Source organism: Erythrolamprus reginae, chromosome 2 (assembly GCF_031021105.1).
Source record: "Erythrolamprus reginae isolate rEryReg1 chromosome 2, rEryReg1.hap1, whole genome shotgun sequence".
NCBI classification, from domain to species: Eukaryota; Metazoa; Chordata; class Lepidosauria; order Squamata; family Dipsadidae; genus Erythrolamprus; species Erythrolamprus reginae.
The window spans coordinates 239,659,563-239,731,254 of record NC_091951.1 but is presented as its reverse complement, the minus strand read 5'-3'; the positions used below and the strand labels follow the sequence as shown (position 1 = coordinate 239,731,254).

General features: G+C 43.3%; 2 protein-coding genes and 2 long non-coding RNA genes across 8 annotated transcripts in view; 1 reads left to right on the top strand and 3 right to left on the bottom strand.

Annotated features, from left to right (window-relative positions):
- Positions 1-37,177: 37,177 nt before the first annotated feature.
- LOC139158886 (uncharacterized) lies at positions 37,178-40,580 on the bottom strand. Of its 2 annotated transcripts, XR_011557761.1 has the most exons (9): positions 40,372-40,580; positions 40,206-40,268; positions 39,671-39,897; positions 39,305-39,580; positions 39,096-39,152; positions 38,617-38,757; positions 38,349-38,489; positions 37,673-37,842; positions 37,178-37,547 (listed from the first exon to the last, which is right to left on the bottom strand). It is a non-coding gene; the product is annotated as an uncharacterized lncRNA (long non-coding RNA). The 2 variants fall into 2 exon arrangements; XR_011557760.1 differs by having other exon boundaries at positions 39,096-39,580.
- Positions 40,581-40,660: 80 nt separating this feature from the next.
- On the bottom strand, positions 40,661-41,003 carry LOC139158885 (uncharacterized). The gene is made up of 2 exons (XR_011557759.1): positions 40,867-41,003; positions 40,661-40,704 (listed from the first exon to the last, which is right to left on the bottom strand). It is a non-coding gene; the product is annotated as an uncharacterized lncRNA (long non-coding RNA).
- Positions 41,004-45,286: 4,283 nt separating this feature from the next.
- LOC139158884 (uncharacterized) lies at positions 45,287-49,762 on the top strand. Of its 2 annotated transcripts, none has more exons than XM_070736224.1 (2): positions 45,287-46,312; positions 47,536-49,762. In XM_070736224.1, exons 1-2 carry the CDS (start codon positions 45,553-45,555, stop codon positions 47,604-47,606), a joined length of 831 nt encoding a protein of 276 aa, XP_070592325.1. In that variant the 5' UTR covers positions 45,287-45,552; the 3' UTR covers positions 47,607-49,762. The 2 variants fall into 2 exon arrangements, with proteins under 2 accessions (XP_070592325.1, XP_070592324.1); XM_070736223.1 differs by having other exon boundaries at positions 47,532-49,762.
- A 13,095-nt stretch (positions 49,763-62,857) lies between these two features.
- PIGG (phosphatidylinositol glycan anchor biosynthesis class G (EMM blood group)) overlaps positions 62,858-71,692 on the bottom strand; it is a 97,120-nt gene continuing 88,285 nt past the window's right edge. For 2 of the 3 annotated variants that reach the window (XM_070742318.1, XM_070742320.1), the window contains one exon: positions 65,446-65,723. In XM_070742318.1, coding sequence (XP_070598419.1) covers positions 65,507-65,723 — 217 coding nt within the window. In that variant the 3' untranslated portion in view covers positions 65,446-65,506. Of the gene's footprint in view, positions 62,929-65,445; positions 65,724-71,692 lie in introns of those variants that run through there. The other variant, XM_070742319.1, reaches the window with a different exon arrangement.

Below are 71,692 nucleotides of genomic sequence, written 5' to 3'. Positions count from 1 at the left end.
GACTTTCCTGGTTGTGAAGAAAGCTGAAAAGGCCAAGCTTGATATTTTCTTCATTGCTGCAGGATAGGTGCTACTAGAATGTGGGAAAGAGACATGTTGCCCAGCTAAGATCATTAACATTAAGAAGTATGCAGCTGTCAAGATGATGGATAGTTACAGGGGTGCTTTCCAACAGAAAACACCGAGTTAAGATGCCAAATATGTTACATAAGGGGGGGGGCAGACAATAGACTGGGTGGAGTAAAGCTGAAGATATGAATTGTATTTATATGATTATATCCGCATTATGATTTTGCCTCTTTTGAAATGAAGATCTTTCATCTGATCATATAGAGGACCATTTTTGCAAAAAAAAAAAAAAGGTAGATATATATTAAGATTAAACTTCTCTTTTATTGTTCTTTTGGACTCCTCTAGATTTCTTTGGTGAATATATTATGATGTCCTTAGACTCTGGATGGGGCCCCACTAATGCCAAATCCGGTGAAACAACTGGTCACTTTGATACAATAACAATAACAATAGCAATAGCAATAACAATAACAATAACATAGGTTGGAAAAGTAGCAGCTCTACTGGATCCAAATATTGGTTGGAAAATAAAGAACAAGAAGAACCATAGAAATGTGTGCATGAGCACCAGAGTCCCTGAGCTGTTAGTACTCCACTTCAACAGATGCTGGCTCAATTTCTATGGTTTAATAAAGTTTAGGTGCAGTGGAAAACAATCTGTTACAATACATCCTCTCTGCTCTTCTCTTTCCCTAGTCTCCGAATTGCAGGAGATGAGCTGGGTGAGCCAGAGGGAGAAGTCAAACATATTATCAGTCATGAGTCCCTCGTGCCCATAAGAGATCTAAGTCCATCCTTCCTTTCACAGTGGTTGTCTAAGACCATCAGAAAACACATATTTCCGATGGTCTTAGGTACCAAGACACTGCTCTTCTATCCATCTCCAGGCGGGTCTACCCACATGCAGGCTCGACTACTGTAACGCTCTCTACATGGGGCTACCTTTGAAAAGTGTTCGGAAACTTCAGATTGTGCAGAATGCAACTGCGAGAGCTATCATGGGCCTTCCTAAATATGCCCATGTCACACCAACACTCCGCAGTCTGCATTGGTTGCCGATCGGTTTCCGGTCACAATTCAAAGTGTTGGTTATGACCTATAAAGCCCTTCATGGCATCGGACCAGAATATCTCCGGGACCGTCTTCTGCCGCATGAATCCCAGCGACCAGTTAGGTCCCACATAGTTGGCCTTCTCCGGGTCCCGTCGACTAAACAATGTCGTTTGGCGGGACTCAGGGGAAGAGCCTTCTCTGTGGCGGCCGCGACCCTCTGGAACCAACTCCCCCCAGAGATCAGAGTTGCCCCCACCCTCCTTGCCTTTCGTAAGCTCCTTAAAACCCACCTCTGTCATCAGGCATGGGGGAATTGAGATATTCCCTTCCCCCTAGGCTTATAAAATTTATGCATGGTATGTCTGTATGTATGATTGGTTTCTTAAACTGGGTGGTGGTGGTTAACATTACTTTTAGTATAAGATTTGTTCATATTGTCTTTTTGCTGTTGTTAGCCGCCCCGACTCTACGGAGAGGGGCGGCATACAAATCTAATTAATAAATAAATAATAAATAAATAAATGCAAACAGACTACTGCAAAAAAAATCTGTATCATGGGAACTTCTGAGCATGCGCAGAAGTCAAATAACCAATCACATGTTCCTGCTGCATTTCTATAAAGCCTTGATACAGCTTTACTTCATAGTCTGAATGAATCCATGAGCTCTGTAAAGCATGACAGAACGAAAATCTCTTTCTGTGGTAATTAGGTGAAGTGGCTTCAGATTTAATTAATGAGCAGACAGGCAACACTGGTTAAAAGAGCTACAAGCAGAAGTTCTAGACGCATGTTGTAAGGTTCCTGGATAACAATCAGAAGCAGCAATATAATTATCTCTCTACATGAAGAACTTGCAGGATAGGACAGTGAGATTATTCTTCTTACAGAAGGTGAAATAGTGACTTGCTTAAATAGGGCCAATGAATTTATAACAGCAGAGATAAAATTTGAACCGGTGACCTTCCCTATCTTAATTCCCTTTCTGGGCCTTGAATGAGCAATAGAGAATCTGAGGGATGCTGAAATTCTGAGCTTGGAGCAAATGTTTAATAGACTCAACCAATGCTTATTCAAATAAATTAATTTCACTGCCACCTCTCTCCCTAAAACTTTCAGCCATGAACCATGTAACCCAGTGTTTTTCAACCAGTGTGCCGCCGGACATGGTCAGGTGTGCCGTGAAGGTCAGAGAGAAAGAAAGCAAGAGAGAGAGAAAGGAAGAGAAAGAAAACAAGAGAGATGGAGAAAGAAGGCAAGAGAGAGAAAGAAAGACCGAGAGAGAAAGAGAACAAGAGAGAGAGAGAGAAAGCAGGAGAGAGAAAGAGAGAGAAAGAAAGCAAGAGAGAGAGAGAAAGACCTAGAGGGAGGCAGGGAGGGAGAGAGAAACAGAGCAAAAAAGAGAGGAAGGAAGGAAGAGAAAGAAAGGGGGATGAAGGGGGAGAGAAAGAAATAGGAAGGAAGGGAGAGAAAGAGGGAGAGAGAAATAGAGCAAAAGGGAGGAAGAGAGAGAGAGAATTTTTTTGTCCAAACTTTTTTTAGCCCCACCCCACCCCGCTCAATGTGCCCCAGGGTTTCGTAAATGTAAAAAGTGTGCTGCGGCTCAAAAAAGGTTGAAAATCACTGATGTAACTCTTCAATTCAAATCCAACCAGTCTGCAATTCCCCCCCCCTTTTTTTTTTTTTTGTAAATGTTAAATTTTAAGTTTTGTGTGAATGATGCACTACTTTGGGTACACTTAATGAAAATTTTTTAGATAACTCAATTTGGGAGAGGGTGTGTATGCTTTCTCTAAATTCCAAAGGAATAACGTTGCCAACTGGGAGAAAAATACTGCATATTGGTTTTCAGCCCTAGACACACCTAGGATAATATTCTGATACATGTTTGATATCCACGGTATAAGTGATTGCTTAGTTCCTCTTCACCTTTATAATTCCATTCACCATCCACTGCTAAGTATCTATGGAGATTTTCAATCATGCAGGTTGTGGTTGTCTCAAAAGTGCTTTTCCAAAAAACTACTGGATTTGGGGTGGGGGTTTTTTAAAAAAAAAGTTTCACTTTTCATCCAAAAACCTAAATCATTCCCCTGTTAGCATTGAAGAAGCTCTTTGGAGGAGAGGAGAAACATTTTCAAACCAAAAAACCCCTCCAAGACAGTCTCTTTGTCTTTTGAAAAGGCTCCTTTGGGACATCCGCTGCAAGAAATTAGCTCATCCCATTATAAAATAAAACTATCAATCTCTGACTATTTGATAAATGTATCGGCCACACTGATAAAGCTAGCAGAAGAAGCCTCCTCTGTTACCTTTGCTTACAGAAGAATTATCCCATCCTTCCCCCATCTTCATTTCCAACATGAAAAACATGCATTTTAGGCTTAAGTATAAACGTTTCCTATCTCAAAGGAAAGCAGTATGCATTGCAAGTGAAAGAATCTCACACAATAAGGCTCTTTTAGTGATGAAACAGACAGCCTTACAAAGATGCACAATTGCATCTTTCTCAATAAAAAGGTTTACAAAAGCTATGAATGTTTGATAAGGGTAATCTATAAGTAAATTATGTAGAATAATGCATACTTTACGCAGTAGTTTGGCTTGGAAGCCCGATATAAAAATGATGAATGCCATATAATAAAAGTCTCTGACACAGCTATAATATTTATTGCTGAACAGCAACGATTTTTAGAAAAACTGCAGTTTAGTTATTGTTAAGTCCTCGGACTTACAACACCGCCTAAACCCAAGCTGGCTGCAAGCCGAGTCTGATTGGCTAAGATCATGGAGAGGGGCGGCATACAAATCTAAATAATAAAAATAAATAAATAAGATGCGAGCAGCCGGCAAGCAGGAAAACGAGGCGTCCTGATTGGTTGCCAACTTGACAGCTCAAGTATAAAAGGAGCTGTCAGCTGGCCCTTTGTGGCTCTCTGCCTGCTGTTATTGTCTGTGGTGCTGAAGTTGAATAAATGTGTTCCTGTTTCAAAACCTCAGCTCTCCTCCATTCCTGTCAGCCCAGGTTTCCCCATATGAAGCACTGGTGACAAAGGTGGGATTTTGATGGAATGGTTGGCAGATCATACACACACACACACACAAACTCACACACGGAGCTGAAACCTTTCAGAGCTAAAGCACTTTAAGAGCTGAGGCATTCCTGAGCTGAAGCTCACACAGCTAAGTCACTGATCCAGTCACCAGCCGGGAAGACGAGAGACCACAGGGCAGCTTCTCAGAAGGACCCTACCGGAATTTACTCCTTTCCTTTCTTTTTTTTTATAAGAAACTTTTATTACTTAAAACAAACAAACAAAAATCATATATCTGTTTTTACAGATCTAATACAGTAACATTTTACATATTTTTACAAATAATAATAATAATAATAATAATAATAATAATAATAATAATAATAATTTATTGGATTTGTATGCTGCCCCTCTCCGTAGATTCACATCTTTATGTCATAAGCAAACTATATACAATTCAGCAAGTTAATAAGGCATAAAGTTTTGATACATTTGAATCTTCTCCTACATGTACACCTACACTTTTTTTTTTGTATTGATATATTTAGGTTTTTATTGTGGATCCATTCATACCATCTTTGCCATATCTCTTTGGTTTCTTTAATTCTTACTCCTTTAATTGTGTTTGGCATTTCATCCATTTCAGCGTAACTATAGATTTTCACAATAATCAAATTTTCAGACGGGATCTGTTCTTTTGAGCCAGCTACAGAAATGTGGATTACCTCCCACGCTTTAAATTTGAACTTTGAACTTTTACCCAGAGCTAAAACACTGAACTCAACTTTTCACTTCATCTCAGCAACTGTCTAATCCACCTCCTAATGGGCAGTAGCAGGTTGTACCCAGTATGCAGGGGTGGGCTACTGCCTGGATGAGAGGGAACGCAGTGGGGTAGCAAAAATGGAGCTCTACCCCAGAGCACCCAATTTGCACTGAAAGATGCTGAAAGAAAATACAGGACATCCTGCATAAGCCACGCCCACAGTGTGGTAATGAAAATGTTGGTAGCCCTTCACTGCCAGTATGGCTGAGATTGGGGCTCCACTCATAGTTCCCTCTAAGCTGAGCAATGAGCAATCGCTCACTTAAAAATCATCATCAACTCAGAGTTTTCCAAACCTGCCCAGAAGCCGAGAGGGAAAGAGTGAGAGGGAAGGAGAGAGAGAGGAAGAGAGGAAGAGAGAGAAACAGATAGAAAAAAGAGAGGAAGGAAAAGAGAAAGAAAAAGAATGGGAGTAAGGAAGAGAGAAAGAAAATCAAAATCTAGTTTGAAACTAGCTCAACTATTTAAGTGGCATTTTGATATTGATAGACTTGCCCTATTATGAGCTCACTGTTATAGACACACAGTACAGTATTTTATTTTGAAATTCTCTGAGGCAAAACAAGGTGGGTTTTTTATTTCTTTATTTCTTTATTTGTTTGTTTGTTTGTTTGTTTGTTTGTTTGTTTATTATTTCTGTGCCGCCTAGTCCCAAAGGGATTGCTGCTCAGACACTATACTTTTCCGCCCACCCCCCAAGAAATTAGAGGGAACACTGGTTCCAGTAGTAGAAATTGAGTTGCACATGCATCTCTGCACCCCTGACGTGCATGCTCATGCACCTGCAGGAGATTTGGCTTCTACACAAGTGCAGCAAGTGAAATCTTGCACAAGGACGCTCTCGTGTGTGAGATTTCACCAATTTTCAGCGTTTGGGGGGGTTTACGCATTCACGAAAACAAAGAAACCACTGAAAATTGGTGAAACTTCTTGTGCGAGAACATCCTCTCATAAGATTTTATTTGTTGCGCATGCACCCACAACGGTCCCAGAAATCGCACTGGTAGCAGCCAGTAAATGCTACCTCTGCCATTATTATTGCTGCTGCTGTTAAGATGGTTTTTGTATGGTGGCTACTGTAGGAGCTGGTTAGGTCACAAGGGTCTCCAACCATGGCAACTTTAAGACTTATGGACTTCAACTCCCAGAATTCCTCAGCAAAGCTGGCTGAGGAATTCTGGGAATTGAAGTCCAAAACACTTAAGGTTACCAAGGTTGGAGACCCTTGTGACCTAACCAGCTCCTACAGTAGCCATTATCACCATACAAAAACCATCTTAACAGCAGCAACAATAATAATGGCCAAGCACATTGCAAGGAGCCTCCACATTTTCTCTCCATTAAAAACATTACTGTATTTGCACAGTCAGATACAGTAAGTAGAGTCAACTCCTTTGCCTATCGATTTCCTGTAAGACTATTTGCCCAAGATGGGAAGAGGGCAGCCTTGACTTTCCAACCAATTTTCTACTTTAACAGCTGGAAAGCCATCAGCGCCCGCTCCCTTCTGCATTTCCGTATTAGAAGGTCAAATGTGAAGCTTAAGAGCTCTGCTCTGCCTTTTCTGCTCTGCCCTGCCTATTGTTTTATTATTTTAATATGCTCTGCTCCGCTTTATAGGTCTCACCCTCGGTTGAAGGACAAAGGGCTCGAGGAATTGCTTTGAAACCTGTACTTGGTTTCAGGTTGCTCTTTTGAAACTTGTCCCTTGAGCTTATATCATTATCTGGTCTCTGCCTAACTGGGAAATATACCTTTAAAAATATGTGTCTGGCTTTTCCACTTTGATTTTTAAAAATCTCTTCTTCTTTTTTCCTGGCCTGTAATCTCATAGGGAGATTTCCCTCGGATTCCCTAATGCAGGAAGCAACTCTGAACGTTAAGCCAAGATGTACAAACATTATCAGGCATGCTTACTGTTTTTTCTTCTTCTTCAGTTGGGCTCCAGAGCACTTGATGAGAGGTGGAAGGAAAAAAGAGGTGACAAACCCCACCCGTCATACTGTATCTGCCCTGGTGGAATTTGTGGTGGAAACATTCCAGCTTTTGCTTTGGCCAACCATAGCCAATCTGGAATGGTCTGGCAAATTATCCAGAATGTAGTGCATTTCTTCAAGTTTGAAACAAAGCCACATTCCCTTTCCTTGTGCACTTTTCTTAATAAAAGCCCTAATTATTAATTCCAGCCATTGGCTTCTGCCAGTTGCCATGTTCAGAGGGACCGGATGCCTTGTGTGCCAAAAGATTTGTTTAGACATATGCAAATGAGTCCAGGTTTTATCAATTAATTATATGAAATTAAAAATGTTTCCCTATCGGTTCTGTGGGTGCGGCTTGGTGGGTGTGGCAAAAGGATACTGCAAAATCTCGATTCCCATCCCACTGTGGTTATTTGCCGGTTATTTATTTATTTTTATTTATTTATTTTGTCCAATACACAATATATATATAGAAGAGAATAGACATGAGATAATATATTTTATTTATTTATTCATTCATTCATTTGTCCAATACATAAATACATAGGAAGAAAATAGACATGTGATAATATAAAAAGAGGGTGAAAGTGAACTTAGAGGAGAGGATATATGAAAGGAAGAAAATATATAAGATAGGTGAAAAAAAGGAAAGACAATTGGACAGGGGACAAAAGGCACACCAGTGCACTTATGTACGCCCCTTACTGGCCTCTTAGGAACCTGGAGAGGTCAATCGTGGAGAGTCTAAGGGAGAAGTGTTGGGGGTTAGGGGTTGACACAATTGAGTCCAGTAGTGAGTTCCAAGCTCCGATAACTCGATTGTTGAAATCATATTTTTTACAGTCAAGTTTGGCGCGGTTTGTATTAAGTTTGAATCTGTTGCGTGCTCTTGTGTTATTGCGGTTGAAGCTGAAGTAGTCATTGACTGGTAAGACATTGCAACATATGATCTTGTGGGCAATGCTCAGATCGTGTTTTAGGCGTCGTAGTTCTAGGCTTTCTAGGCCTAGGATTGTTAGTCTATATAAAGAAAAAATATAAAAATAAAGGAGAAGATATATGAAAGGAAGAAAATATATATAATATATGAGATAAAGGAAAGACAATTGGACAGGGGATGAAAGGCACACTAGTGCACTTATGTACGCCCCTTACTGGCCTCTTAGGAACCTGGAGAGGTCAATCGTGGATAGTCTAAGGGAGAGATGTTGGGGGTTAGGGGTTGACATTATTGAGTCCGGTAATGAGTTCCTCGCTTGCAATAACTCGATTGTTAAAGTCATATTTTTTACAGTCAGGTTTGTAGTGGTTAATATTAAGTTTGAATCTGTTGCGTGCTCTAGTGTTGTTGCGATTGAAGCTGAAGTAGTCATTGACAGGTAGGACGTTGCAGCATATGATCTTGTGGGCAATACTCAAATCGTGTTTTAGGCGTCGTAGTTCTAAGCTTTCTAGACCCAGGATTGTTAATCTGTTTTCGTAGGGTATTCTGTTTTGAGTGGAGGAATGAAGAGCTCTTCTGGTGAAATATCTTTGGACGTTTTCAAGGGTGTTGATGTCCAAGATGTGGTATGGGTTCCAGACAGATGAGCTGTATTCAAGGATGGGTCTGGCAAAAGTTTTGTAGGCTCTTGTGAGCAGTGTGAGATTGCCGGAGCAGAAGCTGCGTAGGATCAGGTTAACAACTCTAGAACCCTTTTTGGCGATATTGTTGCAGTGGGCTTTAGCACTTAGGTCATTTGCTATTAGTATTCCAAGGTCTTTTACTGAGTGTGGGTTGACTGTGGGAATTTGTTTGTTCAGTTTATATAAGAGGTTAGGATTCTTTTTGCCGATGTGGAGGTTCTCTGAACTACTCAAAATTTCTGCTACCGGTTCTCTAGAACGTGTCAGACCCTGCTGGATTTCTCCCCTAGCAGTCTGTGCAACTGAGTGAGATTTTGCTTCTGGCATGAGCAGAAAGCAAAATTTCATGAGGAAATGGACGTGTGAGCAAGTTTTTGCCAATTTTTTGCTTCTGCACATGCACGGAAGTAAAAAAAAAAATCACCCAAATCTTGCTCGTGCGTGCATCCCCTTGCGAGATTTTGCTTCCAACACATGCGCAGGAGCAAAATCTCACTCAGATGTGTGCAGGCATGTGCCAGTGTCGTGGGAAACGCACCGGTAGCGGCCATGAGTGGAATCCACCCGTAACCCCCTACAAACACAATTAATCAGTTCCGACTTCTCTAATTGGACGGGAACTCCAACATGTTGGGGTGTTGTTTCCCCTTTCCCACTATGCAGGTTTGGGGAGGAGACTTCTGGAAGCACAGATTGTTCTGAATCAGTGTCCTTCTGCAGAGGACTTGTTTTGATTTGATTTCTTAGGCTTTGTAATGCCACTGTTTGAACAAGAAAGACCAAGCAGATACCTAGGGAGGCTCTGCTAGGCTTTTGAAAGTTTCAGCCTCAGGGCACAGCTGCAAAATTCATCCAGGATTCACCTTTGCCAGCTGTGGTTGTGCTAGAAGTTGTTGGCTGAGCCACAGGAGCAGATGCCATGTGCTGTAAGCATCTTAAAATGTCTCCGTGGAATGGAATAACGCCTCTTTTTATTTATTCACTTTAAGATTTATAATGCCTCTCAACTCAGACAGTGTGACTGTGAGCGGCATACAGCCTAAACACACAATAATAGTCATAAAATATGAAGGAGTTAAAGTGCTGTGGAACTTTAGAATTCAAACCAAAGGGCATCTGACACATAACACCCTAGACTTAACAATTCTTGATAACAAAGACCAAAAAAAGTCTGGATAACAGACATGGCAGTACCTAGAGACAGCAGAATAAAAGTGAAAGAACTGCATAAAATATAAGAACTTGCAAATAGAAACAGAACCACTGTGGCAAAAAAAAAAGATAAGGCAAGGGCAGTACCTGTTAGATTCACACAGGAATGAAGAGGTGAGCACCTTTATTTCTCCTAAGCTGAATGCAATATGAACTGCTGGCAGGATACAGGGAAGCTGTTTTTAAGGGCTTCCCTGAATTCTGCTGGCCATTAACAGCAGTTCATTTCTCCCACCGCTAGATTAGCCAATCAGCGGAAGCCATACAAATCAGTACCTTGTATGGCAGTAGGTAACACCCCTCCCCTCAAGTCCAATCAGGAATCAATGAAGATCACATAGTCATGTAAATAAACTGGATGCCGTATAGTCCCACTGGGCCTGCGCAGTTTAGTTCCTTGGGAGTTTTCGACTGGAGGAGACATACCTGTTGCTGCTCCCTCCCCTGGTTGTGGAATAATGTGGAACTGCCCACCAGGCATGGCGGCTGAATTCTTGGTGTCATCATCCTCTGGTCCTGATTGACTTTGCTGGTTTCCTGCAACTGCAGGTAGAGACTCAAGTGAATCTTCTGGGGTTGAGGATAGGTCCCTGGTAGTTCTTGTAGATAGGGCCTGGCTCTCATTGTGGTTGTCTTGGTCAATCGTATTGTCTGGCCTTCATGGCAGAGACTCGTGTAGCTCAGTATATCTAGCAGGGCTCTTTTCCATTGTTCCACCTCCAGTTAGCGAAGCCAGGAATCTCCCAGTCTATTTCTTAGCTGGTCAATGTGTCTCCACCATACTCAGCCATCATCAAGTTTGACTTGGTAGGACTTTGGTCCCATGATGGCTATAATGGTGGCCTTCACCCATTTGGGATCCTATGTAAAGTTCTGTGCGAACACTAGCTTGCCCGTGACTAGTTTTCAGGTTGGCTTGCTGGACCCCAGGGGCATCTCTTTGTGGTAGTTGGGGTTCACTCTTCCAGCTTGGATCTTAACCTCCGTCCCATCAGCATCTCAGCTGGGATTTGGTTGTCTGCTATGCATGGAGTGATGTGCTGGGCCAGCAGGAATTGGTCTATCCATTCTTGCCAGTTCCCGGGCCAGTTGGCCAGGAATGCCTCTATGCTTTGGTTGTCAGTGGCCCCTTATCTGATACTTGGACATCTGGCAGGCCATGTGTTGCAAAGATTTTTCTCAGGACATGGATAGTGGCTTCAATGGTTGAGGTGTGCACGGGCACCACTTCCAGCCTTTTCAAATATTATTATTATTATTATTTATTAGATTTGTATGCCGCCGCCCTCCGTAGATTCGGGGCGGCTCACAGCAATGATAAAAACAATATATAATGACAAATCTAATAGTTAGAATCTAAAATAACAATAATACATTTAAAAAGTCTAAAAAACAAGAAACCCCAATATGTGTGTGTGTGTGTGTGTGTGTGTGTGTGTGTGTGTGTGTGTGTAGATTGTTCTGAGTTCGGGTTTTGCCCCGTGTAATATTTTGAGTGTCTATGCAACGTTTCGGTGAAATCACATTCACCATCATCAGGCTGAAGTTTTAAGCTTCGTGCTGTTAAATGTGGAATGTTTGCAACTGCCATTTGTTCCTTATATATAGTGTTGGGGGTGGAGATTTCGTTTGAATGTAGCAAATAGATTGGGTGACTATGTTTTAGTGATTTGATTGGTTGGTGGAATCACAATTACTTGAAGGATTGACATGGTGATGATTATGATATGTTTTTTTGTTTAAGGCTGGTTTCCAAATCTCTGGTAGGCGTGACGTGTCATCACGTCTGTTCATGCTGAAGGGGTGTTTTTCTATCCCTATAGCTTCCATAGTAATTCTTCTGTATAAATTTTCTGTTTTGGAAAGTAATTTAGTTTTTTCAAAGTCAATTTCGTGCCCTGTTTTTTTAATGTGCTGGACAAGGGAGGCAGTCTTTTCTTCTTTTTTAACTGCATTCTTATGTTCTGCAATGTGTGCGCTCACTCTTCGATTGGTTTGTCCAATGTATGTGGCTGCACATGTTTTGCAAGGGATTTCATAGATTCCTTGGTGTTCTAGTTGGATTTTATCTTTTGGGTTTCTTAGGATGTTTGATATTTTTGGGTTAGTGACAAATGAAGTTTTGATATTATGTTTGTGTAGAATTTTACTAATTTTGTCTGTGGTGCCCTTGATGTAAGGGAGGAGGGTGGTACCATTATCCTGTTCTTGGTCTTGATTTTGGGGGGTGTCTCTTTTTTGATTAGGTTTGTAATTGTTTTCCTTTCGAATCCATTAGAAATTAATACATCCTTGAGTTTGTTCAATTCAGTTTTTAAGTGCTCATGGTCAGCTAGGCGTTTGGTTCTGGTGATGAGAGTTTTGGCTACTGAGGTGATCTGTGCGGGGTAGTGGTGGGAGTGTGCATTTAAATAACGGTTGGTATGGGTTTTCTTTTGGTAGATGGTGTGTCCTAGGGTGCCATTGGGTTTTTTATAGATTATTACATCCAGAAAGGGAAGTTGATCATTGGCTTCTGTTTCCATAGTAAATTGTATTTTGGGGTGTAGGCTATTGAGATGTGTGAGGAAATTGTCTAGTTTTTCTTTTCCATGTGGCCAAATTACAAAAGTGTCATCTACATATCTCAGCCAAAGTTTAGGTTTGTGTTTAGATTGCTCCAATGCATTATTTTCAAAATATTCCATATAGAGGTTGGTGATGACAGGTGAGACGGGCGATCCCATGGGGGCTCCCTCTATCTGTTTATATCTTTGTTCATTATAGATGAAGTATGTATTAGTTAGACCAGTGATGGCGAACCTATGACACGCGTGTCAGCACTGACACGCGTAGCCATTTTTAGTGACACGCGGCCGCCGGAGAAACTTTCGGAGAGAATGCGCCAAACGCACGTGACGCGAGCCAAAAAAAAAAAAGCCTCCTCACTCTCACCCCTCCCTCCTGTTTCACCTTCGTTGCTGCTTGGAGAAGCCCGTGCCTCCTTCGCCTCCCCCCCACCCAGCCCGGGAAGGAAAAAGCCGGCAGAGCGCAAGCGCAGGTTCTTAAAGGATCTGCGTTGTTGATTTATGAGCACCAAAAAAAAAAAGGACGTGCGAAGAGCGAGAATAGGAGCCCGGCCCGGCTGGAGCTTCCCTGGCGGTGATGGCACGTGAGCTTTTGGGGCCCGGTGGGAGGGCGCCGGCCATTGTGTGCCCGCACAGCCATTAGGAACCCCCTCCCCCGGCAGAAATTTTTGAAGTGGCGCAAAGCCACGCAGTCCTGAATCACTCCCTTCTCCGGCCAGCAAAGTCGGCTGCCCAGGAAAGCGCCGCATTTGAAAAGCGCGCGTTTAAAAATCGCGCCACTTTCCCTGGCAGCCGGCTTGCTGGCCGGAGAAGCGAGTGATCCGGGACTGCCTGGCTTTGCGCCGTGATGACAACAACGGCGCCATGGTGGCCTTCAAGCGTCGCCCTTCATGGCGCCCAACCACCCGTTCCTCAGGTAGATGTCTGGCGCACTACCGGGAGGCAGAGGCGGCGCGTGGCCAGGCGCTGAGCTCCATGGACACCTGGGAGGGCAAAGGGGTGAATGTGGCTGCTGCCTCTTAGGCGGAGGCGAAGGCGATGGCGGAGTCTGCGCTGGGGCCATGCAGGGACGCTGATCCAGGGGGCCATGGACCGGCAAGCCGCCCTCCACTCTCTCTCCACTCTCCCTCTCTCTTTCTCTCTCTTGCTGCCGTGGTGCACGAGAGAGAAAGAGAGAGAGAAAAAGGAGGAGAGAGAATAAGAGAGAAAGAGAGAGAGAAGGCAAGACAGACAGAGAGAGAAAGCAAGACAGAGAGAGAGAGAAAGAAAGAGTGTGTGTGTGAGAGAGGAAGAGAGAGAGAGAGAGAAAGAGAAAGAGAGCAAGAGAGAGAGAAAGAGAGAAAGAGAGAAGGAAAGTAAGAGAGAAAAAGAGAGAGAAAGCAAGAGAGAGAGAGAAAGCAAGAAAGAGAGGAACAGAGAGAGAAAGAAAGAGAAAGAAAGCAAGAAAGAGAGAGAAAAAGAGAGAAGGAAAGTAAGAGAGAGAAAGCAAGAAAGAGAAAGCAAGGGAGAGAAAGAAAGCAAGAAATAGAGAAAGGGAGGAAGAGAGAGAGAGAGAAAGAGAAAGAAAGCAAGAGAGAAAGAGAGAAGGAAAGCAAGAGAGAGAGAAAGAGAGAAAGAAAGAGAGAGAAAGAAAGCAAGGAAGAGAGAAAGAAAGAAAGAAAGCAAGAGAGAGAGAGAGAGAAAGCAAAAGAGAAAGAGAAGGAAAGCAAGAGAGAGAGAGAGTGAGAAAGAGAGAATAAAAGAGATAGCAAGAGAGACAGAGAAAGAGAGAGAGAGAGAGAAAGCAAGAAAGAGAGAAAGAGGAAAGGAGGGAGAAAGAGCAAAAAAGAGAGGAAGGAAGAAAGAAAGAGGGATGGAGAGAGAAGGGGAAAGAAAGAGGGAGAGAGAGAGAAATAGGGCGAAAGGGAGGAAAAGAGGGGGGGTTTGTCCAAACTTTTTTTCTCAAGGTGACACACCACCCGAGTTATGCTTGGTTTTTTGGCGAATTTTGACACACCAAGCTCAAAAGGTTGCCCATCACTGAGTTAGACAGTGGTTGGTTAGATCTAAGATATATTTGGGGGGCTTATGTTTGTTTTGGATAGCTGTTAAGGCTTCTTTAATAGGTATTTGGGTGAAAAGGGATACAACATCAAAACTCACAAGTAGGTCACCAGGTTGTAGGTTTTGTTTTTTGATTATTTGTACAAAGTGGAATGAATTTTGTACATATGAGGTGATAGTTTCTGTATAGGGCTGAAGATATTTGGCTAAAAATTTGGCAAGATTTTGTAGAGGGGAGCCTATGGAGGTGACTATTGGCCTGAGAGGTATTCCTTCTTTGTGTATTTTTGGAAGGCCATAGAGTTTTGGACATATGGAAGATTTTTCTCTGGGGATGATTCTTTGTTGGATTTCTTATATATTAAAAAAACATACAGTCATATCATACACAAAAAACTACATAGGCAGGGGGAGATGTTTCAGTTCCCCCACGCCTGATGACAGAGATGGGTTTTAAGGAGTTTACGAAACGCAAGGAGGGTGGGGGCAGTTCTAATCTCTGGAGGGAGCTGATTCCAGAGGGTCGGAGCTGCCACAGAGAAGGCTCTTCCTCTGGGTCCCACCCAACTACATTGTTTAGTTCACGGGACCCGGAGAAGACCAACTCTGTGGGACCTAACCGGTCGCTGGGATTCGTGCGGCAGAAGGCGGTCTCGTAGGCATCCACAATGTCTACTCCTTACTAACACCTTCATGTATACTCTATGCAGGGTCTCCATTACCGTTTTCTGTAGGCTTCTTGGAATAACAACTTGTCCCACTCTGTTGTGAGCATTCCTTGTCCACCTTTGGTAATGTCAGATTCTGAGGGGGATGAGCTAGGCCTCTTGAACAGTGTGGTTGCCATCTGATGCAGAGAGTGAGAGTGAGGAAGAAAGTGACTTGGATGAACCTGAGGAACCACCAAAGGGGGCTGATATAGCAATGGGGGAATGGTCTCATTCGGACGATGAATCAGACATTAGATATCGTCAGTATCTGAGAAGAAAACGGGGCTTGCATAGTAAAAGGAAATAACCTCTTAGAGGTTTGATGTCACTTCCAGTCAGTATAAAAGCAAAGGATTTTGGGTAATTGGGTGTGGAGTTTCAACGTCGTTTCATGGAAACTGTGTGATAATTGGGGTGTTTCTGCCTTGTTAAAATCTCTTTGCTAGACACTGCTTGAATGCTAGAAATTTAGAATGCGGTTATAGCAACTCCCAGATCTGGGGAACTCAAAACTCAGAGCCACTTAATCTTAGCAAGGTTGAGCCAACCTATTGTTAGCAGCTTCTAAATCTACAGATTCCTTGGTATGCATGTGCACATATATAATGTCGTTTGGCGGGCCCCAGGGGAAGAGCCTTCTCTGTTGCCGCCCCGGCCCTCTGGAACCAACTCCCCCCGGAGATTAGAACTGCCCACACCCTCCCTGTCTTTCGTAAACTACTCAAGACTCACTTATACCGCCAGGCATGGGGAGTTGAGATATTCCTTCCCCCTAGGCCATTATAAGTTATGCATGGTATGTTTGTGTGTATGTTTGGTTTTATAATAAGGGTTTTTAGTTGTTGTATTATTGGATTGTTACATGCTGTTTTTATCATTGTTGTTAGTTGCCCCGAGTCTATGGAGAGGGGCGGCATACAAATCCAATAATTAATAAATAAATAAACAAACAAACAAACAAACAAATATAAGGAGACTTCATAGATTCTTTGAGGCTGAAGATCAATTTTTTAACGTTTAAATGCTTGATGGAGCAAGAAAAAAAAGGTGGATAGTGAAGTGACTCGAGACAGCACGTAACGAGACGGTTCGCTTTATTTCTCAGCTCTTTGGAAGTGACTACCAGCTGGAACGCGTCTCAGCTGGAGCCGGCAAAACCGGCTCTATTTATACACAAAGTTCCCGTTCAAACGCGAGCTGTCAGCGCCACAACCAATCAGGCGCAACCTATTTACATAGTCTGCCTAGAGACAGTTTACATGGCAATACACTGAGTATTCAACACCCCTCCCTTCCTAGACAAAAAAAAACCATACAGATTATACAGAAAGCCATGTGACATATTCATCCAATCGGTGAGGTCTTTGGGTGTTTCTTGTGGACCTGCGCAATTCAGTTAGTCCTTCGTCGCAGGCATGGAAGGAGGTCGATTCGCTAGTACCTCCTCTGGACTCCGAAGGCCCTGGTTGCACTCCGGGCCCCAGAGTTGAGCTGGCTGGCACATCTCCGACCTCCGCTGACAAGGATGACTCCGGGATGCTGGCCGAGCGGCTTCGGATGGGTGAGTCCAGATTTAAGTCCGTCCATGTTGGCGTTGCGTTGTTTCCCATCGGTGGGCCTGCGTGTGCAATCAGCGGGTTAACGGTAGCAGTAGCCCCAATTTCTGGGCACCTTCTCAAATGATCGATGTGCCTAGTCCATACTCGGCCATCGTTCAAAGATATCAAATAAGTTTTTGGTGCTTTTTGTTGAATAACAGTGCCCTTAAGCCACTTTGGGCCCCCATCAAAATTCCTTGCGAATACACATTGCCCCATATACATATGCCTCTCAACATTATCATTTACATAATTCTTTGTACAATACACAGGATGTAGTCTGTCCAAGGTTGATCTGAGCTTCCTGCCCATTAGAATCTCTGCTGGGCTTCTATTTGTTTTTGAATTGGGAGTCATATGTTGTGCCAATAAAAATTCATCAAGGTGCTCTTGCACCTCCCCAGGGCCAGCCCTCTTCAATGCTTCCTTGGCAACCCTTACGTATCTCTCTGCCAATCCGTTCGCCCATGGCGAAAAAGGAGAAATGAGGGCATGCCTTACCCCTAACTGATCCAGGAAGAGTTCAAACTGTCTGGCTGTTAGTTGGGGCCCATTGTCTGAAACCAACACATCTGGGCAGCCATGCGTGGCAAAAAGGTGGCGTAACGCTTTAATAGTTGAGCATGTGGTGATGTTATGCATCAGTATTATTTCGACCCACTTAGAATATGCGTCTACCACAATTAGAAAATATTTAGAATCAATGGGACCAGCAAAATCTATATGCAATCTAGACCACGGGCCCTGGGGTGGCTCCCAGTCCATAGGTGTTGTTTTTGGGGGTTTAGGCCGTGACTCCTGACAAGGGTCACACTTTGACACCCAACTCTCAATGTGGCCATCAAGCCCCGGCCACCAGAAATGGCCCCTTGCTAGTCCCTTCATCCTCACGATTCCTGGATGGCCCACATGGAGCATGGTTAAAACCTTAGATTGCAGAGTCTCAGGAATCACAACCCGGTCGCCCCATAACAGACATCCCTTAACAACAGAGAGTTCTAACCTCTTACTTTTAAAATCAGACAAGTCTGTCCCCAAGTTTTCATTATTCCACCCTTTTAGAACACAATTTACAACCTTCATGAGAATGGGGTCTTTAGCTGTATGCTCGGCTACCTCCTTGGCAGTAGTCAGGGGGTTATCAGCCAACTCTATTAATAAGACATCAGCGGATGGGGCAGGATCCTCTACTAAGTCTGGAATGGGGCATCTGCTAAGGCCATCCGCATGGTTGATGGTTGTCCCTCCCTTATGAATTAGTTCATATTGATATCCTGCCAAGAATATTCCCCACCGTAGCAAGCGGGGGGACATAAAAGGTGGTGTTGGTCTGTCTGGGGCTAGAAGGCCTAACAAGGGTTTGTGATCGGTTACTAATTGGAATTTTCGACCAAAAATGTAATTGTGGAATTTCTTTACTCCTGAGACTAATGCTAACGCCTCCTTGTCCAGCTGACTGTAGTTTCTTTCTGTGCTGGACAGGGTTCTGGAGAAAAATGCGATAGGGGCCTCTGTACCGTTAGGCAGTACATGAGCCAGTACACTTCCCACCCCGTAAGGGGAAGCATCGCACGTAAGACGTAGGGGAAGTAATGAACTGTACTGTACCACTACACTTTTGGACGTTAATAGACTTTTTATTCGGGTAAATGCTTCACTCTCAATTTTCCCCCATTGCCAGGGAACTTCCTTCTGAAGCAGCCGGTGGAGGGGTTCCGCTGCTGTGGCCTTCTGCCTCAAAAAAACAGAGTAGAAATTAAGTAATCCCAAAAAAGCTTGTAACTCAGACTTATTTTTTGGCTCGGGAGCATTTTGTATTGCCCTAACTTTCTCGCTAGTGGGATGGATCCCTTCACCATCAATAGTGTATCCCAGAAAATTAACACTGCTGGTTCCCCATACACATTTGCCTGGTTTAACCCTTAGGCCTTTGTCCTGTAGCCTAGTTAGAACTTGTCTTATTCTAGCATTTAATTGGGCCTGATCCCTTCCAGAAATTAGAATGTCATCAAAGTAAGGTATAGTTCCTCCTATTCCAGTGAGGAGGCGTTCCATCAAACTCTGGAATATCCCCGGGGCTACACTGACTCCAAATTGCAATCGGGTGCAACGGAACGCTCCCCTATGGGTGACAATGGTTTGGAAATATGATGTAGGTTCGTCTACGGGAAGCTGTAGGTAAGCCTGGGCTAGGTCGATTTTCGCAAACACCTTCCCCTCCCCCAGGGAATGCAGTAAGTGTTGTACAACAGGTATGGGGTATGGGTGGTGTTGTAAGGCTCTGTTCAGGGTTGACTTGTAATCTGCGCAGACTCGCAAAGAGCCGTCTGGTTTGAGGGGAGTGACAATAGGGGTTTCCCAGGGCGCTTGATCAATTGGCACTAGAATACCTTGATGGATGAGTTTGTCTAACTCAATATCTAGTTTGGGTAGCAGAGGCAGAGGAACTCTCCGTGCTTTGAGCCGGATTGGAGGCACCTTAGGGTCTAGTGAGAAAGATATAGGTGGCCCTTTATACGTCCCCAGAGTTGGACTGAATACATTTGGAAACTCTTTGACAAAATCAGGATTGTCAGAATGTGTAATTGTGTGGATGCCAGAAATCCCTATTCCCAATGGGTTCATCCAATCTAAGCCTAAAAGGGAATGAGTTTGCCCTGACACCACTAGCAGTGGAAGGTCACCCTTAAAACATTTGTATACAATTGGTACATTTACAATGCCTAAAACAGGAATTAATTGCCCCTGAAAATCCTTAATACGTAAATCAGAATGCATTAAATTATGTTTGTTAACATGAGGCATATAAAGTTTAACTTTTGTCCAAGGCATAATGCTATAACGAGAACCAGTGTCCAGTTCCATCTGGCATGGTTTAGCATTTAACAGCAAAGAAATGTTAATTTTTGTTTTGTTGGTTGTTACCGTATTAATAGTAATGTTCCGAGTACCTCTTATGTAGTCGCGGTTATAGTTTGAGTGCTTGTTTCGGCCGAAGGAGCGGAAGCCTCTGTTCCCTCGGGTTTGGTTGTTGAATCTGGCAGCCCTTGGAGAGGAGAAGGTGTCCTCTGGAGTTGGGGCTCTGCAAGCGGCGGCAATGTGCCCACGGCGGCCGCAACGGCGGCAATCGGCGTCCCGGAAGGGGCATTGATGGCGGGGATGGTTTCCGCGGCAACCGGAACAGGGAAGAATTTGACGTGGAGGTCTTGAGGCTTGGAGGTGGTCTTGTCGAATTAGGAAGCAGTCGTCTTCGGGGTGTGGAGGTGTAATTGCTTCGGAAGGAGAGTGGGCTTGTTGAGGAGGCGAATAGATGTGAGCCACGACTTCCTGTTTATCGTTTTGCTTGAGTTCTCGAGCAGCTGCTTCAGCGACTTCAGCTGTCTGGGCGAGTTTGATCACGTTTTGAAGTGAAGGCTCCTCTTCGGTCAGGAGCTTGTTTCTCACCGTAGAGTTTTTCATTCCGAAGATGAGGGCGTCAATTAAGCGCGCTTCCGGATTTTCAAACCGGCATTTTGACAGCACGGCTCTGAGGCGCGTCGCGTATTGGTTGATAGATTCTCCCTCAAGTTGTCCCATTCTGGAGAACTGGTGGCGGTAGACGATCGGCGGCTTTGTCGGTTTGAAATGGTCGGAGAGCTTCGTCTTCAGGGAGTCCCAGGAAATGGAATTCACCGGAGTTGGGTCGGTCAACGTCTGGGCGAGATCGAACATCTCGGTGCCGCAGTAGTTTAAAAAAATCGCTCTCTTCCGATCGGCATCGGCGTTTCTCATGCCCGCAGCCTCGAGGAACACTTCGAATTTCGCTAGATAAGCGTCCCACGTAGTCTTCTCCGGGTTGAAGTAGTCTGGAGCTCTCCCGACCGGCAAGGGATCCATTGCGGCAGGCGAAGGCTCGTTCTTCCGTCGTCGCCAGGTGAAGTGACTCGAGACAGCACGTAACGAGACGGTTCGCTTTATTTCTCAGCTCTTTGGAAGTGACTACCAGCTGGAACGCGTCTCAGCTGGAGCCGGCAAAACCGGCTCTATTTATACACAAAGTTCCCGCTCAAACGCGAGCTGTCAGCGCCACAACCAATCAGGCGCAACCTATTTACATAGTCTGCCTAGAGACAGTTTACATGGCAATACACTGAGTATTCAACAGATAGGGTGTTCCCCAAACTATATTACAATTAATTTAAGCTTGGGTTGATTATTAAGTGAATGAAATTCAGTTATTAGGAATTATTATCAATAGATGTTATCAAGTTGTTTTCTCTTAGCAACCACATTGTATTCTTTGTGAATAAGATTATTTTTTCTCTCCACCCAGTGTGTGTACACATACACACACAATTTTTTTTAAAAAAAAACTATGTAAAACATTAATTAAATAATATAGAGAAATATAAAACTTACTTCAAGATTAACTAAATCTATCGCAATATCTTAAATATTTAGATTAACTAAATCTATCACAAATCTATCACTCTTAGTTGACAAATTAAATATTCATTAAGGCTGGTTTGAGGCACAGGTCATCATCTGCATGTATACATTATCTCTTTCTCACATCCAGAGACACCCTCATCTACACCTCGCCACTGTCCATCTCCACTGCCAAGCATTAGCTAGAGGGAGAGAAGCCGCCAAGGACCAACAGTCCTTGCTTTTCTTGATTCACCAAACTGACAGCTATTCTTGCCTTGTTATTTTACAAGTCCGTTAGCTGTTGATGGGACTTAAGGACAAGGGAGAATTCCGTGTGCTCAGGACCAACTTCCTTTGTCCGCTTCAAGTGACATTTTCCTTCCCTTTGTTTCTTCAGTAACTTGGTTCCTTCTTAACTACTTCCCCGGAGGGAATCTTTTAGACAAGATTGCTGGCTTTTGTCCACTCTGCTTATGTGTCTGCTTCATCTTTAGCCGTGGCAATTTCGGTCTAGCCTGACAGAGGTTGCAGCTCACATAGCCCCTGGGGACTCCGGATGTGCATCCTGGTACATCACACTTAAAAAATACTTTGGAAACAGCATCTGAGGCTGGGGTTTCTTTCAATTATTTTTTTAGTGGCGCTTTGCTAAAAGGGCTTATACAGACAAGCGAATATTCAGCTATTAGTAATATTTTCAGCCACTTTTTCTGGAAGACTAAAATGGTCAGTACAAGGACATAGTTTTATAAGGATACAGTTCTACAGAGGGATCATTGAGTCTGTTATCTGCACTTGTATAACTGTCTGGTTTGGCTCTGTAACCCAACAAGACCGACACAGACTTCAGAGGACAATCAGAACTGCAGAAAAAACAATTGCTGCCAATCTGCCTTCCATTGAGGACATTGTATACTGCATGAGTCAAAAAGATGGCTGTTAAAATATTTACTGACCCCTCGCATCCTGGACATAAACTTTTTCAACTCCTACCCTCAAAACATCGCTACAGAGCATTGCACACCAAGACAACTAGACACAAGAACAGTATTTTCTCCAAGTGCCATCACTCTGCTAAACAAACAATTCCCTCAACACTGTCAAACTATTTACTAAGTTTGCACTACTATTACTATTAGTTTTTTCTATCATTCCTATCACCCATTTCCTCCCACTTATGACTGTATTACTGTAACATGTTGCTTGTATCCTTAAGATTTTTATTAATATTGATCGTTTCCTCATTGCTTATTTGACCCCCACGACAATCATTAAGTGTTGTACCTCATGATTCTTGACAAATGTATCTTTTTCTTTTATGTACACTGGGAGCATATGCACCAAAGACAAATTCCTTGTGTGTCCAATCACAGCTGGCCAATAAAGAATTCTATTCTATTCTATTCTATTCGCCAGTGATAGCAAACCTATGGCATGAGTGCCACAGGTGACACATGGAACCATATCTGCTGGCACGTGAGCCGTTGCCTTAGCTCAGCTCCAACATCCATGTGTGTGCTGGCCAACTGATTTTGGGCTTACACAGAGGCTCTGGGAGGGCATTTTTGGCTTCCAGAGAGCCTCCAGGGGGGGAGATGAGGGAGGACGTTTTACCCTTCCACAGCTCCAAGTAAGCCTTTGGGGCCTGGGGAGGGCGAAACACGAGCCTACTGGGCCAACTAGAAGTTGGGAAACAGCCCGTTTCTGGCCTCCAGAGGGCCTCCAGGCAGTTTGGGAAGCTATTTTCGCCCTTTCCAGGCATTTAATTATAGATGTTGGCACTCACGCATGCGCAATAGCACGCGCCCACACTCTCTAGGCACCTGAGGAAAAAAAGGTTCACCATCACTGCTATAGGCACATCAGTTTAGCCTCTTTGTTCATGCCATATCCCCGTCAGAGCCCGAAATTCTGGAGGAGGAAGAGCCAGAGCTGGAGCCAATGAGAGATCAAGCGGGCGGCTTCGTTCGCCTCGGAGGAATAAGGGGAGGAGCAGGATGAGGCATTCCACGTCCCCTGAGTTTTGGGATGGTTTGTTAGTGGGGAGAAATGAGGGGCAGGATGACCAAGAGAGGGCAAGCAGTGGAAATAAGGAGCAACAGAGGTCAGACGATGAGCAAGGATTGCCCCTCCTGATGCCCAAGCGCAGAAAGTGGAGAGAAGGCGGGAACATTGCAGGTTGACCCAAAGACTCCACAAGGCACACCTGGGGACTGAGGTTTAAGGAGACCCTGTGGGAAGGGGCATTGGCTGGGAACAATCACTAAATTTGTAAGAGTTTTGTGTGCCATCGGAGACTGCTTGCTTCTTCCTTGCTTTGTGGACTCAACACCTTGTTCCTTACTTCAGGGATTCATTTCTCCGTTCTTTTGCTTTGCTGGACTGCTTGCAACCAAAGGCTGCGGTGTGTCTTAGCGTGCATGCTCTTTGCTCTGGGACTTGCCAAGAACATGGGAGTGTTTGGGGGAAATTTGAAGCATTAAAGGTGTTCTGCCGGGCTCTCTGATAGGAGCCTCCCGAAAATTCAAGGGTACAAATTTCAGACACACACGTTTGAAAAATCAAAACAATGTTCTTTATCACAAAATTCAAAATAAACAAAGCACTCTTTTTGTATTGCAAAGAGCACTCTTCCCAAAACAACCGGGTAGTCTGTACAATTTCCCTTAAGCAGTCATTAAGTACTTAGCTAGCAGCTGTGAAGAAACTTCACACCCCTTCTTCTTCCAACGAAGTGAGACACACACACACACACACACACACACACACACACACACACTGCTCTGCTTTGGTTTCAAAGGTATGAAAAAGCAACGAAGTCCAGTAACACAAGATTCCTGACGAACTCTGATCAGATATTCTTCCACAAGGGCCAAACCCACATGCTGCTATTTATAGCAGCAGCCCTAATTACTGGAGCCCCACCCAAACACAGGTGGCCTCCCTTATTTCCTGTAATATGTTCTTACTTGGTCTCTTCTACGCATAATTCTGCGCTTGCGTGCGTCCAAAATGTCATCATCTGAATCAACGGAAGGGAGATTGACTGCCAGGGCTGTGTGCCAAGCCCTCCTCTGCCGAGTCACTCCCACCTTCTTCTTCCTCCGAGGAAACTAAACTCTGAACTGATTCTGTCGGCAATAACACAGGCCTGTGACATGTTGAATTTTCTCCTGCATCCACCTCCCCATTCCCTGGGGCAGGAGCTGGGCCAGAGCCAACCACAACAAAAGGGGAGTTTGAACTCTCAGCTGGTTTTGTGGTCTTTGTACCTTGTCCCAGGTCATCACAATTCATCCAAGAGTGTCTATGCAGAGGGGGGTGACAAAAATTCAAAATGGTGGTCATGACTGGGAGATCAAAATCCTACCCACTTTTTACACATAGCTGCTATCTGCCTTGCTGCTTTACTCCTCACCCCTCACTTCTATCCTGAATAAATTAGGATCCTAATACAGATAGTCCTCGACTTACAGCAGCTCATTTAGTGACCATCCGATGTTACAACAACACTGAAAAAAGTAACGTTTTTTCACACTTATGACTGTTGCAGCATCCCCATTGTCACATGATCAAAATGTAGACGCTTGGCAGCTGGTTCATATTTTGGACAGGCTGTAGTGCCATGAGATCATGTGATCCAGTTCGCAAATGTGACTGTGTGCATGCACGCACTGACTACACTCACACGTGCCACTTTCACATATGCACATGGCCTCCCACAGATGTGCTTTACTCACATGCAAGCCTTCCACGCATGTTTTGGTGGGTTTTTTTATTAATGTTTTTTATATATATTTTATATACCTCAGGGACCGCCTTCTGCCGCACGAATCCCAGCGACCAGTTAGGTCCCACAGAGTGGGTCTTCTCCGGGTCCCGTCAACTAAACAATGCTGCTTAGCGGGACCCAGGGGAAGAGCCTTCTCTCTGGCAGCCCCGGCCCTCTGGAACCAACTCCCCCCAGAGATTAGAATTGCCCCCCCTCCTTGCCTTTTGTAAGCTACTTAAAACCCACCTCTGCCGCCAGGCATGGGGGAATTAAGATTTCTTCTCCCCCTAGGCCGTTACAATGGTATGCATGGTATGCATGATATGTTTGTATGTGTGTTTGGTTTTGTATATTAAGGGGTTTTAATTTGCTTTTAGTATTGGATTATTATTGTATACTGTCTATGATTGCTGTTAGCCGCCCCGAGTTTTCGGAGAGGGGCGGCATATATATCCAATAAACTTGAAACTTAAAACTTGATATTGTTCTTATTTATTGGAAGACGCCCAGAGCCTTTTGGGAGTGGGTGGGTTACAAGTCTAACTAATAAATAAAGTATAAATAAGATAGAGCTGGGGTGGGGGCATCTTCAATTTCCTCTACCAGTTTGGGCAAACCGGTCTTAATTGGCTGAATCCCACTGCTGATGTGATCCCCTTTCATGTCCTTCTGGCAGGCTAAATTTGTTTAACAGCCATGTTGCCAACTTAACAACTACAGTGATTCACGTAATAATTGCGGCAAGAAAGCTCGTAAAGTGAGGCAAAATTCACAGTCCCCTCACTTAGCAACATAAATGTTGGGCTAAATTGTGGTCATAAGTGGAGGACTATCTGTACCACTTAGGTTCCTGGAAAATTGTTTGTTCGTAGTAGAAACATTTTAAAGTGACTACCAGTAAGTTTTAGGAAATGACATTTGTACAGCATAGGACTAGAGCTTTTGCCTCTATTTGATACTTGGCAAGCTTCAGGTGGGTTGAACCTCTGCATCGTGCAGCAAAACTTTGTCAACACAGATACCTCAGTTGGGCTAACCTATAGAATACCAGGATCATTAGGCCTGAGGGAATGAAATTTGAGGGAAATGTAGCTGCTTCCACTGCTGCTGTCCTGCTGTGGTCAAATGAGCCTAATTTTCAGTGTTACTTGACAGATTCCTTGCCATTTGTGCAATTCCTTTCTCCTAAGGAAGAGAAGGAGGGAGGCATTTAACTGCCTGATGGGAAGGGAAGGCAGCATAGGGGAGGGAGGAGGGAAGGAAAAGAGGGAGGGAGGGAGGGAGGGAGGAAGGAAGGAAGGAAGGAAGGAAGGAAGGAAGGAAGGAAGGAAGGAAGGAAGGAAGGAAGGAAAGAAGGTCTGACAACTGACCTCAGCCAACTATCCACAGCCAACTTGCCATGGCCAAATTGCTGCCGCCAACTTGTGGTGGCCAACTTACCACTGTCAACTCATGCAGGACAACTTGCTGTGATACAAGAATTACACTAATATTGAAAAAATAGTGCAAAATATTCATTAAAAAAGGATGCCAAAGGACAGACAAAATGAAATGTGAATGACAAAAATTGAAATGTTTTAATTATTTTAAATAATTAAATTGAATTGTTGAATTGTCCTGCAGAGAGTTTTCCCATGGCGAGTTGGCCATGGCAAGTCACCCCACAGCAAGTTGGCTGTGGTGATTGGTATGGTTAATTGACCATGGTGTGTTGACCATAGCAAATTGGCTATAATGAATTTTCCCATTCCAGGGGGGAGAGAGGGAGGGAGGGAGGGAGGGATGGAGGAAGGAAGGGAGGAAGGAAGGAAGGAAGGAAGGAGGGAGGGAGGGAGGGAAGGAGGGAAGGACCCTGACACCCACTGCCAGATTCTCACAGCAGGAAATAATCAGTTGCTTCCACTTCCATGATTTTTTTTTGCCCACCTGAAGTCATTTGTTTTCTCTAAATAAGGAAATATATCTATGACTAAGCAAGGCACAAACTGTTTATTAAAACTGAGAAAATGGAAAAATAGATTGTCCACTTGTCTAGATTTGTGTGTGTTTGTTGGTTTGATTGATTGTTTAGTGTTTCTAGACCACCCATCACCCTCAAGAAAAGGACTGAGCTAGTTTGAAATTAACATCTTTTGATGTGCCTTTACTTTCTACAAATCTCATTCTTGTGTTCATTATTCTATACATTTTTCCTGATTTTATTGGCACTGCTTATATAATGGTGTCACTTTTTGAGATGGGCAGCTGTAGAAATCAAATTATTTATTTACTAAAATATTGGTTATACTTTATGATATCTTCTTGTTATATGTGTGTGTTGGTATGTGATACAAATAAAAAATGCTAGTCATTTCTTGACACTAGATGCATTTTTAACTACCGATATGCTCAATTCTGATTAGCTTGATCTACTTTTTTATTTTTTCCTGTTTACACAGATATACAAATAAGGAAATTTGTTATTTGAAACTGGGTGGGGTTTTTTTTAAAAAAGAAAAGTTTCTGAGAAAAACTTGCAAAGATGTTTCCAGTGCTTCAAGGAAGCTGAGTTTCTAGAAGCAGATAGATAGTCATTTGACTTCAAATGGCTCCTAGGAAGAAGCCTTTGTGTAATCCACTAACAAATTCATTACCAAAGTGTCATATTTCTCCTCTCATCAAGTGGGAGGGGAAAAGGAAAGGATTCAGGAGTAATGGGAAGGGGCAAAGTCTCTACAAAGCACAAAAAGCCAACAAAATCCAGTTGCAACCCTATTTGGACCAGGAGTCACTACTCACAGTCACTCATGCCCTCATCACCTCGAGGCTCGACTACTGTAACGCTCTCTACATGGGGCTACCTTTGAAAAGTGTTCGGAAGCTTCAGATCGTGCAGAATGCAGCTGCGAGAGCAATCATGGGCTTTCCCAAATATGCCCATGTTACTCCAACACTCCGCAGTCTGCATTGGTTGCCGATCAATTTCCGGTCACAATTCAAAGTGTTGGTTATGACCTATAAAGCCCTTCATGGCACCGGGCCAGAATATCTCAGGGACCGCCTTCTGCTACACGAATCCCAGCGACCAGTTAGGTCCCACAGAGTGGGTCTTCTCCGGGTCCCGTCAACCAAACAATGTCGCTTGGCAGGACCCAGAGGAAGAGCCTTCTCTGTGGCGGCCCCAACCCTCTGGAACCAACTCTACCCAGAGATTAGAATTGCCCCCACCCTCCTTGCCTTTCGTAAGCTGCTTAAAACCCACCTCTGCCGCCAGGCATGGGGGAACTAAGATACACTTTCCCCCTAGGCCTTCACAATTTTATGTATGGTATATTTGTATGTATGATTGGTTTTTATATAATGGGTTTTTAACTGTTTTTTTAGTATTGGATTTTGTTGTACTGCTGTTGTTAGCTGCCCCGAGTCTGCGGAGAGGGGCGGCATACAAATCCAAATAATAATAATAATAATAATAATAATAATAATAATAATAATAATAATAATAATAATAAAAAATCCACTAGACAAGATTTCTCTTGCCGTTACTGTGCCTTGATTAAACAACTTTAGACATCAACTGAGCAAAAGTACAACTCAATTTGCATATTGCACTCTTTTTGCACTGTGAAAAAAAATTACATTTTACATGATGAGCCTCTTTAATATGCAGGTCAATTATATTTCCAAAAAATATGCACTGTGGTTCACCGCTTTGAGACAGAAAACGATTAAAAATTAGCTTAAGGTCCTGTTTCGTATCATTGTCACTGTCATCGTTGCCTATTCCCAATTTTTTTTTTTCAAATCCTTGAGGAAGGCAGTAGGGGTGGGGATCCTTTTGCTACTCTCCCAGCTGTTGGGGTGTTTTTTAAGGTGGCCCATGCTTCTGCAAATGAAATATTGTGGCATTGCTCTTTAATTGTCAATTTATGGAACATATTGTTGTGCAGACAACCTTCATTATTTTTATTGAGGATATTCATGACATGCCAGATCAACTGATATAAACAAGGAAATATCTATTTTTCTGCATCTGTGTTTGTACCGTAATAATTCTTTTTGACATTGAGAAAGCAGAATGAGATTTCTACTGCACGGCCAAATCACAAATTTATGATCCATATTAAGTCTGCCTCTACGCCTCCATTCATGTCGACAGGGACAATAAAAATGTAAAGATGCCATGTTGATGGCACAGATTTTGAATTACTCTAGCACCACAGATAGATTGATTTTATTAGTCTTTAGTGTTCTATTATAGTGAAATACCCAAAGTTAAATACTATTAACAATCACAAGGGAATGTTTTCAAACACTTTGGACATCTGGTAGCTATGATTACATAGAGCAGTTTAAAACTTGGTCTTATCCATTTCTAGTGTTGGTTGATCATTTCAGAATTAATCAGAAATTTGTCATGCAGAATATATGACTGAGCATTTCAGTTGTTTCCAAAAATATATATCTTACCTTGGAGTATGTGGGAAAGAAGCTTATTAAAATGTCAGTCAGGAGAGACATAATTAACGAGAGGTTAAGTGGTTAGAAGTGGAACTTCAGCATCATCCGTAGTTCATGTTGTTCACATAAACAATATTGATTTGCGCAAAGTATGACAGCATTCCAACAATTTGCACACTCTGTATCAGCCTCATCATATTGTCTTTCTTGAGGCACAATTTGCAGCATTGCATTTTAATTTATTTAGCTACAGCTGAACAATGGGGACCAAATAGTTGGGTTTCTTTTTTAATGTGCAAACTTTTGAATTTTCTAGAACTTTTCATTAGGCTTGGGTTCTGGAGAATCCAAGTTCGATTTCTATATTTTGTTGTTTTACTTAGGCTCTCAAAAAGATACCAACCAGCTGTGGACCCTGGGATATTTTAGTTTTATGAATACATGTGTTCACGTTATTATGCATGAGATACACATATTTCTGTTATATTACAATGATCACTCTACATGTTCTGTGCAGACTTAAAATCCAATGTTCATTCAAATTCAGCTTTATAAAAAGACAGTATAGTATATGTATATTATAATTATTGTATTATTATATAATAATTTAATATAAAAGCATTATGCTATAATTATACTACAATTATTATATGTATAATATATAATTTCTATAGATGTGGAAGTAATTTCTTTTACGTATCATATGTAAAATTACATATACTATAATTATTATATTATAGAATATTATAATATGATATGATATAAAAGTATTATACTATAATTATACTATAATTATTGTGTATTATATGTGTAATATGTAATTTCTATAGGCTTGGAAGTGATTTCTTGAAGGGCTAAAATGAGCAGTGGACAAACCAAATGGATGCAGCTGGAATTTACTAAAACATCTGCTTTCTATCTTATTCTTACTCAATTAGCTGAAAGAGAGCTTGCCTTAATAAGTTATTTTAAACATGGATCAATTATTTAGTGATTAGGTGGCCAAGGAGTGAATGTGAATGTTCTGTCATTTGTTACATGATCTCTCCAGGGCTGCACAAATTCCCTGGCTTCCCTATATTTCAAATCAATCCTAAGGGAAGATATCAACAAGGAACCTTCTGATGGGACTTTTTTTTTTTTTTGGTCCCATATAAAATGTGTGGAGAGGATTTTGTCTTTGAGCCACTGTTGGAAAATTTCTCCCTTTCTTAAAGAAATCATGCATCCAAATTCTCTACCCACAAATACTATTGGACCATCTCAAAAAGTCATTTTTGCTCCATTGCAAAGCAGAGTGACTTATATTCATTCACACTGGTGCAAAACAGAGCAAAGCAAGCACTGCATTAATTCCCTGCTGTGGATTAGGAGTAGATGGCACACAAGTAAATATATAAGTGAAATAGGTTTGAGGTAGATTTTATAATCTTTCATAATTTTAAAATAATGTGATGAAATCAGACTGAAGATAGCTTATTGCCCAACTTCACTTTGCATAAGAACAGCTTTTGAAATTCCAAAAAAAAAAAAACCACCCCTTCAAGATCAGGGGAAGAGCAGGAAGCAAGGGAAAGAATGTTTAAGTGATATCTACATCGGGTCTTAGAGCAATTTGCATCCATATATATTGATTCCTGTTGAGCGCAGTAGCACTGTATCATAGAGTCCAATATGAACTTTCCCAAATCTTGTGCAGAGTCCCTCCACTCTCATTTCTGAGCTACATCTGCATTCATGCACTGCAGATGTTCTGTCTGACAGATCAATTATTATTATTGGAAAGCAAACCCAAGAGAAGTGAACCTAATTCAAGTCTAAAGCATTTTCAAGCTGACCGAGTATCCATGTACATAGCATAGATAAGACTCTGGGAAGCAGGGCAGCTAAAGGCATAAATCTTCACCAATTAGTTGTGTCTGGTTTTTCTCACTTCACTCACTGTTCAGAGCTAAACTATCTTCTGTAAGAATAGGAACAGAGATCCAGAAATTTAGGAACAGTTTCTCGAAGCACTATCTTTAAGATAAACGTTGCCTGCCATACCTCTTCTCTCAGCAGCCTGTCCTCTCTATATATAGATAGGGAGGGGCTAAATGTCCCATAGATATAATCAACATCTAGAACCCCTACTTGAGAGATATTCATGTCTGGCTCTCATCCTTCTGACCTTCACATATAAGAGAGGGTTCTCAAAGTCCCCATCGTCCTCTGACTCAGATAATACCCTAACTGGGATGGGATGGGGGTGGGGTTCTACAGTCTCTGGTGTTTCCCCAGCCTCCAATTCTCATTCACTCTTAGACTCAGATGGCAAGAACACTGGCCTGCGATGCCAATACTCCTCTGTCTCTTGGTCCTTGAAATCTGTGACCAGCTGAGCTGGACGTAGACCACTCACAACAGCATCTACAGAGGAACAAGTTGGAATGACTCATCTAGCATCCTTTAGGATATCCCTAGAGTCATAGAAGATACAGTAGAACATATACTAATAGAATAGGAAGGAACCTTGGAGGTCTTCTATCTAATCCCCTGCTCAAGCAGGAGACCCTATGTCATTTTAGACAATGGTTGTCCAGTCTCTTTTTGAAAGCCTCCAGGAATGGAGCATTCACAACTTCTGAAGGCAAACTGTTCCATTGGTTGATTGGTTTCACTGTTTGAAAAATTTCTCCTGAGTTCTAGATTGCTTCTCTCCTTGATTAATTTCCATCCATTGTTTCTTGTCTTGACTTTTTGGGCTTTGGAAAATAGTTTAATCACCTCATCTTTGTAGGAACCCCTCAGATCTTGGAACACTGGTATTATGTCTACCTTAGTTCCTGTAACCATTCTTCGTGTGCTTTAGCCTCCAGCCCCCTAATCATCCTTGTTGCTCTTCTCTGCACTCTTTCCAAAGTCTCAACCTCTTTTTTTATATTGTGGTGACCAGATTAGATGCAGTATTTTAAGTATAGTCCAAGTCAGTGGCCACATTGTTTTCATACTTGCATGATTTCTTCTAGTTCATGTCTTCAGAACAACTAGGGACCTAGGCCACAGAATGATTTATCTCAGGCTGCTTTCAGACAGATATTGCAATAAAAATCAACAGCCTGTATGTGTGTTTGTTCTAATTCTCATAATGTTTGGCTATTTACAGAAATCTTAAAAGAAGATTAAAGACATCCTGCAAGCTGAAAGTTCAGGCCCTGCCAGTTAGTATACAGAATACACTACATAGCCTTTCCAAGTTGCATAAAATAGAATGAATAAAGGGAGAAGGGAGAAGCATTTGCCCCCCAGAGGCGGAGTAAAGACGCTGAGACATATATTGTGGATTAACGGTCATTTATTAATTATCATAAATTTAAATGACTTTAAATAAATTTAAATACGTAACTTTGAATATTTAATTCAAAACAGACTAAGGACCTGCAGAGCCAAACCAACGGGGCGGAAATTCCTACCATAACATTCCTTGGCAACATTGGGCAATGAACTCCTTGCTGAACCAGGTGGAGGTACCACCTTCACCCGGATCAAACCACGCCCCACGTGTGGGAGGAATTCACCCTCCAATCCCCGGGGGAGATTGGATCCGGTGATTCCCATGGACATCCTCTCTCCAATCCCCGACGTTGCTCAAACCTCTAGTTCCTGGAGAGAGGCGGTCCATCACCCTTAAAGAATGCCCGAAAGGAGCATGCGCAGTTGCTTCTAATTGCCCATTTCCGCTCCCAACCTGCCAAACCCCAGTGACCAAAGTGAGGCCTATTTAAACAACTAAAAGCGCCGCACCCCCTAACCAATCCAGTCCGCACCGTCAGTGTGGAATAGGCGAAAAAACGGCCGCCTCTAAAGGGGAGGCCGCAAAAAATTCCTATTCGGCCCCAAAGGCGACCTCCTTAGGACACACTGTTGATAGCGGAGGGTGGGCGGGTGTTCGCTGTAAAAAGCAATGGGGGGTCCCTTCCAGATCGCCCTTTAAATAGGGCGATCGGGACCCGGCAGGGCAAGCCGGCAGCGCGCTCTCATTGGCGCGCTGCCAGAAGCCGAACTTCCGGGTTCCGAATGAACCCGGAAGTGCTGAGCTCTGAAAAGAGCTAGCTCAGCGTCGCCCCCCGCCCTGTAGGGAATTTCAGCCAGCAGCTTTAAAAAACTGCCGGCTGGGCATTTGCCCCCCAGAGGCGGAGTAAAGACGCTGAGACATATATTGTGGATTAACGGTCATTTATTAATTATCATAAATTTAAATGACTTTAAATAAATTTAAATACGTAACTTTGAATATTTAATTCAAACAGACTAAGGACCTGCAGAGCCAAACCAACAGGGCGGAAATTCCTACCATAACATTCCATGGCAACATTGGGCAATGAACTCCTTGCTGAACCAGGTGGAGGTACCACCTTCACCTGGATCAAACCACGCCCCACATGTGGGAGGAATTCACCCTCCAATCCCCGGGGGAGATTGGATCCGGTGATTCCCATGGACATCCTCTCTCCAATCCCCGACGTTGCTCAAACCTCTAGTTCCTGGAGAGAGGCGGTCCATCACCCTTAAAGAATGCCCGAAAGGAGCATGCGCAGTTGCTTCTAATTGCCCATTTCCGCCCCCAACCTGCCACGGAGGGGGGGACAGATCTCAATTTTGGCCCCCCCCGACCCCCACCCAGCCTCCTAAACTGGTTCCTGGAGGCGCCTCTGCAGGTCTGACAGGAAAATGGCATTCCCCTCATCTGAGAGGTGAACGCCGTCGGCCCGGTAGAGCCAGGGGGTTCCAAATTTTTTCAGGGGATGCTTCACTACACCCCCCCCAACTCCCCCACCACCCTTCCAATGGCCTGGTTGACCCTTAACCTGGCCTTGTTCACAGCTTTAGGTGAGATACCATTCCGCCAGACCAGTCTGGGGAGAATCTCAGACCACACTATGCGTGTGCCTGGATATGCAGTGGTGATGGCCTGCAGATCTTCGCGAGCCTGGATGCTCACCGCCAAGCCACTCAAAACACAGAGGTCATTGCGCCCGAGGTGGATCACCAGCAACTCGGGGGCTCTCCCGGACCAACACTGCTCAGAAAACAGGGGGCAGAGCCCCTCCCAGCGCATTCCCCTGCGGCCCATCCAGACGACGTCCCTCCTGGTGCCCAGGGAAAGCTGCGATCCGACAGGAGACTTCGAAGCAAAACAGCCGGCCCAAAAGCCAAACCACGGGCCGGAAAAACAGCAACGGCTAAAACAACAAACCAAACAATTAAAACGGCCAATACCCGGGTCCCTATCGGGGAAGCCTACGACTGGTATGGCCAAGCCTGCCTGTAACCCTAGCTAGCCCTGAACTCCAAAATTCCTTACCTGTCCTGCGGTATGCAGCCCGGGTGCTTGGAGCTATTGACGGCCCAATGGCCCGATCTGCCTCCTGCCTCCCTGGTTCTGTAGCCCTGCCAGGCTCCCTAAGATCCCTACAAATTCCTGCTGCCTCCCATTCGGCTGGCCATGGTGAATGGCGCCACCTTCCTCCTAGCATCACCCCAAAGCCAAGGAAATCCGAGGCATCGGAGTGCAATGGCAAGTCTGCTTGGAGAAGCAAATCTTGCTGCCAGAAGGAAATCCCGTTAAATCAGGCCAGGAATGTCTGCCATACCCGCAAGTCTTCTCTGGCCCCTGCATTGAGCTGCACATGATGATGGGGCGAGCTTAATCCCTGCATGGAGGAATACAGTCTGCATAAAAACGCCCTACCGGGAGCAATTACCCGGCATGCGAAGTTAAGCAGCCCTGTGAGCTCCGGAAGCTGTTAGAGGGTTACCTTTTTACGGGGTGAATAGGCCGACATTCCCCTAGGGCTTTCTTGGGCACCACCCGGGGGGGGGGGGACCCTCCTATTAGGCACATGGGGGTGGGGAAGGGGCCCAGGACCCTTCCTTTGTCTACCTCTTTCTTAATCCTCCTCCATTAAATGACCGCTATCGGTCCGCTGACCCGACCCGCTCTTACGGGTCGCCTGAAACCATAGGTCGGGCACTTCCCGATCCCAGGGGAGAGAAGGGTCAAAAGCCACCCTCATCCCGAATGCCTCATCGTAGTTCTGCCAGGCATTCCCCTTGACCTCGAAGTATGCCATGGCAATGAGGTCGATGTATTTAAGTAGCGCCGTAGCCCTACCCGGTTCCTTTTGTATTATAACGGTGGCATAGGTCAAAAAGGCGTACAGCCAAGACCTGAAACTTCTGGGGACCTTGACCTTTTTGGCCCGATCGGTCCGAGCTTCCTCATCCCTCTCCTTCTTGGGAACCTCCCTATTTAACAGGGTATAGAGGTCGATATATTCTCCCCTCCAAATCTTATCCCTAATCGAGGGGTGCAAATGATATCCCAAGGGGGTTGATGGAAGGCCTACAGGCACCGCCCCCATGGCAGCAGCCATGGGGTCGGTCGAGGTGGCCACACTGTTACTGGCCGTCCCTGCCACAGAAAAGGCCGCCGTGAGGGAAGAAAAACCGGGCACTGTCACCGCCCCAGCTACCCCAACAGGAGCTACCTGGGGCCCTCCACTGCCAGTCATGTTGAGCGATGACCCGGTTAGCCCCGAAGATCCGAGCAATGGTTGGAGCCACTGTGTATTAGAAATACTACCCTGGCTCCCCCCCGCGGTGGACCCCGTGTTCACCATTGGCACCCCGGCCGGGACCAAAGCCGGTTGCACGGTCGCACCCCAAACTTGGGAGCATACCGTAGGCGTGCTGAACCCCAAAGGGGGAGCCATGCCGGCTGGCCCCGCCGGGGGGGTTACGGTGGATAACCCCCGTACAACCGGTGTGGGTGCAATGGATACTGACTCACCCCTGCCATCCAATGGGGCCCCAAGGGCCCCGGCCACTGTACTGGCATCCTGTACCCTCAGGTCGCTTTGGTCCGGAGCTGGATCTTGCGCATCCCCGCTGGCAGGAGGGGCTCCCAACGCTGCCGAGGGCCTGGATCCGCTGTGTGCCCCGAAGGCGGCTTCCCAGCGGGCGTCCATCCGGTCCAGGCGATCTAGTAAAGCAGAAAAAGATTGAGCCGAGATAATGGGTTCAGGGCCTGGGGTGGCATGGCGGACAGAAGAGGGTTGCGCACGAGGGGTAGGAACTATCTCCCCCGCCTCCCTAGCCCGTAATGAAGGGACCCTCGCCCTCTGAGGGCGAGGACCCAGGTGGCCCTGGGTAGGGGCACGCCTCTTGGGAGCCATGCAGACAATCCCTCTAAAATCCCAGGGGTAAAGTTAAGATCGTAGGCCCAAACCAGGCCTGCTCGCCCCCAGCCACCCGGAAGGGAGGTCTTGGGGTTCAGGAAACCCTGGGACACTGTTAACAGGGAAAAAACCTGGATGCCCCCACAACCCAGGCCAAGACACCCGAACGGGGGGGCCCCTGGGACCAGCTCGCACCACTAGGTGCAGTACTTGATCCCACTACCCTGCACTAAGGCCACCCTTGCTTCGAAGTGCCCAAATCCCTTTGTCCCAAAACAAGAGGCTTATCTTACTTTAGCCCTTACCAGCCCACCTTAGTAAAACAACACCCCCCCTGTGGAGAATTTGGGGGGGGCAGGGGGGGTAAACGGTGTGTGTGTGCGTGTGGGGGGGGATTAAACTCCCCTTAAGTGGGGGGGAGAGAGGCCTGCCCGCTAACCCCCAATGCAAGCAAAATCCCGTTCCTAAAATGACATTTATTTTTATTTTCTATTTTTACAAAATTAAATTAATTTAGCTGAGCTAATCAATTAAAGACTGAATTAAATATTAATTATTAATTAAATATTAATTAAATAATTAAGTAATCGAGAATTAACTCCACAAAATGTCCCAAATTAATATTAATATTAAATATTAATTAAATTAAATATTAATTAAATAATTAATCAATTAACTAAATCAGGAGGGGATTGGGAAGGTGATGTGTGTGTGTGGGGGGGGTGTTTAAACTCCCCCTAAGGGGAGAGGCGATGTTGCTAATCCCCGACGCAAACAAATTTCAATCCTTGAAATTGGACTGCATGCTTTTGCCAGGCTGTAAAGAGTCCCGAACATGTTTGTAGTGGCGTCACATTTTCTATAGCTTCCTCTTCTGCTTGTTTTGCATTGTCACTGCAAATTTTGATGTGTTCTCTCATTTTCTTCCTTAGAGATGCCTGCTGCGCTTCCATATTTTTCCCAGCAAAGGTAAACAAACTGGAGGCTAACGGGAAGGTAGGTGGTTAGCTAGGCTGTAAAAGCTTTTAGATGGCTATGTGTAACAAAAAAAATTCCTACACCCCACCCCCAATTTACTATTTTTTAAAAGCAAAAAAAAAAGTTTCTTACCCAATTGAAGGAACAACGCAGGCAGATTCAATTGCTCTCCAAGGAGATAGATTATACAGTTGCTCTCCACGGAGATGGATTGCAGGCTGCAATCCAGACACAGAAAGGGCAGGTGTTTTGACCAGTGGCTCAGTATTTGGTCCGAAGAGCAAAGGTAAGCAAGCTGAAGGCTGGAGGGAAGGTAAGTAGTTATTCTAGGCCAGTGATGGTGAACCTTTTTTGCTTGGGTGCCAAAAGGGCGTGCACACATGTGATGGTGTGATAGCATGTGCCCACACCCATAATACAATGGCCTCCCCTCGTGTATGTGCACATAACCCACACATGCGCACACTGTTTCCAGTTGGCCTGTTGGGTTGTTTTTCTCCATCCACAAGCTCTGGAGGCTTTCCTGAAGCCTGGGGAGGGTGAAAAACAGCCCAATGTGTGAAAACAGCCTCTCCCATGACCTCCAGAAGGCACGCTGGAGTTGACATAGGGCAAAGCCTCGAGTGCCTTCAGATATGGTTCCGCGTACCCTCTGCGGCACCCGTGCCATAGGCTCACCATCACTGATCTAGGCTGCAAAAGCTTTTAGATAGCTGTGTCTAATTTTTAAAAAATCCTAAAAAACACTCAAGGGAAAAACCCCCAAATTACTATTTTTTTAAAGCAAAAAAAAAAAGAAGTTACTTACCCAATTGAAGGAACAAGGCAGGGGGATTCAATTCCTCTCCCAGGAGATGGATTGCAGGCTGCAATACGGACAAAGCAAGGCAGGTGTTGCAACCAGCAGCTCAGGATTCGGTCCGAAGAGCCAAGCTCAGCAAGGTGGAGACTGGGGGGAAGTTGGGTGGTTATCTAGGCTGCAAAAGCTTTGAGATATCTATGTTTAATTTTAAAAAAACCAAAGGGAAAAAAACCCAATTTACTAATTTTCTAAAGCAAAAAAAAAAGTTTCTTACCTAAATTGAAGGAAAGAGCTGTCCAGGCGAGGCGAGACATTGGCAAAGTGACTACCTTTGCCTGTGTGGCAAAGAGGAACAACTTACATAGGTTGGAGGTAGGGTAGGTGGACTGTAAGCACAGACTGAATAGTGGCAAAACTGGGGATTTAAAAAGGAAAAGGGGTGAGTGGGAAAAGGGGAGAGCGGGTGATTGGGTGGACATGGACAGGAGGGGCATGGGAACCAGACCCGTTCGTGGATGTGGGCAGCCAGCTATCACTACTTTTACAGTGAACCACTGGGGCCAGCCCCTACAGGTACATCCAAACTGGGAGCATTTCACCCCTAGTTCATGGGCAGAAGGCACTTCCTCCTCCTCTTCAGTAACCAGCTGGCAGCTGCGTTTCCCACCTGAACCTTCAGGGCTGCTCTGCTCCAGCTGTTGTTTCATCCAAATCACCTCTTGGCAGGCTGCTCAGAGCCACTGACCAACTCACCTCCAGAAGTGGCTGGGTCCGGTTCCTCCTCCTCCAAGCTGACTTCTGCAGAGGAATCTGAGGAAGTATCGGGCTAAGGATCAAAGGCTTTATTAGTAGTATCACCTTGCTATTTCTGGAGCTATATGTATTTGCTTTCCGCTCTTCCTAGGTAGCATATTGGACACCTTCTTATCTGAGGAGCTCATCTTCTGGCATTGTTTTGATACTTTTCCTGGAGTTTTCTTACTAAGGATATTGGAGAGGGTTGCCATTTCCTTCTCCAGTGGACCACATTGTGCCAGCATCCTCCAGTATGACCTGTCTGACTTGGGTGGCCCTGCACAGCATAGCTCATTGCTTCATTAAGCTTCGCAAGGCAAGGCATTGATCCGTGAAGAGGGTAAAATACATTCCTCTAATTCCTGAAGGAGGCGCTCCAGGCTGTCCACAGTGTCCTCCTCCAGGCTGGTGATGTCCTCTAGAGTGTCTCCCTCTGGAGAATCCTGTGAACCACAATGATCACATTTTCCATTAAAGACACCAGTCCCTGCTGCTTTGGGCAAAGGAACCAGTGGCACTAGTGGCCTAAATACCTTCTCCCAAGGGCCAGGTGTCCCCTTGATCCGCTGCCCCGAACGCTCCAGCACATCTTGTTCAGGTTAGGAGAACTAACTAGGGGAACTCTATCCCTCCCTAACTGAGAAGACTTTGGCTTTCTTATCCATGGAATGGAAGATTCCTCCTCCAGGAAGGAATCCAGGGAGGCCAGATCACCCAGGCTGCTGCTGCTCCCAGAGCCCATCTGGACTGATAGCAAATCCTGCAAATGAAGATACAGAGGCTAAATCCTAAGCTTTCTGTGTCCCAATAAGATTGCTAAAAGATAGAGTGCATCAGCCCTATGGGCCAACAGCAAGTGAGCCTTTGCAAGCATTAAGCTTAAGATATCTATCATAATTTCTCCCCCTCCCACCGAGAGTCAAGGCATCACCCTAACCCTAATGAGTCTTTGGAGAGGGGCGGCATACAAATCTAATAAATAATAATAATAATAATAATAATAATAATAATAATAATAATAATAATAATAAACCCTAACCATCCGCCCCCCTGCCAAAGCTTTCTTACCTCTGAGGGATTTTTCTCCCTCTTTGGAGAGAACTCTTCCTCCACTGGTTGGTCCTGCCATTCCTGAAATACAAACGCACAGATTCCATCTGTTGGCATATTCAGAAATGCACAAAGACATGATTTATTTTTCTTTTCCCATAGGGAGGAACTGTCCAGGCCTTACCAACTCAGTGGAGGAGATCTCAAAAATTGGGGAAAGCTGCGGCTTCCAGTGTTTTGTTTTTTTTTCTCTCTGGGGGGAGAAAACAAAGGGGCCAAAGATCAAAACCAGCCATTGCCCATTTTGCAAAAGTGGCCATGTGGAGGCTCCAAGAATCCTTCCAGCTGGCCTGCCAAGGGGTTTGGCCTGCCAGTGGGACTGCCTTGCGTCATCCATCCTTTGGCACAAGCAGAAGCAAAAACAGAGATGCCTCCCCTCTGCAATTTTTTTCACTCTGGGAGATGTTACCTACCCTGAACGACAGGCACTTTGTCCCTCCTGAAACTCTGATGGATCCTGAAATGAGAATTCAAATATTCTATCTAGTGGCATATTAACCAATCCACAGAGACAGGACTTCCGCCATTCTGCCGCTCCAAGTCTCCGGAGAGGGGTGGCATACACATCTAATAAATTAAATTAAATTAATTACTGTGGGAGGGGGTGGTCTGGCCTTACCCATTCAGTGTACATCTCCCAAATCGTAGAGAGCCGCAGCGTCCATTTCAATGGCATTTCCATTCTGGGGAGAGAACCAATCCACAGAGACAGGATTTCTGCCATTACAGTGGGGAGGGGGTGGTCTGGCCTTACCAGTTCTATAGTGGACTCTACAATAACAGTGAGCCCTGGAGTCCATCTTGGAGGAATCTCCATCCTGAGGAGAGAACGAAGATATCTCCCCTCTGCAAGTTTTTTAACCTGGGAGATGTTACCTACTCTGAACACTGGCCACTTTCCCCCTCTGATGGCTCCTGAAATGAGAATGCAAATATTATATTTCTTGGCATAATTTCTTGGCAGGATATCTGCCACTACAGTGGGGAGGGGGGTTTACCAGTGGCCTTACCAGTTCTGTAGTGGACTCCAAAATAGGGGAGAGCCCTGGAGTCCATCTTGTGGGGATCTCCATCCTGGGGAGAGAACGAAGGGCCTGAGTCATTCTTCTGTTGGCCAAAGTAGAGGCAGAGGGTAGAGATGCCTCCCCTCTTGCAAACTTTATTCCTAGCCGCCTTCTTGGGGGCTTCAGAGTCCCTCAGCTGAGAACACTCAGCCCATGAAAGTCAGATCCCTGCCAGCCTTGAAGGGATTTTGGGTCCTGGCTGCCCCAGCCATCAATACCTGCAAGTAAAAAAATCCAAGGAGCTCTTCTTCAGTTTTCTAGGCTGGCCAAGTTCCCCCCAGTGGGAATTACACTCTTCCTCCACCCAGTAGAGAAGAATGACCACCCACTGGCCATGTTGCAGAAGCAAGGGAAGATTTTCTACCCTCAGACACATATGTCTCCGCTCCTCCTCCATTTCTCCTCACATCCTGATCAAAAGAAGGTGGCATGTCAAAAACATCCATCTCTAACTGAGCCTCTCCTTTCTCAGCCCAACCAGTCAGCCTACCCATCTTTTTGCCCCTGAAGGCCCCTCTGGACAGAAAGCCATTTTGGGGAGAGGCTCTTACAGACTCTGCAGTCCATCAGTGGTGCCCCACCATGCCCAGAGTTTAAGGAGAAGGGGGAGGTGGTACCTGTCAAAAATCCCAGGAAGGTCTTCAATATTTCTCCAATGCACTGCTTAGGAGAGCCCAACATGGGATATACTTCAGTCTTATTGGTAGGGACCGAGTTTTAAATTTAAATATTTGATTAGATAACACTCCCTAGCTGCCTAGGAAGTCAGTTTTTTAAAACTCAGTCATAGTGTAGGGACACAATTTCTTTTCTCCTCGCAACTTGAGTTATTATATGTTGGACTCTCCTTATATTAAATTCAATTATACACTCAGGTAAGTTTATGGCTGGTTCCCCAGTATGCCGCCAAGAACCACCTAATGCCTTCTGCCTTGGGGTCACTTTTTTCAGTGGACACTACCCCATTAAATGAGCCTTAATCACCTTCCATAAAAAAATGGGATGTTTACCCTTAGAGGACAAATTCCCAGCCAAGGCTCCCTTGCTGCATATGAGCCTCTGTTCTCAGTGGACATTGCTTGTGTACTTACAAGCAGCTTTTTTTGTAGCAGTTGTGAAGGTCAGCCACTCCCCTGACATAATCAGCCACCTGTCATTGCCAGACCGACTCTCAACTGATTTGAAGCAGTGAGCAATTTATGGCTGCCATTTTGGATGACTCTTGACTTGTTGCTAGGCAAATAGCACCTTCACATGCTTCTTACCAAGCCTAGCATTTGAGCCTGCCCTCTTGGCACTGTTCTGCCACCAAAGCATTCCTGCTTAAACCAGAATTTTACAACTGGGATATGTCTGACAATAAAGAACAGCCATCAGAGGAGGAATCTACCACGATTCCTGCCTCTGTGAAGTCTAAGGACAAGGCCCAATCATCCAAGTCTAAGAAGGCCTCTCAGTCTTCAGTAACTTTGAAGGAGGCAGGAAAAATAATAAAAGCATTAGAGAAACAAATGGAACAAGCCCCAAAACGGGCTATGCTTCCACCTTATCAATTACCTTAGGTCTTACTCATCAAGTGATGATGTCTCCTCTGCCCCCACCCCCACCTCCATCTCTGCCTCCTCAAGAATCTTCAGGCACAGCCACAAATAGAGGCTGGTCTCCTGACCATTCAGTTTCCTCCAGCTTCATTGCCTCAAGCGCCCTTAAATCAGGACATCACAAGCAATCTGAATCCCTTGCCACACGGCGACCAATAGGCTTGTCCCAGCTGCCACCTTTACCCCCACTGCAGCTGGCCTTTGTCAAGTAGATACATGGCACCAACATTCCCCTTCATTTTAGGATATGATAGTTAATGCCTGTTCCCTGGGCATTGCAACCGGGATGCAACAATGCCCAGCCTCCACCACCACCCTGTCTCTTGGAGCCTGCCAGAGATCTTTGGAGAGCCATCTGCTCTCCTCACATCACGAGTGGCCATTTTGAATGAGGCTGTATGACTGACGGCCATTTTGAATACATTAACTCCCCTGTCATGGGGCTGGTGGCCATTTTAAATGCACCAGGAAGTCATGATGGCCATTTTGGAAGTGGTAATAAAGGCAACAGGCATTTCGAGGGCCTCTCTAGGCTGAGGGCAGTCATTTTGGATGCACTTGTATGGGTGGGTGGCCATATTGGCAGCCATTTTGGATGCACTTATGTGAGTGCCATTATAAATGCACCTCACTTATAACCACGGTCATTTTAAGTGTGTTATTTTATTATTTTTTTTAAAAGACAAGGGGAAATGAAAAATAATAATAAAATAAAACTGCAAAAATAAGGAGAAATTAGAAATTAGTATTGCTCTGTGTGTATTATGTATTGTATTATAGTTACTGTGTAATATTAATGATATAGTATATCCTGTAAATAATGCCTTTACTATATGTTGGTCTGTATTGTTGACTGAACAACCACCACTGCCACATATACTCTGTTTCAAATACAGTGATCCCTCGATTAGCACGGTCTCGATTAGTGCGAAACGCTACAACACGGTTTTTCACAAAATATTAATTAAAAAATACTCCACGGTTTTTTTGCTATACCACGGTTTTTCCCACCCGATGACGTCATACGTCATCACCAAGAGTCACTTCTCTGTCTCTTTCTCTTTCTTTCCTGTCACTATGCTTCAATCATTTTCTCATTTCTCTTTTTTTCTCCCCTTTTTTCTATCATTTCTCTCTCTCTTTCTTCCTCTCTCACACTCTCTTCCTCCCTTCTCTCTCCCCCCCCTCCACTTGCCCACGAGAAGAAAAAAAGCAACCTCTGCCGGGCAGCTCCCCTTGTGCCCCCGCTTTGTGCCTGCCTCTTTTGGGGATTTTTTTTTCTTTTCTTTTTTGCGCTGGCGGCGGGAGCTGTTCGGGAGGGCTCTGCCGGGAAGGCCTCTCAGCTGCAGAGCCGAATGGGGGCGGAGGCAACAGCGGAGCCCGGCGCTGGGGCCATGCGAGGCTGTTCATCCAGGGGGGCGTGGACTGGCAAGTCGCCCTCCTTTCTCTCTCTTTCTCTCTCTTATACCACACCGGTAACAGGGAGAGAAAGAGAGAGAGCGGAGGGCACCTTGCCGGTCCACGCCCCCCTAGATGAGCGGCTCCGCATGGCCCCAGCGCCGCCCAGGCAAAGGGGAAACCCCAAGATCGCTTGCCGCTTGCCGCTTGCCGTATTGCAGCGAAGGAGGCGAAGCAAGGCTCCAAGCTGCAATACGGCAAGCGGCAAGCGATCTTGGGGTTTCCCCTTTGCCTGGGCGGCGGGAAGACCAAGGGAAGGTTCCTTCAGCCGCCCAACACCTGATCCGCTCCGCAGCGCGGCAGCAGCGAGGAGCCGAAGATGGGGTATCCCCTTTGCCTTTACCCCATCTTCGGCTCCTCGCTGCTTCCGCGCTGCGGAGCAGATCAGCTGTTGGGCGGCTGAAGGAACCTTCCCTTGGTCTTCCCCGCCGCCCACACGCAAACTCCACCATCTGCGCATGTGCGGCCATGAAAAAAATGGCGCGCATGCGTAGATGGTGTTTTTTACTTCCGCACCACTATAATGCGGAAATCGATTAGCGCGGGAGGTCTTGGAACGTAACCCCCGCGCTAATCGAGAGATCACTGTACAGTATTTTTATCATTGAGTATAAGCCCAGTGTGGATTGTTGACACTGACAACCTTGCTCCCTTGGCAACCAGGTAAACAATGGCCGTTGTCTATACCTACACAAGGAGGGCAGCTCACCTGGGTCTAGGAGTGGCCGTTGGCTGATTCTCTTGGTGGCCTTTGTGTTAAATACTCTGTTTATGTCTGTGGAAACTGTTACCAGGGAAAGTATGCTAATAGCTTGCGCCTGATTGGTTAAGGCGCTGACAGCTCGTTTTGAGCGGGAAGAAAAACTGTATAAATAGAGCCGGTTTTCTGTGCCCAGCTAAGACGCGTTCCAGCTGATAGTCACTTATAAAAAGAGCTTAATAAAGAACCGTCTCGTAGCTGCTGTCTCAAGACTCTTCACCTGGCGACGACGGAAGAACGAGCCTTCGCTTGCCGCAATGGATTCCCTGCCGGTCGGAAGAGCTCCGGAATACTTCAACCCGGAGAAGTCTACCTGGGACGCCTACCTCGCGAAATTCGACGTCTTCCTCGAGGCTGCCGGCATGAGGGACGCCGATAACGACCGGAAGAGAGCAATTTTTTAAAATTACTGTGGCTCGGAGATGTTCGATCTCGCCCAGACTTTAACCGACCCGGCACCGGCGAATTCAATCTCCTGGGATTCCCTGAAAACGAAGCTGTCCGCCCATTTCCAACCAACGAAGCCGGCGATCGTCTACAGGTACCAATTTTCAAGAATGGGCCAGCTGGAAGCAGAAAGCATCAACCAATACGCTACGCGCCTAAGAACCGTGCTGTTAAAATGCCGCTTCGAAAACCCGGAAGCACGCCTAATCGACGCTCTCATCTTCGGAATGAGGAATTCGACTGTCAGAAACAAACTCCTGACCGAAGAGGAACCTTCACTTCAACAAGTCATCAAATTAGCTCAAACCGCGGAAGTGGCTGAAGCAGCGGCGAAAGAGCTGAAACATAACGACAAGCAAGAAGTCGTGGCTCACATCTCTTCTCCAATGCAACACGCCGATTCTTCAATTGAAATCAACCCGTCTACGAGCTCCGAAAGTGACTGCCGTTTCATCCGGCAAGACCTTCATCGCTCTATGAGGCAACCTCACCAGACGCTTCCTTGCTCTGGCTGCCGAGGCAACCATTCCCGCCACCGTTGCCCTTTCCGCGATGCCAATTGCCACCGTTGTGGCCGCCGTGGGCACATCGCTGAAGCATGCAGAGCCTCCCTGCCGGAGGAAGCTTTCTCAACTCAAAGGGCGCCGCGTTTCCAAACTCAACCGCGCGAAAACAGGGGATTCAAACCTTCCGGCCGCATCAATCACTCCAACGTTAACCGTGACTACTTAAGAGGTAACCGGGACATTTCCATTAATAACACTGTAACTGCCAACAAATCCAAAATTAACATTTCCTTACTTTTTAATTCTCAACCATGCCAGATGGAACTGGACACTGGTTCTAGCTATAGTATTATGCCCTGGTCAAAAGTCAAACTGTATATGCCACATGTTAACAAAACTGATTTAATGTATTCTAATGTAATAATTAAGGATTTTCAAGGGGGATTAATACCTGTCCTGGGGATGTTAACTGTTACAATTGTTCACAAAAGTTTTAAAGCTAATCTTCCTTTGTTAGTAGTATCAGGACCAACTCACTCACTTTTAGGATTAGAGTGGATGGCTCCCCTTGGTATAGAGGTCTCAGGCATTCATAAATTATCACATATTGTTATTCCTGATTTCGTCAGGGAATTTCCTGACGTCTTTAGTCCTACTCTGGGGTCATATAAAGGGCCCCCAATTTCATTCTCCATTGACCCTAGTGTGCCTCCTATCCGCCTCAAACCACGAAGAGTTCCCTTGCCTTTGCTCCCTAAACTAGATGTAGAACTGGATAAACTCATCCATCAGGGCATTTTAGTCCCAGTAGATCAAGCTCCCTGGGAAACCCCAATTGTAACTCCTCTTAAACAGGACGGCTCCTTGCGAGTCTGCGCAGACTACAAATCAACCTTGAATAGAGCCTTGAAACATCATCCCTACCCAATACCTGTTGTACAACACTTACTCCACTCTCTAGCGGAGGGAAAATTATTCGCAAAAATCGACCTCGCTCAGGCATACCAACAACTCCCTGTAGACGAACCAACCTCGTTAGCCCAAACGATTGTTACCCATAGGGGAGCTTTCAGATGCACCCGATTACAGTTTGGGGTCAGTGTAGCCCCAGGAATTTTTCAGAGCTTCATGGAGCGGTTATTAACAGGAATCAAGGGAACCATGCCCTACTTTGATGATATTCTAATTTCAGGGAGGGATCAAACCCAGCTAAAGTCAACAATAAGGGAAGTTCTAACAAGGCTACAAGACAAGGGGCTTAAGGTTAAACCAGGTAAATGCGTTTGGGGGACAAGAAGTGTCCAATTTTTAGGTTATACAATAGATGGCGAAGGAATCCATCCCACCAATGATAAGGTCAAGGCAATACAAGAGGCCCCAGAGCCCAAAAATAAGGCGGAATTGCAGGCTTTCTTAGGCCTACTTAATTTCTACTCTGTTTTTTTGAGACAGAAGGCCACAGCAGCAGAACCAGTACACCGGCTGCTTCAGAAAGAAGTTCCATGGAGTTGGGGGAGAATTGAAAGCGAAGCTTTTTCTCGAATAAAAAACCTCTTAACGTCCAAAAGCGTAGTGGTACAGTACAGTACGTTACTCCCCTTACGTCTCACATGCGATGCTTCTCCCTATGGGGTGGGTAGTGTTTTAGCTCATGTGCTGCCTAACGGCACAGAGGCCCCTATAGCATTTTTCTCAAAAACGCTATCCAGCACAGAAAGGAACTATAGTCAACTTGACAAGGAGGCTTTAGCATTGGTAGCGGGAGTTAAAAAGTTCCATAATTACAATTTTGGTAGACATTTTGAATTGGTTACCGATCATAAACCATTGTTAGGACTCCTAGCCCCAGACAAACCAACTCCACCCTTCATGTCTCCACAGTTAATTAGATGGGCCATTTTTTTGTCTGGGTACAATTATACCTTTACTCACAGGGGAGGGGCAACCATAAACCATGCGGATAGCCTTAGCAGATGCCCTATTCCTGAGCTAGTACAAGACCCTACCCCTTCTGCAGACGTCTTACTGATTGAATTAGAAGATAACCCCCTGACAACTGCCAAGGAAGTGGCAGAACATACCAAACAAGACTCAATTCTCATGAAAGTTGTTAATTGTGTTCTAAGGGGATGGAATACCAACTGTAATGGGAAAGACATTTCTGAATTTAAGAGTAAGAGATTGGAACTATCTTTTGTTAAAGGTTGCCTATTGTGGGGAGACCGGGTAGTAATTCCCGAAACTTTGAGGCCAAAAGTGTTAAATATGTTGCATGTAGGTCATCCAGGCATAGTAAGGATGAAGGGGTTGGCGAGGGGTCATCTTTGGTGGCCAGGACTTGATACTGAAATTGAGAGGTGGGTGGCAAGGTGCGACCCCTGTCAAGAGTCAAGGCCAAAACCCCCTAAAACCACTCCTATGGATTGGGACCAACCAAAAGGGCCATGGTCCCGAATTCACATAGATTTCGCTGGTCCCATTGAATCAAAGTATTTCTTAATAGTGGTTGACGCATATTCTAAATGGGTTGAGATCATTGTTATGCATAATATTACCACATGTGCAACCATTCGAGCCTTGCGCCATCTCTTTACCACACATGGCTGTCCAGATGTATTGGTATCTGACAATGGGCCCCAACTGACTGCCAGACAATTTGAACTATTCCTAGACCAATTAGGAATTAGGCACGCCCTCATCTCTCCTTTTTCGCCTTGGGCGAACGGATTGGCTGAGAGATATGTTCGTGTTGCCAAGGAGGCATTAAAAAGGGCTGGCCCTGGGCAGGTGCAAGAGCATTTAGATGAATTCTTATTGGCACAACACATAACTCCAAATGCCACAACCCACAGAAGCCCTGCAGAAATTCTTATGGGCAGGAAACTCAGGTCAACTTTAGATAGATTATACCCTATGTTTTGTACAAGTAATTACATGCCTGGAAATGCTGAGAGACATATGTTTATAGGGCAATTTGTATTTGCAAGGAATTTTGATAAAGGCCTTAAATGGCTTAAGGGTACCGTGTTACAGCAAAAAGCACCAAAATCTTATGTAATATTGTTAAGCGATGGCCGAGTATGGACTAGGCACATCGATCATCTAAGGAAATGCCCTGAACCCGAGCCTAGTGTACACTCCGAAAATCCAATTGTAACCGACGCAGCGCCAGCCAAAATGGAATTAGATTTGGACTCACCGCCTCGAAGCTGCTCGGCCAGCGCCACGGAACCATCTTCGTCAGCAGAGGTCGGTGATGTGCCAGCCTGCTCGACTCTGGGGGCCGGAGCTAAGCCGGGGCCCTTAGAAGCCAGAGGAGGAACCGACGGACCGACCTCCTCTTCTGCCAACAGCAAAGAACCAACTGAACTGCACAGGTCAGCCAGGAACATACAAAGACCGCACCGATTGGCTGACTACATCACATGGCTCTCTGAGTAATCTGTATTTGTTTTTTTTATCTAAAAAGGGAGGGGTGTTAAATACTCTGTTTATGTCTGTGGAAACTGTTACCAGGGAAAGTATGCTAATAGCTTGCGCCTGATTGGTTAAGGCGCTGACAGCTCGTTTTGAGCGGGAAGAAAAACTGTATAAATAGAGCCGGTTTTCTGTGCCCAGCTGAGACGCGTTCCAGCTGATAGTCACTTGTAAAAAGAGCTTAATAAAGAACCGTCTCGTAGCTGCTGTCTCAAGACTCTTCACTTTGGCTTCTGCGTTTCCTGTGGGAAGTTGTCTGTTCCTGAACAGAGAAGCCCCATCATTGTGGAACAAACCACAGAGGGAATCATGGCATCCTAGGGCGGAAGTGACTTTTAGTTCAACTCTCTTCCTTCACTTATTTTATAAATTATGGTGGCTGCATATTCCTACCTCTATGGTTACATGATCACATTTGGATGCCCGGCAATTGCCTTACATTTGTCACTGTTTGCAGCATCCTGGAATTCATGCAATGCCTCAACATAGGACTGCAGCAACTTTAAACTGTAATTCAGGCCTCAATTGGAGTGTTAAGTTGAAGACTTAACACTCCAATTGATAATGTGACTTTACATTCATTTAACAACCGTGTTAATAACTTATCACCTACAGTTAACAACAATGGCAAAAAGGTAGTAAAATGGGGCAAAACTCACTTAACAAATGTCTTACTTAGCAACCAAAGGTTTGAGAATTCCGGTCCTAAGTCGAGACTCACCTTTATAACTCTATTAGCTTTCCTAGGGCTAAAGATTCCAGGCTTTCCTCCCTTCTGTCCTTCCGCTCCCAGCTCCCAAATTTCTAATTTCTCTTCCCTCCAAGAATATAAACCAGAAGGAGGAACTCTGTGTTACTGTCCTTTGATTGGTGGTTCTAAGATCCAATCAGCACTCACTGAATTTGTGGGCAATAGAAAATGGCCTTTCCCAACACAAGGCCTCAAAATCAGGCCTGAGATGAGAGATGCTGTGATGTGGTCCATGCTGTCCTCCTGTAGTTCCAATGTTTTCAATGGCTTGCATCAGGGGTTTGTTCCAATTTCCCTCGCTGCCGGTTCGCTCCCTCTCGTGCCATATGGGTGTGCCTTGTCAGAGTGTGCGTGCTTTGTGGGCACACTTGCACAGAAACAAAAAAATCCCCTCCCCAAAAACCGAAAAAAAGGATGGTGTCGCATGTTCATGCTGGAACTCAGCTTCTGCGCATGCTCAGAAGGGAAAACAAATTTTAAAATTGGAGGGGCGGTTTTCAAAAAACAATTTTAAAAAAGATGATGGAGCTCACAGACCGGCACTGACCGATCCAATTTTGTGACATTATTATCCAAACTAGGAGGAACCCATCTCTGGTTTGTACACTTTTTGTAGTGAAGACAGATACACAAACACAAAAGCCCATAAATAACTATGAATAGGTTTATGATGGTGACAAAATACCAGGGCAAAAAAAAAGGCAAGCCAACAGGAAGGAATGGTTACATCGGATATTTGTCATTTGGGAGCAAATTTTATTTATTTAGCCTGCCCTATGGCATATACATGGACTAGCAATATACATTAAAATATAACACAAATATGTTAGATCTATGTTCAAATACCAATGTCTTAGGCCATTTAACCATTGAAGTAAAGCATCATTTATATTTTTAAAATTAGATACTATATATGGCCTTAGTTTACAGCTGGTCATGATTTGATCCATAATTCGATGTAGAACCTGCAGTTTGTGTGGGTTTAAACACCTTTTTGCTCTTTCTGAATTCTAATGCTAATCCCTGACTAAATTGCTCTGGCACATATTTTTTCCTCATCCTGTTGTGTTTCCTTTTCTTTTCTGCTTTGCTCCTAAATAATGGCAGGCCTTCACATTTTGTTCCACTGGCCAATAATAGGCCAAACTTTTACATTTGCTGCTTAACGTTAAATCACAGTTGAACTAGTTTCAGTTTGAGAAGTTTGTCATGTACTACTGAATCAAAGACTTTACAAAAGTCTATAAAATTGTGTCTATTTTTTTTTACCCTGATCAAGTTGAGTGGTCCATATATTTTTGCAATGTAAGAGTTGCAGATTATGGGATGTTTTTTTCCTGAAATCAAATTGTTTGTTGGAGAGTAGGTTGTTAGTTTCTAAGTGGAATGTAATGGATTGGTTTATGATTGATTCCATGACTTTACAAGTGACGCAACCCAAAGAGATTGGTCTGTAATTTTCAACGTTACTTGGATATCCTTTTTTGAAGATTGGGATAACCGTGGCTAGTGACCATAGGTTGGGTAAGGAGCTAGTCCTGAAGGATTTTTTAAAAATTATGCTTAGAGGTTCAGCCAAGGTTGTGGAGAGCTTTTTAAAGAAGTATGCACATAGTCCATCAGGTCCAGTAGATAAAGATGCTTTTAGGTTGCGTACTGCCTTTCTAATGTTATCTTCTGTAAAATCAATTTGTGTTAGACTGTTGAAATTGATTGTGGTATGTACGACTAGGAAATATTGGGCATGAGCCATTACTGTTTACAAAGACTGAACTGAAAAATGTGTTAAAGAAGTTGGCTTTAACTGTTTCATCATTATAGTCTTTACCATTCGGTCCTTTAAGGGTGGGATGGATCTTGAGTCTTTGAGTTGGTTGTTTGCAAAGTTATAGAAGGCACATTGAACTTTGTTCATAGAAGGTTTACTTCTTGATTGATGTGTTAATTAGTACACTTAGTCTTTATCTGGTGACACAGATTTTTGTAGCGGATTTTAAAGTTTGCAACGTAGCCTGTTTTATTTTATTCACAAAAGAGATCTTTTATTGGATTGGAGCTTCCTTATTTTTATGGGTAATTTATTTTTGTTGGTTTTGCTGATTATTAGTGATACATATAATTTAATCTCTTTGGATTTCAAACAAAAATATATTGTAGTAGTGTTCAGCAGTATTACAGCCAGAGAATAGTGTATGCCAATCACTACTCTATGATATCATGGCTTTTTAAAAGTTGTAATTGGTTATCCCATCATTAAGATGGTTTCTGTAAGAACATATATTGAGACAAAAGTCAATCATGCTATGATCACTGTTGGAAAAGAGTTCTTTTATTTGTAGTCCATAAATTGAGTGTAAACTGTTGCAGAAAATGAGATCAAGACAATTGTTAAGTCTAGTATTGTCTGTAACTAACTTATATAGCCCTCGACTGATAATAGCGTTATAAAGAGTTGAATATATGGATTCAGTTGTACATTCGTTTAGGGTCCAATTTATATGAGGTAGGTTTAGGTCACCAAGAAATATAAGAGGATGTGGGTAGGTCAGTTCACAGATGATAGTTTCTGGAAGATCGAGTTCGTGTTTAACTTGCACCTTTTTTAGGTTGGTTTGTTTGTTTGTTTGTTTGTTTGTTTGTTTGTTTGTCTGTCTGTCTATCTATCTATCTATCTATCTATCTATCTATCTATCTATTTATTTATTTATTTATTTATTTATGACTTAGATTTGTATGCCGCCCCTCTCCGAAGACTCGGGGCGGCTCAAAACACGTGGAAACAAATCATAAATAATCTAACAAATTTAAAATTAAAAGATTTAAAAGACCCCATATACTAACAGACATGCACACAAGCATACCATATATAAATTAAACATGCCCAGGGGAAGATGTTTCAGTTCCCCCATGCCTGACGGCAAAGGTGGGTTTTAAGGAGTTAACGGAAGGCAGGAAGAGTAGGGGCAGTTCTAATCTCCGGGGGGAGTTGGTTCCAGAGGGCCGGTGCCGCCACAGAGAAGGCTCTTTCCCTGGGGGCCCGCCAACCGACATTGTTTAGTTGATTTCTTATAGAAGATTCCAATTTCACCTCCTCTACAGGTTTTGCGATCAGATCAGTAAACATTATAGTCTCTTACTGTGATAATAGTCAGGGAGGGATGTGTTTAGCCACATTTCACAGATAAATATAATATCAAATTTAGCAGTTTTTAGTAAGAGAACGAATTAAGGTATTTTGTTAAATATGCTTCTTGAATTCATTAGTTTGCATTTAAGATGAGCAGTGGTTGATATTGAGGAAGTAAGGGCGTGCATATCTAGTTTTGGTTTATGGGGGGTTGGTTTTGGTTGAAGGTGGATTGGAAGTTAGGATGGTTTTGGGTGATGGTGGTTTGAAGGTTGGATGGTGGATTGTGGATCTTAGTTTTGATGTAGCCAGTGCAGTAGTCAATGTACAGGTTAGTTTGTCCTTGGTCTTGACATTTTTGGAAATCTGCTTGGACTTTGCAGGATTGGATTCATTGTAGTATGAATAGGTCAGACCTTGAGCGAAGGTTTTTGGGCTTGGAGTCATTTTTGTTTATAGAGTTCATAGTATAGTATAGTATAAATTAATTTTCATTTGCTGAGTTCATTTTTGCAAACAACTTTGCAGAATTGTGGGGCCACCGAACCATCTCTATATTTAAACTCAGGGCCATCTCTAGAAACCTCAATAATTTATTCAGTGGGGAGTTTTGATGCAATAATGTTGCAAACCTGATCTATATCAAGTTCATTTGTGACATCAAGCCCAAATAGAATAGTGTTATTACATTTTTGTTCCTGTCTTTGATGAGTAAAGATATATTGTTTGGGTGGTTGGTAGATTGTTGAGGTAGTGGTTGTGCATGTGGTTGGGGTAGTGGTTATTGAGCTTGTAATTGAGATAGTGATTGTAGTATTGGAAAATGATTCTGAGCATTTGAATTTCCATTTGTCTGTGCTGTAATGTTTTTATCCAAAGATGTGAAGCACACTTCTATGTCTGCTTCTATGCATGCTTCCATGGAATCTATGTACTTTTTTTGGTGATTTTATGTTGTTTCCAAGGTTTGGAATTTATCCAAAATTAAATAATCCAGTATAGGTAGACATGATGGATAGAAATAAAGAAAGGTGGAAGCTTTTGTAGGAAATGGGCTACATTTTTGTTTATTTCCAGGAAGGTATTGTGGGCTTAATTTGATCACATGTGGCATTTTTTGCATTCTTCATTTTCTTTGGTGGTTTGTAGAATATATAATCTTTGGTAGAGATATCTTCCATTTGAAGGTATTTTATTGTGGATTTTTATTTTTTTTATTTTATTTGGCATGGTTAATAATGGGCCCCAGATGACTGCAAAACTCATGCAAGCTTTCTTAGCCGATCTGGGAATCTGACACATCCTAGTCTCTCCATGGTCGCCATCTAGAAATGGTCAAGCTGAACAAATGGTGCACCTGTCCAAAGAGACACTTACACGCATGGGACCAGGGGACTGGCAGGAAAAAATCAATCAGTTCCTTCTGGTCCAACATATAACCCTCAGCGCAGCCAGTAACAAAAGCCCAGTTGAACTGTTGATGGGGTGGAAGTTAAGGACAACGTTACATAAGCTTAAACCCAACCTACAATCCAGAAACCCCTTTAGGATCGAAGAGAATAGAGGGAAACTTAGTGTGGCGGGGATTTAGTTTATGCACACAATTTTACAGGGGAGCCCAAATGGCTCCTTGGGTGCATAAGCAAGGTTATGGGACCCAAGTCATACCGAGTCCAGCTCTAGGATGGTAGACTCTGGAGAAGGCACCTCGACTAGCTCAAACTAAGAATAGGACAGTCCTCCCTACACCTGGCCAGTTAAGGAGGCCATCACGACAACCTACAGGCAATCTCCGATGACATCCAGGGAACCACAGAAGATGAGGCCAGGAAGAAGCAGGTCTCAGCCCACACACGTGGGGGCTGGTTCCAGGTATTTACTCAAGCCAGGGTTGGATGAACAATAAGCATGTCTGAACCAGTCGAAAGCAACCCACTTATGGAATCGTGCAGATCCAGAAGAACAGTCAGGAGGCCTGCATATTTGCATGACTACATAGACTACATTTATATCTGAATAGAGGAAACAAGAACTAAGAGGGGAGGGGTGTTACATATGAATGCATGTCCAAATTAGCAGAGCCATCACTGATTGGCAAATAAAGCGGTGGCAGATTCAAAATCCTGTCATTAGCTGGCAGAGCTGCTGGGAACCCATAAAAGCAGTCTCTCTGCAGCTTGTACCAGTTCTCTTCAGAGCCTACCCTATGGAATAAAGTACTGAACTCACTTCAGGTTTGATTTTTTATTGCACCACGTGCGATGTAAGATCACCCATCTTTGAGAGACGTGAAATATGAAATATGAGTTAAAGTCTACGTCTTTGCACCGGGATTATTTCAAAACATGCCAGTTGTATCTTTCCTTCCCTTTTTTCAGAGGCAGAACAGGCCAAGAAAACACATGCACATAAAGGCCTCCTGATTGCACAACACACAGAAGAAAATTAGCAATTAAAAGCAATTACATTATAGTGTGAAGCTAGAGGAGGTTTCAGTAAGAGCAATTTGGCAATTTCCATATCAGTTCATGGCATTCATTAAGACTGTAAAAATGCCTTTTCAGAAAAGCTCAAGAGACCCTAATGATTCAGCCTCATTCTAACAATCACCATCAAGAAGGTGTGACTGTACCATTATTAGCAAACTAAAATTAACACAGAGGTCCCGAGGTCTACCGCGGCATTAGAAAGATGGCTCATTATCATATTCCAATAACCCATGAAATGATAGAGGGGAAGGTTTTAGATCTGCTGGTTGCAAAGACACTTTTGATTTTGGACTTCCATGCCTATATCTAATGATGGCCACCACCAACAAAGTTAGGCTCTGAGGAGTGGTATTCACAAGCACTGAACACAACATCAGTTGTTCATCATGTACTATTTATCGTACCATGAAATGGTGACTTCAACGTGGGAATGACCTGGCATAGGTTTAACATCATGGAAAGAATGTTCCTATCACCCAACTTCATGTCAATTGCAAAACTGATGAAGATGTAAACTCACCAATAATGAGAACTCCAACAGTGTAAATACAATTTGGCTGGCAAGTAAAAAGTTCAAATTCAGCTTCCTTTAGTGAATTATTGCATAGTATGCCTGTGGTTATTATAACATTATTATTATATAAAATGTATATTATTATTATTATTATTATTATTATTATTATTATTATTATTATATAAAAATATTATAATGTATAAAAATAACAAAATAACTTGCCATTATTATTATATTATACTATATTTACTTGCCATTATTATTATAATGGCAAGTAAAAAGTTCAACTTGCAGGTCAAATTCAGCTTCCTTTGGTGAATTACTGTATGGTATGCCTGTGGTTATTATAATATGAGTCCCAGCGACCGGTTAGATCCCACAGAGTCGGCCTTCTCCAGGTCGCATCAAATAGACAATGTTGCTTGGTGGGGCTTAGGGGAAGAGCCTTCTCTGTGAGGGCCCCGACCCTCTGGAATCAGAGGCTTGGCAACTGACTCATATTTGTGACAGTTGCAATGTCCCTGGGGTCATGTTATCTCCTTTTGCAACCTTCTGACAAGCAAAGTGTTGGTTATGACCTTTAAAGCCCTTCATGGCACCGGACCAGATTATCTCAGGGACCACCTTCTGCTGCACGAATCCCAGCGACCAGTTAGATCCCACAGAGTGGGCCTTCTCTGGGTCCTGTCAACTAAACAATGTTGTTTGGCGGGACCCAGAGGAAGAGCCTTCTCTGTGGCGGCCCCAGCCCTTTGGAACCAACTCCCCCCAGAGATTAGAATTGCCCCCACCCTCCTCGCCTTTCGTAAACTTCTTAAAACCGACCTCTGCCGTCAGGCATGGGGGAACTGAGATATTCTTTCCCCCTAGGCCTTTACAATTTATGCATGTTATGTCTGTATGTATGTTTGGTTTTTATAATAACGGGTTTGTTTAGTTATTTTAGTATTGGATTGGATTGTCACATGCTTTTTATCATTGTTGTTAGCCGCCCAGAGTCTACGGAGAGGGACGGCATACAAATCCAATAAATAAAATAAATAAATAAATAAAGTCAATAGGAAAACCAGATTTACTTAACGACCATGTTACTAACTTGCAGCAACTCATCACAATTGTTCAACTCTGACAAGAGAGAGCATTAAAATGGGGCAAACCAACTCACCAACTGTCACTGCTCAGTAATAGAATTTGGGGCACAATTTGAGGATTAGGTGTATTTCCCATAACAAATCAAGCGGTAATGAATGCTACAAAGCTGCAGAGTTCTGCTGGTAGTGACATTATTCCAAGCCTCTAAGATTATAAACAAATGACCCAATAGAAACCTGTGGCCAGCCTGATTCTGTATTGAGAAATAGGGATTTGTGCAAGATTCAATTTTGAAGGGGGGAAATGTAATTGTTGGACTGCATGGATAATCTTGGTGCACAAGTATAAAAATATTATATATATATATATGCAACATTTATACATTAACTGGTCTTTCTAAACCTGAGTTAGAGCGAGTGAAGTCATCCATGAGATAACTTTAAAATTATAACGACATGTTCTGCTCACAACTTTTTTTGTGTATGAATAGGAATAATCCACAGCACATTAGTGTTCCAGGGTTTTAGCATGATTTACTCAGTATGTCATCTGCACTATTGTTATTGAGCAACAGTATATTCACACCGAGTTTGGCTTAGTTTTTACTAATCTTGTGAGTGTCATACTGTATTTGGACATCTTTGTTCATTTGGACATCAGTCTTCTGTTAACTGTTCGTCAGCACCCTAACCTGTTTTTGTGAATAATTTCCATCCCCTTTTTTTAATAGTCTAGTACAGTGATGGCGAACCCTTTTTTCTTAGAGTGCCAAAAGTATGCATGCACTATCACACACATGCGTGTGCTCACACCCATAATTCAATGCCCCTTGTGTCCCACCAGCCCATGCACATGCGCCCCACCACTGCTCTGTCACTTGTGCATGCACACATGATTCCCCAAGTCCCCCATTTCCTGATTTCCAGTAGGCCCATTTTCCACCCTCCCCAGGCTCCAGAGTCTTCCCTGGAGCCTGGGTAGGGCAAAAATGGCCTCCCTTGGTCCCCTGGAGGATCTTCAGAGGCAAAAAAGGGCCCATTTCCTGACTTTTGGTGGGCCTGGTAGGCTCGTTTTTCACACTCACACACATCCCAGACTCCAGAGGCTTTCTTGGAGCCCGGGGAGAGCGAAAATGCCCTCTCTGCCCTCCCGGAGGCCCTCCCAGAGCCTGAGTGTGAGCCAAAAATAAGCTGGCCAGCGTATACATGCACATTGGAGCTGAGCTAGGGCAGCAGATCAATCTGCCATCGGTTCGCCAACTCGGGTCTGGCAGAATTTCTACATCCTGCTTTATATTATAGGATGGATTTCATGGGTTCTTTTTCACTTAAACCCTTCACTCTGTTTATTCCATGAATTCCCTTCTGCTTCATTAAGACTGGGCTATGACTACTGAATTTCTGTTGGCGTACATCTCAGAGTCCTTGGCTGCCTCCTTCGTTGTGAATGATCTCCAACTCGTTCGGTCCTTTCATGAGATAAACCAGCATTGAGAGGAGGCAGGACTTGAGTTTTATTTTGATCCTTGTTAGTCTAAAAAAGTAACCGCACTTGGCGAACCATTTCTGGCTTTAGAAACTAAGCAGAGTTAGAGTTGGTAAATATTTAGGTGGGAAGCCTCCAAGTAATAAGAGGATGGTAGACTACATTTAGAAGCTGAAAGACATCCTGGAAGGAGGCAAGGAAAACCATGTCTGTACTGTTGCCAAGGAAAATATTTGGCTACCTTCTTTGAGTTCCCAGGGATTGAGCATGGTCAAAAGATTTTTTTTTAACCTGTTAGACCCTGGGATAAGAATACAAGAAGAGCCATGCTGAATCGGGCCAAAGCCCATTAAGTCCAGCATTCTATGTCACACAGTGACCCACCAATTTTACATGGGGATCTTGAGCATAAAGAGAAGACAAAACCCTCCCTTTCCCTTGACCCCCAATAAATGCTACCCAAGGGAATCCTGCCTGCCCCAACCAACATAAAGGCAGCACTTGAACATCCATTTCAATAACCACCGATACACTTGGCATCCATGAATCTCTCTAATCCTGCCTTGAAGCTATCCAGGCTGACAGCTGTCACGACCTCTTCTGTGAATTCCATAAACCAATGACCATCTGGGTGAACAAATATTTTCCTTTATTTGTCCTCACTTTCTTACCTATGATCTTTAGGGAGTGCTCCCTTTTCCTAGTATTGTGTGATAGAGAAAATATTTTTTCTCTATCTACCTTTTCTATCCCATGCATGGTTGTATACACTTCGATCAAGTTATCTCTTAAATGCCGTCTTTCAAGGCTGAAGAGACCAAGGCGTTGCAACCTGGTTTCATAAGGGAGGTGCTCCATTTCCTTGATCTTTTTTGTTGCCCTTTTTTGCACCTTTTCCAGTTCCATTATATCCGTCTTGAGGTCCAGTGACCAGAACTGTACACAGCACTCCAAATGTGGTCTCACTATCGACAATAATGAGACACCTCCCACATTTAAGTCTGTGACTTAAACGCAAGATACATTTTTGTGAAATGAGAGATGACAAAGAACCAAGTTAATTAATAAGCAAATTTATTTAAAAAGAACAAATTTATCCAAGAAACTATAAAACTGCTCAGCAAAAGACAACACGAATTAGAGAGAACTAAGTCGGGGAAATCTCTGTACCAGTCCTCTTTTAACTCCCAAGATGGAAGTTCTGAGCTCACTCTCAATGATGAGAGCGTAGACATCCACAACTCCTCAGCTGAATCACAATTGAATCCTACCATGGTGGCAGCTGCAAGCCAGAGGCCCAGAAGCATCTCGCCCAATATATTTATTCTGTTCCCCTACTTGACTTAAAACTTAAGAGGACAGGGTTCTCTTATTCCCCCTTTCAGAAGATACCCTGCTTTGCAACTCCCAGCTTTAAAGACTTTCTCTGGCATGCCAGATCCAGACTGCCAAAATGCTGAAGACCACTGAATTCAGCTGCTTCTGTGACAAGCTGCCTTGGAAGATGATGTGCAGCACTGCCAGGGGCTCCATTGTGAGACAGTAGGGAAAGGTTCAAGCGAAGAAAGTTTGCAGGAATTGAATGGAAAAATTTAAAAAAACCATATTTATTTATTTATTTATTTATTGGATTTGTATGCCGCCCCTCTCCAGAGACTCGGGGCGGCTAACAGCGGCAATAAAACAGTGTACAGTACAATAGTAATTTGGTATTGATGATTAAAAATCAATTAATATAAAAACCAAACATACATACATACATACCATGCATAGAATTGTAAAGGCCTAGGGGGAAAGAGGATCTCAATTCCCCCATGCCTGGCGGCAGACTTTATTATATGCAGACTTTATTACTGTTTGCGTTTCTTAGTTATGGCTCAGTTATATCAAAATCTCTTACTGGTTAAAAATTTACCCTAATACAAAATATGAAACCCTGGATTGATGTGAATTTACACACTGTGATTAAAATAATGCATCTACACCAGGGTCCCCAACTTCAGGGTTGTGGCCACACAAGTAGTGGGTGAGCATGTAAACTTGTGTGAGCAACAGGTGCACACACTCAGATACAAAGCTGCATCTGTGCAAGTGGCGGGCACCTGCTGCGTGCGAAACCATTTCCTCTCCTTACCACCACCGTTGTTGCCATCGCCAGGCCACAAAACCAGGAAGGTTGAGAACCGCCGATGCAGATTATGTATAAAGCAGGTTTATCTGCTTTTCCAACTTCCATACAAGGTAGCAGAACAAACCATTCCTAACTTTGAAAATTAAAGCATGGTTTCGTTTTAGATCACTTTGGGATGTTTAACAGAATCCAGACAAACACACACACACACCATCATCCACACCCATATTTAGCAAGGGAGGTAATTGTTATTGAATTATTTTTTTTAAAAAAAAGAAAATGAATAGAAGCTCTTTCAGGGACAGCTATGATTATTATAGTACTTTACATTTGTCTTCTAGAGGGGAAAAACAATTTTCTCCTGACCAAAGAAAAATCCAGTTAGAGTTACTTCTAATATAACTGAAATTAAAAACAAAGCTTTTCTCTACCTACTGTATGTGTGAGTTCATTTCCCTGGAAATATAAAAATCACTCTCATTCTATATTTGTGTGAGTGTAAGGAGCATTGATTTCTACAAACTCAAATGCAGAGGATTATTGTTAATATATTCAAAACAGGTAACTGGGAGCTTCCCTTCATTCAAATTACCTGTAATGAATGCCGCAAGGAGTGGTAAACATCTCAAAAAGGTTAAGTTTCCAGATCCAACTGGAAACTCTTCCAATTTTTGTCATTTGGTAAAATGTTGACAAGTCAAGAGTTGCTTAGCCGAAAGCTTCAGATGTGACCTTATAAATTTTCTGACTTACCACTACTTTGGCCTTGGATAATTTTGTTGTGTTTCTGTACCACTGTATTTTGACTCTTCTGTCATTCTTAAAAACAGCATTTCACATCTTCCGAGGCTCATTGTAACCCTGTGAGCGTCAGCATTCTATGCTTACCTCCCTCCCACCTGAACAAAAAAAATCTACTAGAGAGACAAAGTTCCTTCTGGAAAAAATAATGTCCTTGAAACATAATGGGGGGAAATAACATGACTGTAATTGCCAGAGACACATTATTTGTTTGTCACCGTTTACCATTCCAACCATTTTCAATAACATGTAAACAATCAAATGCTTTTGGAGCAGTTTTAAACAATGGAACATACAGCTGCAAATACACAAATGCTTTGAAAATCATTGTTAGCCCTTTCTGTATAGCTTTTGATTCTATCTTTGGAGGAAAGCATAAAAAGATCCTGTAAATCACAACTGTTTAGAGCATTTACTTTCCAAAGCATATCCCAAGCATTAAAGTCTAATACAGAGCTCTTGAACATAAAATAATTTCAATTTAACAGTGGGTTCGTTTCGACATGATTTGAGAGAGAAATCAGAATGCTATTTAAATTTAGTCTTTCCTCTCTCACATACACATGATCTGGGCTGATTTTAACTCTAAGTGCGGGATGGATATCCCTGTGATGTCTCTGCAATCTGGATCACAATATTGGTACTGAGAAAACTGTGCAATTCAAACGTTAAGCAAAAAATTCAAGACTACCGGTAGCGCGTATCAGTTTGTATCACGTTGGCTGGCATAGCTGAAGAAATTAGCATTTAGAAAGGCTTAAAAGACATACTTGAATCAAGTTTGACTCCTCTGATTATAGCCATGAAGTTTTTTTTGACACAATTACAGAAGTAATGTATCTTTCCACTAGCTTCTTCAAGGATGTTCTTATTTATACTTTCAGCTGTTCCAATAGCTCTGGAATTTCCAAGTAGTTCGCCATCCAAAGTTAACCAGGTTTCAGCCTGTTTATCTTCCCAAAAATCAGCCAAATTCATCTATGCATAAATTTGTAACCATGAAAAAAAAAAACCAATATCAAGAATATTCTGGAGATATTACCATAGTAATATCTGGTCATTCTGGAGTTACCATAAGCTGCATATAAATATAACTCTTTAAAAAAATAAACCAACCCTGGACATTACAATTCTCATTTTACACAAAGCTTATTGTCAGTTGCAGGTCTACCTAATTCTTCCACAAGAAGGTAATAACATATAATAACACAACATTTTCATTCCAAGCTTCAACTATAAAAATAATGAGATTTGGTGCATTTTGCTACAAAATGTTCCATTAATGTTCATAAGAAATTGCAATTCACTATTTTTTATATGACAGCAGCCATTTAAATATGAGCCAGTAGTGTGCAGTAGCTGCCAAAAAAGCCAACACAGTCCTAGGCTACATTAACAGAGGGATAGAATCAATAGACCTTTAAGCTAACTTTATGTAAGTACTATGTGTATTTTATACATATAGAATGAGAGAAAGGGAGAGGGAGAAGAGAAAGGGAGGGAGGAGGGAGAGGAGAGAGAGAATCATAAAGATTTGAAAGACTTCATTTGAAACAACAGCAATACAAAAAAACAGAAAACAAGAGAAAATCTCTAAGACGTTTTTTTCTAACATTCAAAGATATTTTTATCTTCATGACATTTGGGCCTATCTCCACTCCAATTAAGAGGGCTGTGGGCTGTGATCAGATCATGCCAGATTAATCTTATTGCTTTCTTTAACAAAGTGGACCAGAGGAATTAGTGGACCAGAGGAATGTTGTCGATTTAATTTACTTGGACTTCAGTAAGGCATTTGATAAAGTAGACCATAACCTACTACTAGATAACACCACCAGATGGATTCAAAACTGGCTAACCAACCACACTCAATGCGTAGTGTTCAACGGAACTGCATCTATATGGAGGGAAGTATGCAGCGGAGTACCCCAAGGCTGTTTTAGGCCCAGAACTTTTCAATATCTTCATCAATGACTTGGACAAAGGGATAGATGGGTAACTCATCAAATTTGCAGATGACACCAAATTGGCAGGAATAGCCAACTCTCCGGAAGATAGGCTCAGGGAGCCAGAAGGTTCTTGATAGACTTGAATATTGGGCGCTATCAAATAAAATGAAATTCAATGGTGAAAAAAGCAAGGTTTAGGTTCTACATTTAGGCGACAAAAACAAAACGCACAGGTACAGTATATGTGGCACCTTGTTCCACAGTAGTAATTGTGAGAGGGATCTTGGAGTCCTAGTGTGCAGCTGCCAAAAAAGCCAACACAGTCCTAGGCTACATTAACAGAGGGATAGAATCAAGATCACATGAAGTGTTAATACCATTATAAAATGCCTTGGTAAGGCCACACTTGGAATACTGCATTCAGTTTTGGTCACCACGATGTAAAAAGGATGTTGAGACTCTAGAAAGAGTTCAGAGAAGAGCAACAAAGATGATTAGGAGACTGGAGGCTAAACTATATGAAGAACGGTTGCAGGAACTGAGTATGTCTAGTTTAATGAAAAGAAGGACTAGGGGAGACATGATTACAATATCTCAAGGGTTGCCACAAAGAAGAGGGAGTCAGGCTATTCTCCAAAGCATCCTAGGGTATGACAAGAAGCAATGGGTGAAAAGTAATGAAGAAGAGAAGCAACTTAGAACTAAGGAGAAATTCCTAACAGTTAGAACAATTGATCAGTGGAACGGCTTGCCTCAGAAATCGTGAATGCTCCAACACTGGAAGTTTTAAAGAAGATGTTGGATAACCATTTGTCTGAAGTAGTGTAGGGTCTCCTGCCCAAGAAGGGAATCAGACTAGAAGCTCTCCAACGTCCCTTCCAACTCTGTTGTTGTTGTTCTATTCTATTCACTATTCTTTCAGTGCTGTAATTTTGCATGGTCCCTAAATGAACTGTTGTAAGTTGAGGACTATTTGTAGTTTAAGTGCTGCACGTATTCCTTACTTAGCATGGAAGCTTGCAGGTTGATTTTGAACCTAATTCTAAGCTTCCCAGTTCTAATCATAATCAGTCTCTGTGACAAGTGAGAAACAAAATCTCTTACTGCATTGATAGCTTCACTGAAACTAGGCAAAACACAATGCCAAAAACAAGCAGAACCTGTAATTATGTAGGATTAACACTAAGAACCACAACACCTTTATTCATTTGGAAGGGGTCAGCGTGGGTTTTTAACGGTACTTAAACCTAGTTACTTTCCAGCATACTCCAAAATTCAACCTGCTTCAAATCCCAACATAAGGATTCCAAATTTAGAAAGGCACTATATCTGACACTGGGAAGGGAAGCAGGTGATTGAACAACATTCATACTACAAAGCTAATCCAGTCATTCCAGTCATTCACTGTCCCACCCAACTACATTCAAGTGCCACCCCCACAGCCAAATCATGAATTGAATTTGCCAAGAAAAACAGGGGAGGAAAAATCAAAGACTAATTTATAGAGTTCATTGGGAGCCTAGCAGCAAGAATTTTCATTCCATTATAAAACTTCAGTTCCTTTATTAGAAATTTAAGTACGGTAAAACTCTGCCTGACCAGTAACTTCAGTGTTTCCAATGCTGGTGATCCACCACTGTAAAGAAAGTACACACAGCCGCTGTGAGGAAAGTATGGACCCCCTCATAGAGAAGTTTTGGTGAAAAGACGCTCCAGATAAAGAGGTGGTATCGCAGTCCTGTGATCAGAAGAATATATACTGTAACTGGGATGGAGCGCAGGAGTGCATAACAGAAACAGCCATGCCCGATCGCTGCAGGATTCCTGTAGTGGGGTGGGGGGTGTAAAAAGAGCACAAAACACATATAATAATCCAACATTTTCATTCCAAGTTTCAACTTTAAAAATAATGACATTTGGTGCATTATGCTACAAAGCGTTCCATTAATGCTCATAAGAAATTGCATACACCATTTTTTTATATGACAGCAGTTGATAGACCTCTTTCAGATTCTTGAACTACTGTTTGAGGAAAAATATAATCAAAGCAAACTACAGGCAATTCTTTAAGCTACATTTTTTTAAAAATAATTTTTTATTATAATACAAAGATTAAAAAGAACAGGCATATCATGTTGTATCATTCTACAATATATACTGTACAGAGCTGCCCCTAATTCCCCCTCCCTCCCCATTGAACTGTTAGCCACACAGTTCTTATATATAGAGAGAGGATAATTCTCTGCCTTACAAGTCAAAGGTTGCAGGATCTTAATTTTGTGTCTCGGATTGATTTTAGGAACATCTGGTTTATTTACTACCATTTTTTTTTCTTGTATCGACCCAGTCATAGAATTTCTTTAAAAATTTCATAGTATTTTGATTCTTCTTTGTTTTTAAGTTTTTGGGTTAATCTGTCCATTTTTGCACAGTCGTATATTTTTTTAATCATTTCTCTTTCTGATGGTGTTTCTTCTTTTTCCCAATTTTGCGCTATTGTAATTCTAACTTAAGCTACATTTTTATAAGTGCTATGTGTATATTACACTTGAGTCCTCATTTAAAAATTGTTGGCTGAAAAAAAAACAATAGATGAAATCACATTTTCAATTACTGCAATGTGCTCTACGGAGGGCTCCACAGAGAGAGGCAAATATATATGCCCCAGAATAAAATCTGGGTCATCGTCATCACAGGTTTACTCTTCCAAATTTTTGGAAACATCCTGGAGCCCATACAGAATGTGTGAGAGAGACGTTCCCTGAGGATGGATTCCAGGACAGGTCCGAAAGCTGGGAAGATTAAACCTCTGCTCACAGAGACAGACCCAGATCGGTTCCTGTAGAATTCTGAAACTTCAACAGCTGTGCCAATAGTAAATGGTATCAGATACGCAGTAGATGTACCATTACAACTACATGAGCTGTCCTGGTTACCAGTATTGAAGAGGTGTAGTCAATATTCGAGGTCATTAAAATGAGGACCCAGATTGTTGGGAGCAATATGCTGAATCTGAGAACTGCTCAGAGAGGGTTTTAAAGCACTAAAAAGCTGTATATAAATCTAAGTCTGTCTGTCTGTCTGTCTGTCTGTCTATCTACAGTATCTATCTATCTATCTATCTATCTATCTATCTATCTATCTATCTATCTATCTACAGTATCTATCTATCTATCTATCTATCTATCTATCTACAGTATCTATCTATCTATCTATCTATCTATCTATCTATCTATCTATCTATCTATCTATCTATCTATCTCCAAATTTGCAAACAATTGATAAAGAAATAAAGGGAGACTAGTATAGATCTATTTCAAGCTATTTAGCTCTCATCAGTTAGCCATACCATACCCTTCTAGGATTCGAACCTGGGCTGCCTGCCTTGCTAGGCAGAGCTTTTATCCTCTATGCTCCCTCCCTCCTTTTGTCTATACACACACACACACACACACACACACACACACACACACACCTCCTGCAATGTTTGGCCTATTTCTTTTTAAAATCTTGTATTATATCTTGTTCAGTGCTCGCACCATTTTAGAGTGTGGTGGCAGAGAAATCCTAGTAATAAATCATGTTCGGTTGGTCTTCCAGCTATCTTTGCTTGGCAAGACTAGATAAGGATTTATTTCTTAATGGTTTGACACCTAGATACAACAGATAGCCATTCCTATGTAACAGATGACCCTCCACATAGCAGAGTGAAGCAAAATCTTCCCAATGCTTTTCACACGACCAGGCTTTTTCTGATCAAATTAATGACGCAAAAGCATTGCCATCATCTCGGAGAAGGCTGGCTGATGGGTAGCTCTGTCTTAAAATAATCAGGAGGGGAATAATTATATCAAGAAGCAATCGTAGAATCTAGTCTGCACACGTGCGCAGCTCCGTTTGCGCAAGTGAAGCTGCGAAGCACACAAGCGCTCGCCCGAAGCTTGTGTGGCCCAGCTGCAATATCAGCCTTGAGGACCCCCAATACAGACTTTAAAACTATCCCGAATTGATTTTGAAAACTGTAAATCATCATGTCCCCCCTTTTCCTTCTGGAGGACAGAAGGAAAAGGGGGGACATGATCGAAACTTTTAAATATGTTAAAGGGTTAAATAAGGTTCAGGAGGGAAGTGTTTTTAATAGGAAAGTGAACACAAGAACAAGGGGACACAGTCTGAGGTTAGTTGGGGGAAAGATCAAAAGCAACATGAGAAAATATTATTTCACTGAAAGAGTAGTAGATCCTCGGAACAAAGTTCCAGCAGACGTGGTTGGTAAATCCCCAGTACAGGTAACTGAATTTAAACATGCCTGGGATAAACATATATCCATTGTAAGATAAAATACAGGAAATAGTATAAGGGCAGACTAGATGGACTATGAGGTCTTTTTCTGCCGTCAGTCTTCTATGTTTCTATGTAAATAAAGAAAATGTTAATGTTTGGTATGTGCCACTTTATGATAATGGCTTCTTTGATTCACCCCATCCTTTGGGAGAAAAAAAGTCTATCTATAGCAAAGGTTCCCATCCCCCGGGGGGGGGGGCATTACGGGGCCATGAGCCATTCAGAACCGGACTGTCAAATCAGCAGGTGAGTGTGTACACACACCCATATCCCCACGTGTATGTATGCTCTATTTCAGTGTTTCCCAACCTTGGCAACTTGAAGATATCTGGACTTCAACTCCCAGAATTCCCCAGCCAGCATTCGCTGGCTGAGGAATTCTGGGAGTTGAAGTCCAAATATCTTCAAGTTGCCAAGGTTGGGAAACACTGCTCTATTTGCACGAGGGTATGCATGCTTGCCCGCCACTTGCAAAAAGGAAACTGATCACGTGCTTGCCTGCCATTCACCCTGAACGATCCCCTCTCCTCCCCCACCGTTCTGCAAAGCCGGAAATGTTGGGGAATTCTAATCTACTGAACCAACAGTGCTGTACCCCTCTAGATTTTATCTTAGCCTTTTCTCTCTTCAGCTTGCCTTGACCTGGCAACTCTTCCAATATATTTTGCTATACAAAACAAACAGTTTTTAAGGACGGTGCAAGGCAAGTTAACATTTATGAAGCCATTTTGATTTTGTGCATAAAAAGTCAGGTGCACATTTTCCCCATTCACCTAAGCCCTTTAAATAAAAGCAGCACTGGAATTTAAACTTTTTAAAATTCCAGTGGTGCTGGAAGCAGCGGATGAGCGGAGAAGCTTTGTCCTCTGCGTTATCGATGGCATCTCCGTGGGCCCCCCAAACACACTTCTGCGAGTAACTTCGGAGTAGCCCAGGAGCAGCTTGGGGATTTTGGCAGACTCCAGGTAACCCCTAAGGAGGCTTGTGGAAGAATTTATTTATTTTATTTTATTTTATTTTATTTTATTTTATTTTATTTTATTTTATAATTTAATTTAATTTAATTTAATTTAATTTAATTTAATTTAATTTAATTTAATTTAATTTAATTTAATTTAATTTAATTTAATTTTATTTTATTTTATTTTATTTTATTTTATTTTATTTTATTTTATTTTATTTTATTTTATTTTATTTTATTTTATTTATTTATCAGATTTGTATGCTGCCCCTCTCCACAGACTCGGGGCGGCTCACAGCAATAATAATACAATGTAAACAAATCTAATATTTAAGTTAATTTTAAAAAAACCCAATTTAGAAACCAATCATACATACTAGCATGCCATACATAAATTTTATAAGCCTAGGGGGAGGGAAAATGTCAATTCCCCCATGCCTGACGACAGAGGTGGGTTTTAAGGAGCTTACGAAAGGCTAGGAGGGTGGGGGCAACTCTGATATCTGGGGGGAGTTGGTTCCAAAGGGTCGGGGCCGCCACAGAGAAGGCTCTTCCCCTGGGTCCCACCAAACGACATTAAAGAAGAAGAAACACAAAAAGACCTGTTTGCCTGTTGCAGAACCAGTCCCCCCTCCCCCCATCTCAGCCTGCTTGCCCCCCCCCCCCCCGCCCACTGGAAGAAACTAGACCAGTATTCTGCAGGCCCTGGTGGAAAGGACATGTTTCACTGGCAAACCACAATTATGGATCCTAACGACAGTCCACATCAAGGTGTTTTTCTTCCTTTCTGATAATTCACTTCCCTATAGACTACCCTTTCAAGCCACTTAGGGTTGCAGTAATAATGTGTAATTATCCTGTTTTATTTATTTATTTATTTATTTATTTATTTTATTTGTTAGATTTGTATGCTGCCCCTCTCCATAGACTCGGGGCAGCTAACAACAATAATAAAACAGCGTATGACAAATCTAATATTTAAAATAACTAAAATCCCTTATTAAAAAAACAAACATACACACAAATATACCATGCATAAATTGTATAGGTCTGGGGGGAAAGGAATATCTCAACCCCTCCATGCCTGACGACAGAGGTGAGTTTTAAGGAGCTTACAAAAGGCAAGGAGAGTGGGGGCAATTCTGATCTCTGGGGGGAGCTGGTTCCAGAGGGTCGGGGCCGCCACAGAGAAGGCTCTTCCCATGGGTCCTGCCAAACGACATTATTTAGTTGATGGGACCCGGAGAAGGCCAACTCTGTGGGACCTAACTGGTCGCTGGGATTCATGCGGCAGAAGGCGGTCCCTGAGATAAACTGGCCCGATGCCATAAAGAGCTTTATAGGTCATAACCAATACTTTGAATTATGACCGGAAACTGATCGGCAACCAATGCAGACTGCGGAGTGTTGGTGTAACATGGGCATACTTAGGGAAGCCCATGATTGCTCTTGCAGCTGCATTCTGCACGATCTGAAGTTTCCGAACAGTCTTCAAAGGTAGCCCCATGTAGAGAGCGTTACAGTAGTCGAGCCTCGAGGTGATGAGGGCATGAGTGACTGTTGATCTCGCAATTTGCGAGGTCCGGCCCAAATGATATGTAAGTATGTGATTTTTAACTGTTTTTTAATCTTCTATGATGTTTTCAAATGTATTTTCTATTTCTTATTGTAAGCTACCCAGAGTCCTTCGGGAGTTGGGCAACACAAACATACAATAAATTAAATTAAATTAAATTAAACTTCCAAGGGTATAGTGAATCGCATTATTCTGAACATACCACCAGGGAGATTTTTGTGCAAGGTTACCGAATAAAATTTTTAATTACTACTCAAGGCCAATCTAGGAAAATCGAAAAAGACATGATAAGAACTTCAAGAAGGTCATAAGAGCAGAAACCCTCAGTAGAATTGGCAACAATACATCCATCCTATTTCCTTAATGAAGGCTAACTCATCAGGATCTTGACCATCTAAACTGACACAAAGCTTTCCCTATTCAGCTTCCACTGTTTGGTTCTTCGCTGGGCTCTGGACTGCCGCCAACTGGCTCTTCAAGAGTTGAGAACATATAAGCTGTTCATAATCTTCCCTCGTGGTGATTCTGCTCTGTCGTTAATATACCCAGAATGAACAGTTCATAAAAAACACAATGATTTCAAGCCCTTCAATTCGCGCCTACATTGTAGAGCTCATCACCATTTACCAGCTGCAAAGAACACTGGGACAGGGGTGTCAAACCTAAGGCCCACGGACAGCTTAGTTCTGGCCCATAGGGTTGACCTGGAAAAAGTGAAGGAATTGGTCGCAGGGTCTCTGCCAACAAAAACGGAGCTCCGGTTTCACTGGCAGAGAGCTGCAGGAGGCTATGGCAGCCAAAATCAGAGTTCGGGAGCCCTTTTTCACTAAAAATGGAGCTCGAGAGTCAAACTCAACCAGGATAAGACGGAGTGGCTGTGGGTTTTGCCTCCCAAGGACAATTCCATCTGTC

What these genes read in the sequence shown, in the direction of transcription:
- LOC139158884 (XM_070736223.1), top strand. Translation starts at nt 45,553, where the DNA reads ATGTTCGATCTCGCCCAGACTTTAACCGACCCGGCACCGGCGAATTCA. An exon ending in TAACCGTGACTACTTAAGAG is followed by an intron (nt 46,313 to 47,531) that starts GTAACCGGGACA and finishes TGTTTTTTTGAG; the next exon opens with ACAGAAGGCCACAGCAGCAG.